The 72,089-nt window shown below is 41.8% G+C and overlaps 2 protein-coding genes and 1 long non-coding RNA gene across 3 annotated transcripts; all 3 read left to right on the top strand.

Moving 5' to 3' along the window:
• Nucleotides 1-8,684: 8,684 nt before the first annotated feature.
• On the top strand, nt 8,685-9,584 carry LOC147905197 (pentatricopeptide repeat-containing protein At4g18520, chloroplastic-like). The gene has a single exon (XM_087393461.1). It carries the CDS (start codon nt 8,685-8,687, stop codon nt 9,582-9,584), a length of 900 nt encoding a protein of 299 aa, XP_087249587.1.
• Nucleotides 9,585-14,686: 5,102 nt separating this feature from the next.
• LOC147905196 (uncharacterized) lies at nt 14,687-15,885 on the top strand. The gene is made up of 3 exons (XR_015543642.1): nt 14,687-14,824; nt 14,946-15,036; nt 15,539-15,885. It is a non-coding gene; the product is annotated as an uncharacterized LOC147905196 (long non-coding RNA).
• A 29,232-nt stretch (nt 15,886-45,117) lies between these two features.
• On the top strand, nt 45,118-46,966 carry LOC147905195 (uncharacterized). The gene has a single exon (XM_087391020.1). The coding sequence runs from the start codon at nt 45,194-45,196 to the stop codon at nt 46,745-46,747; it is 1,554 nt and encodes a 517-aa protein (XP_087247146.1). The 5' UTR covers nt 45,118-45,193; the 3' UTR covers nt 46,748-46,966.
• Nucleotides 46,967-72,089: the final 25,123 nt, after the last annotated feature.

Raw genomic sequence — 72,089 nt, 5'->3', positions numbered from 1 at the left:
AGTAAGGATTCCCTTGGAGCCAGAGGTTTGTGACAAATAATAGGAGTAATATGTTTACATGATAAGAGTTGGCCAAATGGAATAACCCCAAGCATCACCAACATAGAAAAACTTGTTGACAAAGAGGAAGCTTGGAGAGCCAAAGCTGTTTAATCTTTTATGCCACCACTTTGCAATACAATGCCTAGAACAAATCTGATTTCCCTAATCTGAAATCCAAGATGGAGGATCAAAACCTTGTATAAACCGGCCATTGTAACATCAACCAACCATAATGGATGAGTGGCAGAACCCTAATAGTGTAGAGCCCAATCCATAAGATGATAAGTAAGCTCTAGCTTTGGTACCAGTAAGAAACATTGAAGCATCTAGGAAAGATAGTGCCAAAGGGGTTCATAATGCATCGACTTAAATCCAACAAAGGATAGCTCGACTTAAATCCAACAAAAGAAGGCAAGAGTGAGAGGCAGCTTTTGGAGTACTCCATTGAAGACATGGTGGAGATGATAGTAGCTCAATATGGGACATCATTGCAAATCCCCCCCCCCTGAGAGCATAGACTCCAAAGGAGCATCCCGCTATCAAAGTGGAGTGCAATCGTGTAGAGGAGACCACCAAAGAGGCCGGAGTTGAGGACCCCAAAACTTCAAAGCGAGGGAGAAGAAGTTTAGGAAATGTTTGTAGGTTATGCTGCACCATGGGCATGGTTCAAGTTGTAAGGTCTTTTTTGCGTGTTGATCACCCATTTAATGTCAGCCAACTTTATTTGTGCATCTATGCAAACCATGGATGTTTTTACTGAAGCTATCCTTTTATATTAATATAAAATCTTGGGAAAAGTTTGTCAAGCTAACTTTTTTAGTTTCACGATATTGGCAAAAAATAGTACAATTTTACATATTTTCTTTTGAATTTCTAAAATATGTAAATCCTTGCAAAACTTTTAAAATATTGGCATAAAAGTTTCAAATCTTGGTGAATGTTTCAAAGGTTTATTTTGATTAGGGCATATTTTGTGATTGCATTCAGTTCTCCATGTTTTTATGTATACAATATCATGATTTTATGGTATGTCATTTCATTTTGTGTGTGCGTGTGTACATATGTATGTATGTACAAATAAAATACATACATACATACATTTGTGTGTATATGTATGTATGTACACACACACACACACACATTTTTGTGTGTGTGAAATCCATGTATACATAAAATACATACATACATGCATGCATTTGTGTGTGTACATACGTATGTATGTACATACATAACATTTGTGTGTGTAGGGGGGCGTACGTACACACACACACATTTTTTGTGTGAAATCCATGTATACATAAAATACATCCATCCATACATACATTTGTGTGTGGGAACGTACATACACACTTTTTTGTGTGAAATCCATGTATGCTTATATCATAAGAAGCAGTACTCAAAGAGGGGACATGCAATTACAATATCAAAATATTTCATTGTAAGACAAGTAAACAGAGTAATCTACTTAAGAGACACACACACAATCATAGAAAGATTGCCTGAGTGACATCCAAAAGTAGTGAAACTTGGAAAAAGTAGAATCTCCAAAGAATCTATGATTTATATCTTTCCAACAGAGTCCAAAGTCCCTAATGTCGAACCCAAGTGAAAGAGAGACCAAATTCATGCCTTCATGGGCAAATCTTAAAAAGCCAAAAGAGCTTGCCAAAGTAGTAGGAAATCGAGCTTGGAGATGTTGCTGTAGACAAAGAAAAAAGTCACAAGTCATAGAGCAATGCGAGAAAAGGTGGAGTAAGGATTCCCTTGGAGCCAAAGATTTGTGACAAAGTAGGAGCAATATGTCTACATGCTAGGAGTTGGCCAAATGGAATAACCCCAAGCATCACCAACATAGACAAACCTGTTGACAAAGAGGAAGCTTGGAGGGCCAAAGTTGTTTAATATTTTATGCCACCACTTTGCAATACAATGCTTAGAACAAATCTGATTCCCCTAATCTGAAATCCAAGATGGAGGCATCAAAACCTTGTATAAACTCGCCATTGTGATATCAACCAACCATAATGGATGAGTGGCAGGACCCTAGTAGTGTAGAGCCCAATCCATAAGATGATAAGTAAGCTCTAGCTTTGGTACCAGTAAGAAACATTGAAGCATCTAGAAAAGATAGTGCCAAAGGGGTTCATAATGCATCCCCAAACTATATTGCTTAAATGTCAATGGAAAGGATAATAATGTACCATCGGCATGAAGCACATCACCCACCAATGAATCCCTTTGGATTAAATAAAATAAGAGCACTGAGGCAGCATGGGATAAACTTGCCTCTAGCAAGTTCGCTTGGGGATAGTAGCGCCCTTCCATAAGGGTAGAGGGGAGTAGGTGGGAGGGGAAATTCAGTGAGAGAGGGGGGGTCTCCTCAAAGGCTTCATACCACTCTCGTATAGCCTTTTGGGTACGGCCCCCGACCGCTGGGAGCATCCTAATAGCTTCTCTCTTAATTTCTTCCTCGTCACACATCTTGACCAGTGCAAACTCTCATCATGCAAGGCATTTCCATCAAGAGAATTGTGACCATGCCATTTGAGATGAGAAAAGAGTTTCTTTGCAATTGAAAACATTTTAGAGACAAAAGGGAAGCCTTTAATTCTACCATCCCATTGAGTAGGATGCCAATGCCCAAAAGCATGAGTAGTCAACTGTGAAGTCAACTATGAATGTAAGTGATGCATCATAGCAGCCAAGGCTGGTTTTCCTTCAAGGCGATGGTTCCACATTTTACTTTCTTCTTTGAGCTCCCTTCATTTGGTTGTTGTGATCTCTTTGAGCTATGTCTGCTCCCTAATATGGGAGGATCGCCCCTTCTTCTTAAGGCTTGACCTTGGGCTTCTTCCCTTCATGTTCCTTTCTTTTAGGGGACTGGAAGATGGCTCATGATTACTTGGATGGCACCACCAGGCTTGCATTCATGCAGTTAATCTTCCAGCCACCATGGGGGCCCATGAGTGATTCATTAACGGGTTGAATTTTGATTAATTGAAGCTGGATCATTATTATTTGGATGATTAAGTAGAGTGCCACTGTTACTATTTAACAATGTCCCCGAACATGGAGAATGCTATTTGGCTACTTTGCTCCATGCTACCCACTTTCATCTCTCATACACTCATCCGCTCCCCTACTCTGCTATTTGGCTACTTTGCTCCATGCTCCCTACTTCCAGCTCTCATCCACTCATCCGCCCTGTTGCTCATCTTCTCCACTACTCATCCATCACTTGTTCATCATTGCCATGAATCCTACCAACCCCAAATTTACCCCCCCCACATATCAACATGATTACCATCTTTTTAGCTTTCTCCTACAAGCTAATCGTGTTGCACTCCATAGGAATTGAGATGCTTGCACTTGTGCACAGTCTTTGGATTCTCCTTTGACTCCCCAAAAATCTCCTCATTGTCACCTTGGATGGCATGTACACAAATGGCCTCTATTTAACTATGTTCTATGGATACCCCCTACAGACAGTGGATGAAGGGCTAGGGGTTTTAAGGAGATAGAGTTTTCTCATATTCTTGTTAGCCCTAGATTTTGATGCTTGCAATTGTGCACGGTCTTCAACCTCTCCATCAGCTCCCCAAAAATCTCCATGTCGACTCCATCGGCTCCCAAACATTTAGACGTAGCAAGCTAGGCTCTATGAGTACGATCATGTATTGTTGTCTATTAGCAAGCCTCAATGAGGAATGACCAAGTTGTACAATATTCTCTTTGGATGCAATATCTTTTTTTCACCTTTTGCTCAATGAGGCACTCAAGAATGGCTGAGTGGTTATCCTAGCCGGATGTAATCTCTTTTGTTTTAGCTTTAATATAATATGATTATGGCAAAGACTATCTTTGGATGTACTATCTTTTAATCAACTTTTGCTCAACGAGGCTCTCATCAATTGCTGAGTTGCTAACCTCTTCAGATGTAATCTCTTTTCTTTCAACTTTAATATAATACTATAATCACAAAAACTATCTTTGGATGTAATCTCATTTGTTCAACTTTTGCTTAGTGAGGCTCTCAGCAATGGCTGAGTTAATTGTTATCCTTGCTAGATGTAGTCTCTTTTGTTTCAACTTTAATATAAGTAATACTATTATTGTAAAAAATATCACCACTTGAAAATGGTTCTAAAGAAGCACAAATGGCATAAGTTTGCCCATTTTTACGATCTACTGTGAGCAGTCTGGTTATCACTGGTTGTAGTCATTGCACAAGCAATTGTTGCACAAGGAAATACATTTTCCTTGGTTTAGGATCAATTAAAAGTAGCACTAAAATAGCTCCAAAAACTAGCATGGTGGTTACAAAAAAATACGTTTTCCATGGCTTAGGGTTAATTGCAATTAGCACTAAATAACTCCAAGAACTAGCACGGTGGTTGCACAAGGAAATGCATTTTCCTTGGTTTTAGAATTAACTATTAACCACTTGCTTTAAAATATTGATTGCTTTAAACCCGCCCAATGGCATGCTAAGAACATAAATTACACTATTTAAAAATGCAATTGTTGATATGGCCCTTGAGGGGTACCCTTTAGGGACAAGGGCCATATCAACATGCCACTGGATGGACATATATGGCATGTCAATATGGTGCTTGCCCCTAAAAGGATCCCTCAAGGGCCATTCAACATGAAAGGGGACCCCTCAGCGGAAAATGATGTAAATTATATGAACAAAAAAGCTCTGTCATTGTGGGACTCCAACATGGGTCTCATATGACCCGATTCAGGTCTAGGTGGTTGCACAAGAAAATACAAATTTCTTGGTTTAGGAGTAACTAGAATTGGCACTAAAATAACTCCAAGTACTAGCGTGGTGGTCACTCCAAGCCAACCTCACCAGCTTGTTCGTGCGGTGGTCGCTCTAAGCCTACATTACCACCTTGTCAGCATGATGGTCATGAATCTAGATCTACATGGAAATTTGTGGGTCTAGATCTGCATGCTCGCAAGTCTAGACCAATACGAAAAAGTTGCATGTACATGATAGGTGGTGAGTTGCATCAAAAGTCTTGCGACAGATAAATGACTGGTGGTGCGCTGCTACAAGTAGATGACAGGAAACGAGCTACGGGTGGATGACAAGACATACTGTGAATAGTTTGATGCACAAAAGGTGTAGCACAGGGATTGCACAAAGGAGGGAAGAACTGGGTGATGTGTGTCTAGCTCTGCGGTGTTTAAAACAACAAGTTTCGACAGATTGTGTCTCATTATTATGCCATTGTGGCAATCATTATGCCAGGAAAAGTTTCAGCGAGTGTGAGTCCTCCCCAAATTGAAAATCTCACCCACCAGCACGTCTCCTCATGGCCCCAAAACTGTCCCTAAAATAGTCTTGTGATTGGCAACACTTGATTGTGCATTGACCCGCCTTTAGAAGAAGATTCCTCTGTACCCTTATGGTTTGCATAATCTTGGATAGAAGCACTAAGACATAGTTAGAAATGTATTCACGATTAATAACAACTTTGAAATTTGCAAAGTTGTTTTACATTGGTGTGCTCTCCCACAAGGAGCTTCTAGCCTAATTTGTTTGAGGCTGCAATTTCACAATTTTGGTAACATACACTATTGTGAGAGAGCTTCCTAGAGCATACAAAACTTCATCTTCCATTCCAACATATGGTGTCATAGGTGCTATCACCTCATATGAACTTGCTATCTCAATAACTCCCTATAGTAGCTTCACTATTGGTTTTCAAATTTCTCGTCTTTGCAGCCTCAGAGACAACTATATGTTCATTCATTAATTTTCTATTCTTTGTAGCCTCAGAGCTTGACTGTGTCCATTCATTATTGCCCCTAGAGTGATTTCCAAGTACACAGATGTAATAAGGTTATAGGGGCTCCACAACAACTCATAGAGATCGTGCAAACATAAGCATGATATAAGCACGAACACTTCAAACAATAGAAGGGAAGTAGCCCTATGATTCTATGAGTGGTGTAAACATAACTATTCTATGAGTGGGGTAAACAGAACTTGTTATGGCAGGTAGCGTGGGGGAATTTTGTGTTATCTAGGCTCTCCTTGAGCCATGTGTACAATTATCAACCTTGATCTTCGATTGATTGTAAGGGCTAGAGAGTTTCATAAAGAATTTCCTTCCAAAACTCTAAAATTGTACTAATTCATGCTTTTCAATGTATTCCAAACTCAAAAGCCTATGCAAGTTTTTGATCTATATCTAATCAAGAAGGTAGCGAGGCTTTTTGCAACCTTTTGATTAGCATACACTCTCCTTACCTTGAACAAAAGGTTGTTACAAGGCTTACGCAACAGAGACTTGGGACTTTAATTGTGTTTAGAGCTCTAATCTCTTGTCAAAAAGATCCCGTGTTTCTGGAATTCTAACAAACACCGTTTATATTGAACTTGGATTGTGACATATATGTAAACAACTCCAAAGAAATTTATCAGGTGATGCGCTTTTTCACGGACCCAAAGATCAACAAAGAGACGGCTTTGTCCAGTTTCCACAGTGCTTCAGAGGCATTAACGATGATGACGATGTGCAGGGAGCTCAGGTCAGTTTCGAACATAGAATGAATGGGCACTTAACTGCGTTTCTGAGATGTCAAGATATTGGTAATCTAAATCAGTTGGTTCGATTCTATAGCTTTTAGTTGAGTAACCCAAAGAGCCCCATGCATTCGATGTTCTTCCCAAACTCAGTATGGGTCCCTATATTTCGCCATTGTAGATATTGCTCAAGCAAAGGAAAGTAGCAGTTGCTCGGGAGGTCCAGTTTTTGGAAGTCATGATGCATCTCCGCAATGTGGGACTGTGTGCAATTATGATCTAAATGGCCCTTCCAAGAGCTGGCACGATGTATAGTAAACTAGACACTTTTGTGTGCACATTTTGGTGTGCATTCTTCTTCCATCAAGTTTCCACATTGTTAATTGAGGAGGAAAATTGAAGAAGCATGTAAACACAAGCTTCGAAAGAAGAAAAGCAAAAATTTGCTTAGCTACTGGATGGCAATCAAGATGCCTTGCAAATGAAAGTCAAGAGTAGGAAATCTCAAATGCAACGTAAGTGCACATGCGCACACATCAGGCGTTACTCGATCAATGCCCTTTGGGAATTCTGTCCCTCTTTTTAGATATATGATAAATTGTCTGCATTGCATCTTCATCCTCTTAGGTTTATGGTCTTGTGATAGCTCACTCAAAGGAGTTTGCGACTCTGTGGTGCTTATTGATTGATGAAGGCCGCGAGGGTTCCTTTATTTATTGATGACTGGAACTCGATGCCATCGCTTCAAGTGAGAGGAAGGCTGTCTAAGAACAAAGTAGACTTAAGAAGAGAGTAGAATAAGAAGCGGGTCCAACCAACCCGAACATGAAATCACAAGGTAAGCTATAAAAAAGACAAAGGTGCAAGCAAATCTTTACAGGCAAGAGCAGAGGGCATGGATTCTTCTATTAAATGAGAACGTTTTGCTACTAGGAGGAATTTATTCATTGTTTGTTGCGGAAAAGAAATTTGTCCGAGTCTTGGGGGCATTGCTGCTGAAAAGAAATATGTCCGAAATATACAACGACAATTTAAATTTCACCTCGCATGTCATTTGTGGTGATTTTACTGGTGTTAGACTATGATTATTACGACTATTGACATTTAGGTAATATACTAATCTTATCCATTCGTGAGACTTATTCTTTGCACTAATGTTCTCAACGTTTATATTCTCGGCACCGAGGGAAGGGCCCGTTCCCTTGGATTATAACTCTTTGGGAAAGGAAGCGCACCGTCTCCCTGTCCACACTATGTGTGGTTATAATAATTATATATTATATATTATCATACAAATATTTTCAATTGCTCATCCATTCAAAATTGCTGGTTTTCAATATGAATTTTTACAACATTCCTCTCTTTTGATGCATGTTCTTGATGTGAGGGAGCAAGGAAATGCAAGTTGGATGCAAGATCGAAAGAGACCGACACCTTTATTTGTATATGCAAGCTGGATGCAAGATTGAAAGAGACCGACACCTTTATTCGTATGATTATAGTCCATGTGACAATATTGTATAGAGTGCATTAATGAGGATCAATTATGAGCTCTTGTGAGCATCGCCTTATTCGTGTATTTGTTGGGCTTCAACTCCCAAATCGCACAAATAATATGGCCATTGCCAAGTCATAATACATCACCACCCATGACATTTGCAAGGAGGATCGGGTCTCTTACACAAATAATGCAAAAAGTAAAGTATCATTACACTTCTCAATAATCAAACTAATTCGTACAACCTTAGACCACCAATGGAGTAACATAACCATTACAAAAAGATTCCATATCTTACACTAACTTCTCAATAAAACTTCTAAGAGTGTGTATCTTATACTAATATAACTTCTCTTAGCTTGTATGCCATTTATTTTAATCTGCACAACTTGCTTAGTAAAGGTGTAGTTGTGCTTAGTAAAGGTGTAACTTTGTGGAAAGGATTTGCTTTGGGCATAGAGCTGCCTTCAAGAGACGTAGAAAGTTCTAGTCCTAACCCAGCTCAGCGCATGTATATAACAATATAAGAGCAGATGTCTCAATAAAAGCGTTTATGGTGTGGATCTTATGCAAAAGCGAGGGATACCCGTTTCCACCACTATGCTATGTTCTCTTCTGCAGGAATCCATCAATAAGAAAGATTTGGCAACGGGAAGAGAATTGCACTTATTAATCTTGGCTAATGAACTCAGTTCAAATGTCGTTCTGGGGAACCACTTGATTCGCATGTTTCCTTTGTGCGGGAGTTTGCTGGAAGCAAACTTGGTTTTCAGCAAACTACCCGACCCAGATGTTTTAAGATGGAGTGCACTTATTTCAGCACATACCAAGCTGGGGCAAGCGAAGCATGCTATCCATTGGTATCATCAAATGATACGCTCAAGGGTAAAACCAGATGGTTACGTTTTCGTTGCTGTCCTAAAAGCGTGCACCGACATTATGGCCCTGACTCTAGGCAAGCTCACCCATGGACACATCCTGACAGGTGGTGCAGAGTGTGACGGCTTTGTTGGCAACACCCTTATTGCTATGTACTCCAAATGCGGGAGCCTCGAGGATGCACACAGGGTTTTCGACAAAATATCAAATCGAAGTGCCGTGACGTGGACTACAATGATTGCAGCATATGCCGAGCATGGTCATGCTCAGAAGGCACTTCAATTTTTCTACCAAATGCATCAACAGGGTCTGGTGCCAGACACCATCTTCTTTGCGAGCACCCTGAAGGCTTGCACTAGCATAGCCTCCGCCCTGGATCATGGCAAGCTCATTCATGAAATTATTATTTATCGCAGCTTTGTATTGGATGCGACTGTTCGTAACACCTTAATTAATATGTATTTGAACAGCGGACGCGTTGAGGATGCACATAGAGCGTTTGACCAATTGCATCAGAGAAGTGTGGTCTCATGGAATGCAATTATTGCTGGATATGCCCAAAATGGGCATGATAGGAAAGCTCTGCACTTTTTTCATCAAATGAAAAACGAGGGCTTATAACCAAACAATGTGCCACACAATGCAATGATTGCTGGACTTGCTCATCATGGGCATGGTCACGAAGCCCTCTCGCTCTATTGGCAGATGCAGCTGGAGGGTATGGAATTAGACAGTGTCTTGCTTGTGAGCATATTGAAAGCATGTACTAGCGTAATAGCAGTGTGGGGTAGAAGAGATGCATCATGGCACAAAGAGAGAGAGCTCAAGTGAGGCAAAATCCATATATTAGAATTGAGGAATGTCCTCCATTATATAGAGAGAGAGGATGGTGTAGGCAGCTCCCCTATATCAATGGCAATCAGTCCCTACATCAGTGGGACTGGCCTAAATCAAAGGAACCTCCCATGTGGGGGCCTTTGTGCATAAGGTCACACACTTGCTTCTACAACACACACACATACACACGTGACTCCCCTAGATGCACACATGCACCTTAGAGCAAGCCCTTGACCATACTTATCCCAACATACCCCCCCTCAAGGGTTTGCCTCTTGCAATGTTAAGGATACATCTAGTCACATAGTTTCTCATGCCATGGTGGTTACACATGCCATCTCATTGTGGTCAAGGGTAAATCTATGGCTAGGATCTCATGCTAGCAAAGGTGCCCAAGGGTTAAGGTTTACAAAACTGCGATAGACCAAACACATATCACATGGCCTACATCATATTGACGAGAGGTGATTTACAAAGACAAAACACATGACATTCTTTTTTGAGTACTACTCCAGGCAGAGAACCTCAAAATTTAACCAAGTGATGATAAACAAAACAATTCAAAGACAAGTTGCTCAAAAGGCAAAGTCCTTGTCTTCTGTCACAAAGTTTGTATTTCATTTGTTGATGGAGTTCTCTCTTCAACTAGATTTATCATAGTCCTCTTTTTCTCATTGCAAAACTTTTTAGAGTGATTATTCTTGCCACAATAAGAGCAAGGATTGATTTTATAACAATCCTTCTAAAGATGATTGTTTTTCCCGCAGTGTTTGCAAGCCTTGTACTTGCTCTTTGAAAACTTCACTGCAAGTGCTTCTGTGTGCATTTTGCCCATTCTTGAAGTGTTCTTTCTTTCCTCTTCTTGTAAGGCACTGATGATGCCTTCTAATGTGGGTTGAGGAAGATTCTTCAAAGTAGTAACCACATAGTCAAAGTCCTGAAGCATGCTCTTTAAAAGCACTACCATAGCATCATCCTCAGTGACAAGAGAATTAATTGAGGCTAGTTGTGTCATAAGACTCCTCATAGTGTTGACATGAGCAGCAACATTATCTCCCTCCATTTAAGTTCAAATAACTTACTTTTTAGATTTAATTTGAAAGTATGAGAGCTAACACCAAATAATATGTCTAACTTATGCCATGCTTCAAAAGGGGATTGCAAATCTGAAATGTGGTGTACATAATCATCTCCCAAACCTAATGCAATTATTGCATAGGCTTTCTCTATCCTTTTTGCATCTGCAGGTGTAGAAGTAGAGTCAGTGGCCTTTCTGTTACCTTTGGTTGTAGTTGATTCACCTTCTTGAGAGGATTGAGTTCCTTCCTTGACTAAATCCCGTAGATTTTCTTTCATAAGCATAAACTTTATCTTATTTGCCAAGTATGGAAGCCTTGGCCATTGAGCTTGTCAATTTTATAAGTTGCCATGAGAGGGTCTTAACTTTTTCAAGCACTGTCTACTCTCTTACAAAATGACTAATCTTGTTGAAGAAAGAAATCTCCCTCACCATACAAATGTAGATTTCTAGAGATAAATTCAAAAAGCCTAATTGTTTAGCATACCAACTTGTGCTTGAAGGGCTCTGGCAATAGATGAGCATAGAGGCATAATTGCATGCTTTTTCGTCAGACCTTGCTTGGATCAGCGCGGGTGATATAGTCCATCTCTGGGGGAATGCTTTGAGCCAGAGGTGTGCCCCATAGGGTAGAGTCTTCAGCTAGGAGGGATTGGCAAAAGACGCAAGGGATGAGGAGAATAGAGCTAAGCCATTTCTGAAGAGGAAGGAAGAAGAAAGCTCAAAAGGAGGTGATGGAGAAGATGATGAGGTGGAACTACCAAAACGAGTTCTCCAAAGCCTACCAGCTCTGATACCAAATGTAGAAGAGTGTGGGGTAGAAGAGATGCATCATGGCACAAAGAGAGAGAGCGCAAGTGAGGCAAAATCCATGTATTAGAATGAAAATGACCTCCATTATATAGAGAGAGAGGATGGTGTAGGCAGCTCCCCTATATCAGTGGCAATCAACCCCTACATCAGTGGGACTGGCCTAAATCAAAGGAACCTCCCATGTGGGGGCCTTTGTGCATACATCATCACTTAGGTCACACACTAGACACCTCATAGCACTAGATGTGCTTCTACAACACACACACACACACACACACACACACACACACACATACACACACACACACATGTGACTCCCCTAGATGCACACATGCACCTTAGAGCAAGCCCTTGACCATACTTATCCCAACAGTTTCCAAGGGCGATTTGCTGGCTGATCAGATCTATGATTTTAATTTTAATCATTAGGATCATGGGCATCATCAACAAAGCATCATAAAAGTGGTCACAAGGCATAATACTAGAGTAGGCAGTGCTGAGATGGCAATGAAGTCAGAAAGTACTACCAATAAGAGACTCATTTGCTATAAATCTAAAAGAGTGAGATCTAAACATTAATGTAAGCAGCACACAAACACAAGCAAATGAATGGAATGAGAGGCGACAGACTAGAAAGAAAATTGTAGAAGAATCAAGCCTTGGAGATGAGTGGATTGAGACGTTGGGGTGATCTTGCAAGCAAAAGCATGGGAGATGATGAGGATGGAATCAATTAGCGGGGGTCTAAGCCATAAGGAGAGGTGCAAGCACCACAAGAATTGGCAACAAAATGATGCAACGCAATCTTCCAATGCTTACATACTTTCCTCTTGTCATAGGCTCCTACACTAGCACTGCACTATTCAGCTGTTCATTGGGTGGTTTCAATGAGCTCTTGATGGGTATGCTTTTGTCACGCCTTCTTTGATTGTCTTTGTTTTATTACATCGATTGAGATTTTGGAGAGTTGATGTGAAGATTGATTGTAGATTGAGGAATTTTGTGCGGGCTCTTTTTATCTCAATCCGCAAGCGGAGAGGGGCAACAAAGAGGGTTGCAATCATTTGACAGATGCAAAAACAATGGAGGGATTGCTAAAGCAATATTAGAAGAGAGTGTTGTCCGTATAGTTTGGGGACAAAGTGAGAGATGAGATAGATAAAAAGCTTTTCCACTATTGAAGCATGGTCTTTCAACCGATTATCCTAGAATGAAAAAATAACTACTTCAACCAAGCATGCAAATCTCTCATTTCGGCGTACATGGTACTAAAAGAACAAGACACGGATGAATAGTAATGCTAGGAACTCTTCCAATAATTGATGCATGATATATGGAAGATCTTTTTTGTCTTGTGATAAAAGCAAATACGTTTGATATAGAATATAGTAAAAAAGGATGAAGCCCCATGTAGAGGATGTTTAAGTCGGCATCAGACCTCGTGGATAGACCTCGTGGAAGAGATGATTCTAACAATGCGAGCAACGAGAAAGCTAAAGGAGAAAAAAAATGGGGGCAAAATCAAATCAATGACCAAATGGAACGGAGCGGAATAAAGCTTGATGCACCCTCCTTGCTCCCCTATTATGTTTCTCTCAAAGCATAGGCACACTGTGTTGGCAAATGATTCTTGCTCTCAGTCAATGCTGGCTTCATGTGGTTCAAGGCCTTCTGCAACTACTTCTCATGGACTGCTCAAGGGGACAAGATCCTGTGATTCAGGTTTACATCTCAAGTTTTCATGAAGAGGAGGTGGCTGACAAAGTTGGTATGAGTGGCTGATTGAGCACGTTGAGCAGCTTTTCAAGCTAGAACTTTCATGAAAAAATTCATGCTATGATCTTTTAAAGGTAGAGCTTTCATGAAGAAGTTCTTGTCATTTGACATGCCAATCCATCGCAAAGGGATCACTTACTTGGTGGCTTGCCACGGGCTTTCCACTAGTTGAGAATAATGGACTAATGCCATGCCTCATTTCCAAGATGAATATTCACAACACTCAACAATGGAATTGGTCCATGTATGTATTTCACAAATCTTATATTATTTATATACACAATAACACTTCTTATCTTTCTTTCCAGCATTTGCATACTTACAAAAATAGGTTGTGAATGTTAGGCATTGAAGGAATTGTGATCTAACAAAGGGTGGTATCTTCCTCCAAATAAGACCAGGAGGTTTGATTTATTTGTGTGATTTATATTTTATTCTTTGTTAATTCTGCCAAAGGATTATGATATATCAGGTTACTTTTGTCTAATTTGGATCATAGCATCGTGAAAAGAGAGAGAAGCACAAAAAAGGCAAATTCGTTAGATTTTTTATTCAGATTGGCTTCAATACAGAGACGAGGAGCATTGGTAACAAGAGGTACTATGATTTTCATATCATTGCATTGGGAGATGAAACTTGTAATTCAAGAGTTTTGTTAAAAGATAACAAGTTACATGGTTATTTAGGTACCAAAATGTTTGTATACAATCATTAGCATGCCTGGAAAGAACAATTGATTGCAATGAGGCAGTTGCAAATGACATTGTGTGCGAGGAGATGACAACAGTACATATGAACCTATTCTTCTTGTAAGATTTGCACGTTCTTTGAGCTTATGGAAATACATGATCCACTTTTTTGTCTTTTTGTGTTATACTAACGTGTCATACTTACTTGAATCCAAGTTTTTGGAGTACAGGCTTCCTCTGAATGTCTTCAAGGAATACTTTTTTGAGAATCCTCTATGGTATTCAGCCGCAGCAGCAGAAAGGAGAACTAGAAATGGAGAGTATTTGTTCTTGGATGAAAAACTAGCTAGACACTTGCAACCGTAAGATCTATCTATGTACAGGATGCCATTTTCCCCCTCTATAATAAGTAAGTGTACATGTTTGAGTGATGTTATGCAACATATCTACATTTTTAGAATCTAAGGTTTTGTGAAAAATGAAATAGATTGTTCATCTTTCCAAACTTTAATTGCTTCAAATTGTAGTACACATTGGAGTTTGTTCATCTTACATAATCCCAAGATTGGGAAGGGCCAAATAGGGAGCTTGCCAAGATTCCCTTCAATTTTGTACCTTGACTCATTGAGTAAGGGCATTCCCAAAGCCTCCTTAGAGGTCTTTCACAGGTTTCCTGCGTCTCTTCTAATTTTTTCCATTTCATAGTTATAAATTGTTTGCAATTACAAAACCTCCACCATTTCCTTGTGGGTGCCCTAGTGTTTTACAAGTGCCTATGTGGTAGTGTAGGGTTTTGAAGATATATGCATGCCATGCTACAAATGTAGACCTTGTCAAGTGCATGAGCAACATACTTACCGGTAGCCCTATATTCATAAAGGTATGTTCCTTAACGACACTTTTCTTTTTGGGCATTTAGGTTTGGTTGTTTTGGATCTATGGGTTAGTAGTGAATGACAGATATCATGCACGTGATTGTGTAAAGGTCCCTCAATAGCCAAATGCAACTGATTGTGGACCTTACGTGATGAAATTTATTGAAGAGCTTGTCTATCGAGAAGAAGATGCAAAGCTCTATGCAGTGAAAGACAAGAAATGATGTAAACGATTTGTAAGCACCAAAAGAAGACTCATGTTGAAGATAAAATCGACCCATTTTTCTTAAATATGGAATGAAGCTAATGTTATATCATAAATATCTTGCAATTTTATGTCTGTAGACTTCAAGTTGGTACAATCAAGATCACGTCACAAATCTTAGGGTTTGGTTGAGAACATGGGCTACTCATCGAATAGCTAAATTATGGTTATGCATTTTCAAACTCTTTTTGTGCTTTCTTTCAATGCATAGACATAACATGTTTTTTCTTTATTTTCGATAGACGTTCAATGGGAAGGAGAGATTAGCAGGGTTGTAGGTGATGAAGATATCACTAAAGAGGCTAGCCAAGTGTAAACTTGTTTATTCAGCTTAGCGACTCTGGACACTTTGTGGCAATGGTGCTCAGGGATGTTGGAGTGTGATCCTTATTGGGGGCCTCTTGTAAGTTCATGGTGTCACGTCACTGGCTGGTTGAACTACTCCAACATGGAAGATAGACGTTCATTGGTCCATGCATATAAATGAGTGGTGCTAAAATTTGGTGTGTTCTTGTGACTATATCTCATGGCAACACATGGTGAGATGATCGCTCATATCAATCTTGAGCAAGGTGGTGGCAATTCTAGACATATTGATAGTGGTGTCTCTCCCTTTCTAGGCCATGGGTGCGTTTGAGTTTTGTATGCAGCAACAAGCCTTGTGTGGATGAGCTGCCAGTCCATCTCATCACTCATGTCTTCTTTGGTTGTAATATAAAGATGTCTACATTGGAGTTGGCCTTTTACTTGACATGTATTCTTCTGAGTTGGATATTTAATATGCATCTATATTGATATAGCACAGTGAGAAATAGAAAATAGATTTGTTTCTCAAATATTTAATATGTTTATTGTTTATCATTGTGCTATGTCTCAAATATTGTACAAATCTATGTGATGAAGTTTTGAAAACTAAGAATTAGTACCACAACGACAAATCTTTGAGTAGCTGTGAAGTGTCGTAAGAATTGTGTAAAATCTAGGAGTTGTGAATTGTCATAAGAATTGGTACCACAACAAAAAATCTTTGAGGAGTTGTAAGAACTATGGGATATTTCAAGGAAAGCCCTAAAACCCTATTTTATGTAGGCCATAGTTCAGCATGCACAACCCTACATGAATAAAAACCTGGTCAAACTCAGGTGATTTCTTGACTCAGGCTCTCTAAATGGCCATGGAACCACAATCAATTCATGTTGATGCCAATGTTCATTGACACCCATACATGGGTCTCTAAATAGTTATGGGACCGCGCTCGATAAATGTGAGAGATCCGAAATCTAGCTAAGGTATCTTGACAAAGGGTTTAGGGAAGTTGTTGCACCCAAAACATCCAAAAAGTTCATGGTGAAGTCATCAAGGGAAAACACAGACCTTTTGAAAAAGCTATGGGGTAGCACTTCATACATGCCAGAGTTCTACAATTATGGTTGCACACCTAAATTAAACTCTGGCTAAGGTACCTTTATCAAGGCTTTTGGGCCATTCTTGGATGCCAAATATCCTAGCTATCATCCTACGGGTATTTTAGGGAAACCAAGAGGCTGTCTAAACATCCCTAGAGCAATATTTTATGTAGGCTAGAGTTCAGCGTGCACAACCCTACATGATAGCGCTCAACATGCGTAGCCCTACTCAGGTGATTTCTTGACTCAAGCTCTCTAAATGGCCATGGAATTGATGCTGATGCCAATGTTCATTGACACACATACATGGGTCTCTAAATAGTTATGCGACCGCAATGATCGATTCATGCCAGAGATCCGACTTAGATTGAAATCTGGCTGAGGTATCTTGAGCAAGGGTTTTGAGACGTTGTTGCACTCAAAACATCTTGACATTCATCAGTGACATCATAGAGGGAAAACATAGACCTTTCCAAAAAGCTATGGAGTAGCAATTCATTCTTGCTAGAGTTCTACAATTGTGGTTGCATCTAATTTAATCTCTGGCCAAGGTAGCTTTTGTTGGGGTAAAGGGCAGTGTGCCCACCCACTTGTACAGTGCCCATGTATACTCATATATATATGATAGAGGAATAAGCTGGAGTAGCTTTTGCTCCATTACTTTTGGTGTCTCCTTATCCCTTTGTGTGTGCTCTCCTCTCCCACAACTGGTATCAAAGCTAAGGAGAGCTTGGTGAGTGTGGCCAACAAGGTTAGAGAGGATCAGCCCGGTGGGAGCTTCATCGATTGAATCGAAATTGCAGTGAAGGCGAAGAAGCGGACGATCTAATAGAGAGCTCTTGCAAGAAGCTGAAGCAAGCTTGGGCTTGGTAGCTCATAAGAAGAAGGGTGGTTGGCAGCTTCTATGGGCAGTGTGAAGACTCTTGCAGATTGGTGGCCATGCTGACACAAGGCTTGGACTTGCTCTTTGTCGAGGCATTCTATTGCTTGAGGGTAGCGATCTATGCTGGCAATTCTTGCTCTATTCCTTCGACTCCGTAGCGCCACCATTGGTGGTAGCGCTAGCGAGGAAGCTAACTCCACCAGTGAGCATGGACGGAGTTGTGGTGGTCCGTTTGGAAGCACAACATTGAAGCTGTGGCACCGTTTTGTCAAGGAGCGCTGGAGTCATTAACACTACTGCTATTGAGCCCAGTCATTGGAGGCCTGCAAGCATCGGTGCTATTGGAGCTAAGGTGCTAGCTGGGGAGTCGTTGGTGGGTAGCCTTCGATGGAGAGCTATCTATGGGTGAAGCCATTGTAATGAGCATCGTTTGATCCGTGAGGTTGTAGATGGAGCCGTGGACACTAGAGGTGCCCTTGAGAGGATGGCACGAAACATGCTATTTCAAAAGGAAGAGATGTGAGCAAAGGAACAAGAGCATCCTAGCACTAGCATCAACTCCATCCCGTGAGCAAAGGAAGAGTAGCCCAGTGATAGCAACAACATACATTTTGGAGAAGATGAGCTGTTGGGGAGCTTGTGGATTGCATGTTTGATGCAGTTGTATGCTTGGGAGATAGCCGGTGTTGCATTTGAGGTCTTGGAGCTGAGCATTGGCTGATTTTGGTCTCTTTGCGGGACATTTTGCAGAAGTACGCCTTGTGGACATTAGCTGTGGATAGGTTGATTTGAGGCTGTTGCTTGGGCACTTTGCGGGACTAGTCATATGCCATTTTGCAGTCTTGCACAAGGAGCTTTTGATCTGTACATCACTTTGGCAGTGGCATTGACACATGCTTTGACAGTGGTACATGCCTGGTTGAGATGCATTGACAGTTCGTTGGATGCATGGTTATTTGCCTATGTTGGATACATATGGTGGTACGGTGATGTATTGAGATCCTATCAGATTAGCATTGTTTGGAGCACATTTCGGGGCTGTTTTGCCAGTGCTTTTGGGCTATAAGGGCAACAAACATTCAAGGAAGCTGCTGTTGCTGTTTTTATGACAAAACAATCATTTTCAGGACTGGATATCTCTTTCCTGGTGCGGAATTGCACTTTGTGCCAAATTGGAAAGTTGTAGTTCACAGAACATACTACAACTTTGCTTTTGGAAGTAAGTTGATCCGGTATAAGCTGCAGGAGTTACAGCCTCTGCAAGACCACAAAAAGTTGCAGTCTACTGTCTATTTGTAACCAATGTGCAAGAAGCTATTTTTCAGGTGAGAATCTCTGAGAATCCACAAGGATTTGGCTCTTGAGGTCAGCTGACAAGTTGTAGATCTTTCTACCAGCTACAACTTTGCTGTTTACAGCTTTGGCATCCGGTCTTTCAGTGAAAAGATATTGCTATTCAAATACAGGGACAGCGTGTTATTTTGCCCAAAGTGGCTGTGAGGTATTGTTGTAGGAATTTCTCTTTGCACAACAGTGAATTGGGAACTCACATTAGATTATAGAAAGTGATTGGGATCTCACTTCAGTCCATGGGCATTATTGGCATTTTGGCAAGTCACTTTGGCACATTTGGCAAGTGGTGAATGCAAGGATTGCACACTTGAGGTGATGCAGTAAATGCCATTTCGATGCATTATGGATTTGCATTGGTGGATGCCGCACTGATGTTTATGGATAGTTGAGCTGGGCTCCTATTGCCATTGGTTGAGCAGGCATTGCTCATTTGGTTCAGTGCATTTCTTACTTGGATTGCCAGGCATTGGCAGGTTACTGGGCTGCATATATTCCTGTTTATGTCTCTTTATGGCTGAGTGCTTTTGAGCATTGGATCAGCCAGTTTATTTGGAGACCTGATTGGTCTAGACAACACTATATTTTTGGTCATTTGGGTTGCTTATTGTACTATACTGCTCTTTGGTTGTGAGCTATTGTGCCACAAATATGGCATCTACAGCTGGTAGTGCCCTCTTTGATATTGAGAGGTTGGATGGATCAAACTTTCAGTATTGGAAAGAGCAGATTTATGATGTGTTAGTGCAGTGTGTTAGTGCAGAAGAGGTAGCATAAGCCCATTCAATGCAAAGGTGTTAAGCCTAATAGCATTAAAAAGAGTGATTGGGATGACATGGATGAGCAAGCATGCTCTATCATTCAGTCATCACTCTCGAAGTCAGTCTACTTGCAGGTACAGGATGGTGTACAGGGTGTAGATTGCCATGCATATGAGTTCTATACTCGTATATGCTAGATGTATGACCATGATAGTGTTATGTTATAGCATGATGGGTTGAAATGCCCTGATGTGCTGAAATACAGCCTTGATATGCACTCGAAAGGTTGATCAATTGGTAGAAACAGGTCATGTTCAAGGGGGAATTCCAAGAGCAAGTCTAGCTCTCGGACTTGTGTTAGATGTTTCTATTGTGGAAAGTATGGCCACATGAAAAAGTACTGCTGGAAATGGCTAAGAAAATGCAAGAAGAAGAGCAAGGTTAAGAATGACAGGAAGAAGGAGAAGAAGCATGTTGAGCTTCAAGGCGTGGAAGCTAGGGTTTCCACTGACAATAGCAGTGATGAAGGCATTCTTTTGTCTATGTCTAACATCTCCTTCTTGGCCACTAATGTACCCATTCTCGGTGATTGGATGTTAGATCCATGTGCTTCATGTCATATGACCCCTCATAGGTCATGGTTCAGTGCATATCAGAATGCATTGTGGAGAGTGGTTTGATGGGCATTGATCATTCTATGGATGTCTATGGTTATGGGGATATCCACCTTGTTATGCCTAGTGGCTCTATTCTTGTTCTACACAGGGTTAGACATATACCAGGACTTGCTACGAGCAAGATCAGTATTGGACAGTTGGTTGAGGCAGGTTATCATGTCTCTTTGGGTGATCATGCATGAAAGATTGCCAGAGGCAATCTGGTTATGGCTAGGGGATCACGGGTTGGATTCTCTTATGCATTGCATGTATCAAGTGTCCAGGATAAGATGCTTATGATTAGTAAGCAGCCATCAGTTAGTTTATGGTATGCTAGACTTGGACATATGTCTACTGCAGGTATGGAAGCCCTTACAACATTGAGATACATTCCTGTTATGGATGTCTCTCAAATTTTATGTCATGATTATGATGATGATTAGCAGTCAGGATCCTCCTTTGTGAGGAAGACAGTCAGTGAGAGGTATGTTGAGCCATTGCAGTTGGTTCATAGTGCAGTTTGTGGGCCTATGCCTACCATTTCACTGGGTGGCGCCTCTTACTTTGTGACATTTATTGATGCTGCTACAAAATACATATGGGTATATCCGATTTGGCAGAAGCATGATGTATATGATACATTTTAGCGCTTCTTGGGTAATGCTGAAAATCAGTCAGGAAAAAAGCTATTGAGCTTGATGACTGATGGTGATGCAGAGTTTACCTCTTTTAGATTTCAGCATCTATGTGATACACTTGGTATCAGGAGGGTGTTGACCACTCCTCATCTTTTTGCTCACGATGCCTTGGCAGAAGGCATAAATCGGATTCTATTGGACAGGATTAGTAGCATGCTACGATATGCAGGTCTTAACGAATGCTATTAGGCTGAGGCATGTAAGACATCTGCATACTTGCTTAATAGGTCACCCAGGAGATCTCTGAATGGTAGAGTGCCATTTGACTTCTTGACAGGCAGGGCACCATGTTATGAGCATTTACGTGTGTTTGGCTGCGAGGCTTATGCTCATGGTTCCCGATCGAGGAGGTGTATCTTCCTTGGATATAGTGAGTCTAGTAGGGACTACAGGTTATGGGATTCTTCAACTAGAGAGTTGATACGCAGCCATAATGTCAATTTCAGAGAGGATGCTATGTTTAGACAGCCGAGGATTGTGGATAGCAGGAGAGTGGTGTTCAGGAGGGTGTAAGTGCACTGATACCTCAGAATTCTTTGCAGGGGCAGCCCATATCCCTTGGAGTGGGAGGTTTTTCCCATGGTGAGCACGTTACAAAGTTGGGAGAGCCACAATTACTTCTTGATTTTGGTGAGAGACGGTCAGATGTCTCTAGTATTCCACAGGTTTATACTCCTATGGAGATTGTTGATGCATCTTCTATGGACAGTTACAATTTACTCCCAGGATGCAGAGTGCCTCTTGCAGATGAGGATGAGGCTATCAATGGTGAGGAGGATACCTTGGCTAATGATGCTCGGTATGATCCATTGGCTGGTTATGCCAGGACAGATGTGGTTTCTGCAGTTATTGACTCGGGTCATATTGCGCATGGGCAGGAATCATTGATATGTTTGCTTCGTAAGTGCCTCCATGGCTAGAAGCAATCCCCTCGAGCTTGGATTCATAGGTTTGATACCGTTATGAGAGCTCAGGATGATGTGATGCGCAGTGAGACAGGTTATGGTCTCAGTGGCCAGGAGGTTGCTATCCTTTTGAGGTTACTTGCCATATGGTTCCTTATAAATAGGGATGCTTGCAGTGGGAGCTGCATGGTCTTGATGATGTTTGTCAGATACTTGGTTGTTTCAGTATGGAGAGGGGGAAGTTACTGAGTACTCCATTGCCTGTATTGGCTCCATACTTGAAACACTGCAGGTTTGACGATCACAGATCAGTTGAGCAGCAAGTTATGGTTGATATGGTAGCCATAGTACTTCATGCATCCATGACTGTGTTGAGACTTGGTTCTCACATGTTTGCCATTGGGGCTACACTTCCGATTCTTGCTTCCGTTGCAGTGGGAGTTGGTAGCATGATTATGGCAGATTTTGGCAATAGGGAAGCGGTTGTGGACATCAGGTCCTTATGCTTCCAGGAGCAGCATGCAGGTGATGCAGGTTGGGTAGACCAGCAGAGGTCTATTGTAGGTCATGTGCTTATGGTCACAGGTGGTATAGAGACATTTTCTCTGCACAGTGACAGTTCAGGTGCTATGGACTTAGCACAAAAGCACGTGGTGGTAAGAGTTCACTCTCCCATTGAGATCTGGCATGAGATCTTGGTTGACAGGCATCTACAGCTTGTCATTTTCTATCCTGCAAACTTGATGTCTACTAGCAGCTTATCCTCTATGCACTTTGCACATTGTAAAGTGCTGATGGGCATAGGATGACGGTCTGGTCATCTTGTTTTTCAACCTATGGCTGATTGTATTATATGTGTACTATACTCCCTTAAAGGCACACTACCTTTAAGTGGGAGGTTGTTGGGGTAAAGGGTAGTGTGCCCACCCACTTGTACAGTGCCCATATACACTCATATATATATGATAGAGGAATAAGCTGGAGTAGCTTTTGCTCCACCACTTTTGGTGTCTCCTTATCCCTTTTTGTGTGCTCTCCTCTCCCACAGCTTTATCAAGGCTTCCGGGCCCTTCTTGCATGCCAAATATCCCAGCTATCATTCTAGGGGTATTTCAAGGAAGCCAGGAGGCGTTCCAAATAGCCCTAGAGCCATGTTTTATGTAGGCCATAGTTCTAGGCCATAGTTCAGCATGCACATCCCTACATGAAATAAAATCTAGCCAAACTCAAGTGATTTCTTGACTCAGGATCTCTAAATGGCCATGGAACCACAATCAATTGATGTTGATGCCAATGTTCATTGACACCCATACATGGGTCTATAAATAGTTATGGGACTGCACTCTATTCATGTCAGATACCTGACTTAGATTGAAATTTGATTAAGGTATCTTGAGCAAGGGTTTTGGGACATTGTTCCATGCAAAAATTTGAACATTCATCCGTGAAGTCATCAAAGGCAAACATAGACCATTCTAAAAAGCTATGGGGTAGCACTTCATTCATGCCAATGTCTAAAAAGTCCTAGAGACCTTTTTTTAAGGCCAAAGTTCAGTGTGCACAACCCTACATGCGAGAGTTTAGCATGCGTAGCCCTACTCAAGTGACTTCTAGACTCAGGCTCTCTAAATAGCCATGGAACCACAATCAATTGATGTTGATGCCAATGTTCATTAACACCCATACATGGGTCTCTAAATAGTTTTAGGACCGCACTTGATTCATGCGAGAGATCCAACTTAGATTGAAATTTGGCTGAGGTATCTTGAGCAAGGGTTTTGGGACATTGTTGCACCCAAAACATCATGACATTCATTGGTGACACCATAGAGGGCAAAAACGGACCTTTCTAAAAAGCTATGGGGTAGCATTTCATTCATGCCAGAGCTCTACTATGGTAGTTGCACCTGAATTAATCTCTGGCCAAGGTACCTTTATCAATGCTTTTGGTCCCTTCTTGCATGCCAAATATCCCAAGGAAACTAGGAGGCTTTCCAAGTAGCCTTAGAGCCCTGTTTTATGTAGGCCAGAGTTCAACATGCAGAGCCCTACATGAAATAAAATATGGCCAAACTCAGGTGATTTCTTGACTCAGGCTCTCTAAATGGCCATGGAACCACAATCAATTGATGTTGATGCCAATGTTCATTGACACCCGTACATAGGTTCTAAATAGTTATGTGACCGTGCTCTATTCATGTCAGAGCTCTGACTTAGATTGAAATCTGACATAGGTATCTTGAGCAAGGGTTTTGGGATGTTGTTGCACCCAAAACATCCTGACATTCATCCGTGAAGTTATCAAGGGCAAACATAGACCTTTCTAAAAACCTATGGGGTAGCAGTTCATTCATGCCAGAGTCTAATTAGCCCTAGAGCCCTATTTTATGTAGGCCAGAGTTCAGCAAGCATAGCCCCACATGAATTAAAATCTTGCCAAACTCAGGTGACTTCTTGACTCAGGCTCTCTAAATGGCCATGGAACCACAATCAATTGATGATGATGCCAATGTTAATTGACACCCATACATGGGTCTCTAAATAGTTATGGGACCTCACCCGATTCATGCCAAGGATCCAACTTAGATTGAAATATGGCTGAGGTATCTTGAGCAAGGGTTTTGGGACGTTTTTGTACACAAAACATCCTAAGATTCATCAATGCAATAGAGAGGGAAAACACATACCTTTCCAAAAAGCTATGGGGTAGCACTTCATTCATGCCAAAGTTCTACAATTGTGGTTGCACTTGAATTAATCTCTGGCCAAGGTACCTTTATCAAGGCTTTTGGGGCCTTCTTACATGCCAAATATCCCAACTATCATCCTAGGGGTACTTCAAAGAAACCAAGAGGCTTTCCAAATAGCCCTAGAGCCCTGTTTTATGTAGGCTAGAGTTTAGCATGCAGAGCCCTACATGAATTAAAACATGACCAAACTCAGGTGATTTCTTGACTCAAGCTCTCTAAATGGCCATGGAACCACGATCAATTGATGTTGATGCCAATGTTCATTGACACCCATACATGGGTCTCTAAATAGTTATGGGATTGCTCTCTATTCATGTTAGAGATCCACTTAAATTGAAATCTAGCATAGGTATCTTGACCAAGGGTTTTCAGACATTGTTGCACCCAAAACATGATGACATTCATCCGTGAAGTTATCAAGGGCAAACACAGACCTTTCTAAAAAGATATGGGGTAGCAGTTCATTCATGCCAGAGTCTAATTAGCCCTAGAGCCCTATTTTATGTAGGCCAGAGTTCAGCATGCATAGCCCTACATGAATTAAAACTCAGGTAATTTCTTGACTCAATCTCTCTAAATGGCCATTGAACACAATCAATTGATGTTGATGCCAATGTTCATTAACACCCTTAGATGGGTCTCTAAATATTTATGGGACTGCACTTGATTGATGTCATAGATCCGACTTAGATTGAAATCTTGCTAGTCTAGAATAGTGCAAGCTTATTTATTTTTGTTTGATCAAATATTAAATCAAGACAAACTTTTCTATTTTCAACTATCTAATAGAGATATATACAAAATGCGAGAGGTTTACAAAAGCACGCGAAGTATTTAACAAATTTGTTGTGAATGGGAAGTAGTCTCTTATTAAGAAGGGATGTAGTAGTGTGAAAGTTGCATGGAAAGCAAGTCTTTGATGAAACATCGAATGGGATGTGGTCTCTTAGAATGCAACAAGACGGAATTAATCCCAATGAGGTCATGTTTATCATTGTTTTAAAGGCATATTTAAGCTTGGTAGCCATTACTATGTGAAACTAAGTATCATATGGATCGTTAAGCATGTGCACAACCAACGAATTTAGGACAAGCATTTACATTAAACCGTATAGAAAATGAATCACAAATGGGACAAATTTTGCAAACCATGCAACAACATTTAAAGATTGCACTTATTCACTGGACAACCAGATGCTCGATACTTAAGTAAAATTGGAACAACAACTTAATTATAATATCATGAAAGAGAATAACTAATAATACATATTTTTTAGAGATTGTATATTTGAGGGAAAGGCTTTTCCTTGGTCCATTAAGAACATATTTTTTGAATTACTATCTATAATAGTAGCCCATACATTGAATCAGTGTCTCATATATGATCACAATCATGCAAATTTTATTTGCTTCCTTATTTCTTTAACATGGACAAGCTGATTGTTAGGGGTCAATATAATGCACAACTAAGTCCTAAATCCATATTGCCGAGAGATGGGATGTTAAACCATGATCTCAAGTGCATCTCCATGTTCAATGTAATACCTGGTAGAACAACATATCTCCATTGACAATAACAATTGAAACACATATATTAGATTTGGAAAAATATATATAAACTTATAGCAAGAAACCTACCTAAAATAATTTGAATTGCAGTGATAAAGTTATAGACATTTGATACCTTCATTTTTCCATGTAACCATGCCATAAAATGTGGAACATGGGATCCCCAATGCATGCTCAATAAAGAAGCCATGGTATGAGAACACATGTACTGGCTTCTATCATTTGATCTATTATAGCTCCACATTCAATGGTGGATTTGCATGCACTGGCGGAACAATAGTTATCCACGACAGAACATTGGTTGTGGCACAAGCAAAAAATCCTTGCTATATAAATATTATGGACTGAGCTCTATTTGGCCTTTGACAAATACCACTTAGATGGAATTTGAAGGATCCCATCTTCATGTAAAAAGGCTTTGTAGATGTGGTGCAAGGTGAAAGAAGTATGATGCAGACCCAAAAACCTTGCTTCACATACTGTAGCCTGAGTTCGGTTGGGCATGACCATGAACATGGAACTCTATCCTTTGAAAAATACCACTTAATCAAGAAGACAAACAAGCATGCTTGCCCTTCTTAGAAGAGCATTCATGATTTGTTTAGTCAAGTTTGCATCTCATCCACTATTTTCAAGAACTATAAACATATGAATTAAGTATTATCTCTATAAAAGGGAGAATTTAGGTAGTAAAAGGCATTTTTGTAGAAAAACAAAATGCCATAAAATGTCATACATCCAATTTTTCATTACTTTAGTGCATGAAAATAGCCATATGCCTGATTACGGTCATAACAAGGCTTGTACAATGGTGACATTACATGGCGATAGGACATACAGGAGTACTTCACACCCACGCTATAAGATTTAGTGGGGTCATGATTTGGATCTACACACTTAACCATGCCTGGGATTCTCTTACCAAAGTGCATCTCCTTTTACCCCTTTCCTTCACTTGCAACCCCTTCCTAGCCCTAGAGGATGAGCTTCCACTCACTAAATGAACATCATCTAGATGGCTTTCCACCTCTAGTTGAAACATAGTCTCATCTATTTGTCATAGAGCTCTCTCATAGTCTTCAATTGATTTGAAACCAAAGCTCTTCACTAACAAAGGGACCATTTCCTTATAGGCTAATGCTCTGTCCATTGGATAATATGATAGGTTATTATCCCACATTTTGCCAATCTGGAATAGACTCTCATGAGTTATAACCATTCTTGTGATCCCGATGCTCCTCTCATTTGTGATCACTGAATATGGCCACGAGGGAGGCACAATCATAAGAGAACTAGTAGTTGCCCGAAATGAGAAATTGGGTGTAGGCATTGGGTCTTTTCCATGGACCATGCAATCAGCCCATGCATCCGAGCTACCCTCGTGATGTGGATACCAAAAGTGCCATGTTTTTTAGCCTTCAACCAAAATCATCCATGACATAGAGCACATGGCATCTATGTGTGGAGCGGTGAAAAAACCTTTATTGGTGACCATCAATGAGTACGAAGATGACTTATTCTTGTTCTTTATTTTTGAAAAAGTCTTAAGGACAATCATTGCTAGAAAATTTATTGTGTAACGTGAACTTTCTGGAAATTTTTGCATCCCTGACTCTACCTGAATGAAACTATAGACTATGCACCTTTTGCAAGGCTTTGGGCCCATTTCTCCATGCAAACCATCCTATCATGCACTTTGGGAGTCTTCCAAAACAACCATAGGGCTCGCTAAATGGTGGAGGTACTTGTAGCAAGGCTTTTGGAGTGCTTGTTGCATGCAAAACATTTTGGCATTCATCTTGGGAGTCTTCCAGGCCAAACACAGGGCACTCTAAATATCTACTAAGCATGATTTATTCATTCATTGCAAACATAGGGACTTCTAAATGGCCACGGAACTGTGCACTTGATTCAAGCTAGAGTTCCACATACATGACTATACATCAATAAAAGTCTAGACTAGGTACTTTTAGCAAGGCTTTGGTCTGCTTAGCTGCCTACAAAAATCCTATAATTCACAAGGAAGATCTCCAAGGAAAACATAGACCTCTACAGAGTTCCTTTCACCTCTATAATTCTCCTGCTTTAACTTCACAACATGAATATCTATTTTCTGAAGTTTTTCATGTCCTATTTTGCATGGGAATCCGAATTTGTATTTTCTAAATGTTTATGTCACAAGGAAGGTATTTATGCTAGATCGCATTCATATCTGCATTTTCTTTGGACATTGTGTGGGAGTTATTTTCAGTTTTTTATTTGTAATGCTTGATAAGAGGGTGGTGCTTCTCTTTCAATGATTTCGGATTGTGTGTTAGGGGTATGAAATTTAATGCCATCTCCATGCTTTTGTTTTGTAAGAAATGGATATGAATCTATTTTCGGCTTTGACTTCCATGGTTGCCCTGGTGAAACGACCTATCCATCAACCCTTGTTGATCAAGGGATGTGTAGATGTTTTCTTAGAAAAATCCTTGTTGGCTCCTCAAAAATTCAAATCTGTGATTTGTGCATATTTTGGTTATGTTTTAATTTTTGCACGAGACAATGATGGTGAGGAGGTAGAGTTGAAATTAGGAAGTGTATTAGATGGTGTGCCTGGGAAATGTTTCAATGTCGTAGAGGCTTACATCCCAAATAGGTCACCTCTATATCGCATGTTGCACGATGCTCTATCCTTTCATGATGATGCTTGAAATAAGATAGCCAAATCTTTAGGTGTTACAAATTAATTTTATCTTCAAGTTGTGGCTTTTTAGGCTAAGTATGAGCATGGAGGGAGAGAACTTAGAGAACATTCTCCCATAAGATCCTCTGCAACCAGAGCAACCTCTAGTCCAAGAGGGCCCACAATGCTGATTTGACAGACCAGCTAAATCACACCGAGGCTTAGGCTATCTTACAAGTGCAAAGAGAGATGATGGGCAAAGAGAAACTAGGTATTTTTGCTGCTGGTCTAGTGGATGATGATACCATGCAAGGCGACCCGGTCTCTCTTTTACAAGTACAGAGACTATGCCCATCAGAGTTCGTAAGAAACACCTTGTTTCTTCATTTAGGAAGTGCTAGTAATATCACAGCCCAAGTTATCAGACTTGCGGCATAAAACCCTAGCCCACATCCTTCTCCAACGATTCCTAATAACCAGCAAATACCCATGTATTTCATCCAATAGGTGTATGTCTACGACGTCTTGCATCGACATGTGGATTCGAATGGCAAGCATCACTTGTCAGGAATAGGAAAGGGACGTCCTATAGAGCGAAAGTGAGCAAGGACAAAGAATAGAGAGCCCGTGTCTCAGAGACCTCGTGTGCTAACTCCCCAGGCACACAGTGATCTTGTTGACTGGTATACATAATACATATATGTAAATTGTTTCTTGTAATTATATTGAAGAAAGAAAATAACAAATCAAAATAATAACAATTTCCCTAGAGCATCTGCCATTTTGTAAGGTGACACCAATGTATTTTAATTACAACATATTTTTAATGTATATTGCAATTCCCTTTTGTAGCTACATCCCAGCAAATAATTATAGTAGCTCCATTTTGGCTGTTGATGCTTTAAGACCTTGTAACACTTCCCCATCATCAGTTCGAATGTCAAACTCTCTTTCATCCCTTTTGTCACCTATGTTACCCATGTCATCTATGATGCCATTATATTGATGTTCCAACAAGTATATATTCACTCTTCTTCCTATCAAAAGAGATATTGTACTCTTGTCAACAAGGCTGCGAGGCAAAGGTAGCATTGCACCACATGTGTTGCAAGACAAATCCTCTCTTGCATCGATAACAAGGGTCTTCACACAACAAAAATTACACATGTACTTTGACCTACTGTTAAGTCTGACACGGTTCCTCCCTTTGATGTGTTTTCGAGATTTGAAGGGTGTGATGGATGGAGAAACAAAATTTTTCTCCCGAGGTGGATTTGTTGTTAAAGTACTACCACCATCCATGCAACGTGTATGTTTGTTATCATGGCCAAGCCTAGTTGCCATCACATGAGCCTGAACTTGTCGTATGGACCCTCTACCTAGCAAATCTACTTCGATTGGGAAAAACAAATGAGATGTCACTTCAATCGCATGAAGGAGTCCACTGTGCATAGATAAGCTAATTTAGAACAATCTCCTCAATTGTTGAAAGGTTGTCTCTCAGTCTCCCAATCATATGCAAGATCTCTTGTCCCATGTTTGTGATGCTTGTGGTCAATTCTTCATAACAAGCATCATGAATGTGGCTACTGCTATTGGATCATCCTCATTTTGAACCAATGAATAAATGCTGTCAATGATCGATAACAAAGGATGTAGATGTGGAAAATGTTCTTCAACGACCATCCTCACACCTCGTAAATGCTTGCAAGATGTGTTTGCATCAAGACAATCACAGTATATGGTTTGAAAGCACATGTGACACCAATTATCTTGATGTTTCTCACTTCTCACTTTGAAGAGTAGGCTGATGTTGCTCACAAGAATAATAGACATGGATTCAGATTTGTATCTTTCCGCAAGATGAAATGCTCCTTGCAAATGTGTTGTATGTGTGTGAGCGTTTTCATAATGAGCAAATATGTTTGAATCTACTGCTCATTCAAGAATAAGTAGACTTAGAGAGTTGGGATTTCAAAATTCTTAACACATAGGAGCACAAGACAAGATCATACTTACCAATCTCTTGCTTTTTCTTGAAAAATTCAAAAAGTGTGCCACCCATACGTTTTCTATCTTTGCATCTCCTACCAAGGCTATGAGCAAGTCACGAATGTTGTGATTTACTTGCCCATCCAACAATGTGTATTAATGTGTTGCCACAATCTCTCCTCAAGATTAGTTGTCTCCACCCCACCATGTGGGAATAGCCTACCATAATGGCTCCACACCGTCTCCATTGGCAATGTGGCCCACACCAACCATTTGTAACATAAGGACCCACACCTTCATATCCGGAGAATTCTTCTAGTAGTGCTTCATACCGAGTGTTGAATTCCTCAAGTGTAGGTAAATACATCATCCCACACATTGCTGCATATATTTGATCCTTAACACCCTCAAGCACCCTAGGCAATAAATGCTCTACCCATGCCTTCTTCACATGAAACTAGCACAACAAAACATGATAGTGTAGTCAAGTAGTATGAACTATGTCCCAACAAGCTGAATCATCCATGATAACTTTATTTATTGCATTGAACTCCACCTAGGACTTATCTATAATTATGGCTCGTGGCCTGATATGCCCAATCCTAGAGAACAATGTGGTGAATATTACCTCCAATGCAATGTTCTCATGGCCTTGCCCAAGATCTTGCTGCAAAGCATGAACCATATTGGAATGCCATTACCCTTTTGATTGGCACCACGGCTGCATATAATGGAAGCCCATACTTATTTGTCTTGAATGTGCTATCCATAGCCCAAGCATTGTCAGTTGAAAACCTCCGTGCTATCTCAAGCATGAACTCATCATGTAATATCAAAATAAACGGTCTTTCTCTTGGCTCTTTAGAAGAAGGATTGTATGGTTGGTGGAAAATGACCTAACACAACATTACAAGATTGGTCAAATCTCACATTTCACAACATATGTTATCTAGGATGACTAGAAGCAGGGTAGTTTGTACTACCTTCCCCTATTGATAAAGTTTTTTTTCTTCTAGGGTCATGGCCTTCCAGTCTGACATGTTCATAGTTGTCGTCCAACAAAAGAAAAAGATTGAGACAACTCTAGTGGCACCCCAAAAAAATCATCATAGAAGTTCTTAAACGAAACATATCTACCCCCAGTTTGTAGATTGTATGAGAGCCTGTTGATCTCTCTACATATCATGAAGAATTTGAAGATTGTTGCCTCAAGAATAGACACATGATATCTTAGCAAAGCCTCCTTTGAAAGAGACATTCTGCTAACATGCCGTGCACTACCAACATTGTATAATTCTGCAGTGCAACATGCAATAACCATGGGATAAACTAGAAGATGATATAACTGACTTCCAAGCAATGTCCCTTGTGACAGTTGGCCACTTTCATCTCACACTTGTACCCTCCCAGAGAGTACATGCGAACAAGAAAGGGACATCCACACTTTCCACTTGACTTGCGACATGTATTGCAACAAATGGAATCTAACCTTTTTCCTTTTCGGACAAAGCCCCCACGATGACATCTGTAGTAAGTAAAATTTGGTGCAAATCTTACAGTAACTAGATGAACCTTGTACATAATTGAGATTTCCTCCAATCTCTTAGGTAGATATTTGGCTTCAGCAGATGTCGTTTCACGAAAAATTTGGTGCTAACGATTTGTCATCCTGCCCTGGTAACCACATGCACGTGTGTGTGTGTGCCCATGTGTGTGTGCTGTGCATGTGCATGTGCATGTGTGTGTGCATGTGTGTGTGCATGTGCGTGTGCGTGTGCATGTGCGTGTAATGTAATCCCATACAAATGATGATGGCATGCCATGGCAGCGAGCATCAACACACCATAGTGCACTCATGGAAGTCGTAGTGCTTTCGATACCAAGGTGAGAACCATCAATTGAGATGTGAAAAGATTACATTATGGAGGGCCACTCCTCAAGAAATGGTATGCAAATTATAGGCCGATCAACTAAGTAAATCCGTTGATTTCCATCGATGCCAACTCCCATGCACAAGTTTTCGCTTACGCAACTCCATCATCGACGATCAATGTTCATTCCAATTGAGCGAGCCTTAAGTTCTTCAACTAAAGGGATACATTGAGAAGCTAGTGTCTCCAATAGCAAGCCATATAATGCCAAGTCAAAACTCAATCCATGTTTTGATTGATACATTGATGTATTTATGGAAGGGCTATCCATAACATCAGTGATCAATTCATCCATTGTCTCTTCCATCTCATTGTTAGAATCGGAGCTTGAGCTTGAAGAGTACTCTTTATTCTTGCAATGCTGCCAACATGAAAAAGGAGCATTAGTAGATGATAACCTAGATGCTAATCATGCAAGAGCTACTAGCTGACCTCTAGCTATATAAAAAGTCCACACATGACACAAAAAGGACAACACATGCTTAAGCACAACAACGTATAGCACAAAATCCTCTGGTTCTTTTCTTTGTATATGATTTTGTGGTAGTTTAGGCTTCCCATATCTCTTGAGAATTGAACCACCTCCTCTTTAATCAAAATTTAGAGAGGATGTAGGGCTCTCTAAATAGCCATAGAGTGGTGCTTGATATGGGCCAGAGTCTTAGATGTGTGGATCCTCCTGAATGAAACTTTGGCCATGGTGCCTTTAGCAATCTGTTCAAGCCTATATTCCATGCAAAAGATTATTGCATTCATCCAAAGATCCTTTCGACACAAACACAACATTCTCAAAGTGGCCTATGAAGTTGAACTTGGTTTGCATGCCAAAGTTTCACATTCAGGTTATTATTGAATTAAGCTATAGATGTCTTATCTATAGTGAGGCTTTTGGGCCTGCATTGCATTCCATGTTCATACATAGAGTCGTTCGATGCAAACATAGGGCTTTATAAATGGCCATCGACTTTTTCCTAATAAAGGCCAGAGTTATACATCCATGGCTCTTAATATAAATTCAACCGTGCCTGCTGCAATATCTATAGCGAGGCTTATGGGTACGCATGACACCTGACCGCACTTACAGTTCATCTAGGGGATATTTGAATGCACACACAAAGTTTTTCATCTGTGGCACTTACTATAAATTCAACTCACACTATGATATCTATAGCGAGGCTTTTGACAACAAGAGATCTCCTTGTTCACATAGATAGTCTTGTAACAAAGAAGAGGGATTCTCTATAGGGCAACCTGGTTGTGCTTCATCCTTTTGCTTGAACAGCAAGTTGTTGCTCACAAGATCAGATTTGTATCTTCTTATAAGAAAAAGATGCTCTTTGACATGAGGGTCAACAAAAGAAACGAATAGAAACAAAAGGCCCCAACCATATTAGGGTGCATGATACTTCAAATGTGAGAAAAAACATGGCAAATCTTGACCACAATTTTGTTCATGTAGGATTGCAAATGCTTGTATCGAAGAGGGCTCTGTGGCATCTCTATTGGGCCAAATCCATCTCTGCTGGACCCGTGTTGCACCTGAAACCCATCTTGGTGTTCATCTGGATAGTCTCCCAATACAAACATGAGGTTCTCTAAATAGCCACAAAGCCATGCTTGATATAGGCAAGAAATCTACATCTTCAACTATCCATAAGTTAAACTCTAGCCATGATCCCTTTATCAAGCCATTTGGGCCTGCATTCCACATAAATGATCATCGCATTCACGACATATCTTTGCATTCACTTATAGAGTTACTTGATGCAAGCACAGGGTTCTCAAAATGATCACCTAGACTTTCTTAATAGAGGCTATAGTTTTGCATCTATGGCTCTTGCTATCGATTCAATTCTGGCCATGATATTTGTAGCAAGGATTTTGGATGTGTGTTGCACCCAAACCACCTCATGGTTCCTGTAAAGTGGCTTTAAAGGAAAACATGGGACTTTTATAATAACCATTGAGTTGTACTTGATACAAGCCAGAGTTTCGCATCCATGGCTCTTACTGAATTAAACTCTGGCCATGTTATTTGTAGCGAGGCTTTTGGACCTGCATTGCACCTGACCCTCCTCATCTTTCACATAGAGGCTTTCAAAACACATGAGATCCTCTAAACAACTACCAAGGCTTGCTCGATATAGGCTAAAGTCTCTTGCATTCGTGGCTCTCATTGAATTAAACCTTAATTGCAGTATCCTATAGAGTGAGGCTCTTGGGCTTGCACTGCACCTAGGTACGAGGTTCTATAAATGTCCACCAAGAAAAAGGCATACAAAAAGATGATCATAGGTTGAGACAAAAAAGAAAATTAGTAGTGTACATTATCCCAAAGTGGGTATTGATAATTTTGCTTCAAAATTTTAGAGGACACAGGTCACAAATGTGACCTCCATATTCCATGTAGTGATAGCTAAATTGGACAAGGTAGTCATGGGCAATTGTGATGTACTTGACATAGAAATAGGCACAACTAGTTGGAGGTGCCATTTGAAATCCATGTCAAGGTGATGTAGACTTCGTTCATCTACATGGAAGTCTTCGCTCTTGCCAGTTGCCTTGGCCATGGACACCAGCCCTCTTTTTGTAGCCATCACAAGGAATCTTCCTAGTTTCTAAATTTGCAAAAAAATTATTTGTTTGAAGTCTTATAGCAATCACAATGTTCATCTAGCAAGTCCTTCAATGCAAACACGAATCCTCTAAATGGCCACCAAGCCAATTTAAGAAATCTGCATCCCTGGGGTATCCCTAAGAGCTGATTTCTTGAGGTGGCATCAAACTAAGGGACTTACATAGTAGAACACACGAGTACTATACCAAAGGATCGTGATGACGAAAGTAGTTGCATGAGCAAAGGAAAGAGATATACGATGTGAAAAAGCCTTGGAGAAAAAAATGTGTGCATGGAGACTTTAAAGTACAAGGTAATCACATATTAATATTCAAGAAAAAGATATGTACTTGAATGTTGCTCACTTCTGGCTACAGTGGCATGTTGTTCTCAAGATGTTACTTGGCCTTTTGTATCAGCAAAAACTCTGTCATAGAACAATGCTTGGTCAAAAAATGGTTGTGGAAGATCCTCTTTGGTAGGTCCACTGTCCTCCAACTCTTGCACACCTATATTGCCATGAGCAAATTTAAGCGAGGTATTGGTTCCTCACAGTGAATGAAAAATCCTTCATGGTTTTACAGTAGCAAACTTTAAGCACAGACAAAGTGCAAGAAATCAATTAATTTGTACCATGTCCCATAATCGACTGTTCCTCACGGAAACTCAAAAACTTGGCCACTTGAACTTGATGAGAAATTTCTTAAGAAGCTAAGATCAAAACCAAACCTCACATGACCTCCAAAAAAACTACAAATGTCAAAACTTGATGAGTTCAATACATTTCTCTCCCAATCCCAAAATGGATACTTTGCTCTTACATGAAATATTGAACATAGTGGACACTGTCAAAAACTCCAAGCTTCCTTATATTGATTCAAAGGCCTAGACACAAGATTTGGTCGAGGACAATTGACCCTACAAGAAGAACAAGGCACAAAGACCAAAGAGCTCTTGCTTTAGGAAGCCTCTGAATTCTTCTCCTTAGACTCAATAATCTCCTTGTTTTTGGCACCTATATTAGTTGGTGGAAGGAGTCCAATCTAGAAGCTCTTCCCAACACTCCAATGGCCTTCTCATTTTTCTGATCCCATGCACCTTGATTGTGTTAGATATCAATGCTCCACTCTTGTGTAACTATGCGGGAACCATCTAACTCTACTTGTAAGCCCCCCATATGAGGAGAAGGCATTTGAGTAGCTCGGTTATCCAGTAGGTCCTATTTTGGACACCAGATGGGGGCCATGTGTGGCTTGATGGCTGGATGGCTTCAGATAGAGTTGGCACACCGCCAACTAGGCTACATGCAAGTGCGGGAAGGCATCCCTTAACTGACCACACTGAGGGTAGATGGAACATTTCCCGGGGTAGCCCACTCTCAGGTTGCGGGGCTCGTTTGGAGCCTCAGATGATCTCGGATGGCTTTGGACCGAACGGAGTCCATAGGTTAGTTGCTCTGTTTTGTGCACTGGTTCTATCATATGGTCGGTGGCCTATTTCGGGACCGACCCCTAGTCGATCATTTTGGGCGGACTGGGTCGGTCATCCAATTGAGCCTAACCGACTACAACTGGTGGCTATATAAGAGCAAGCCTGTGAAGCCCATTTTATCACTGGCTACAACAACCCTGATTCCTTAGCATCCAGCCTCCGTCTTCTACTGTTTCCAGCATGCCATTGAAGCTTCTTTCACAGGAGCGCACGGTTGGGAGGCAGCGCCATCTATTGTATCAGTTCTACAGTAATCAAATTTTTTGATTCTCCATACTATCTTGTTTTTTGTCTTGCATACGAGATCCTGTTATCTATTGAGCACAAACGTTGTATTATTTTCTTACATGGTATCAGAGCTTGGACTCTAGCAAGAAGATTTGGTAGTGTGTTTCTGTTTGTGAGCAGATTGTGAGAGATGGCCCAGCCCACAAGACTGCGAATCCCACTGTTTGGCAAAAGCGAAAAGTTGGACGGCTCTAACTATCCACTCTGGAAGTTCAAGATGAAGACCATCCTAAGCACATACGAGCTTTGGGAAACTACTACTGGGGTGGACGTGAGGCCGGTTGCGAGACCAGATCCAGCCAATGTAGGGCAACAGATAGTACCAATTGTGGATGAGATTCTCGCGTGGACAAGAAGAAATGCAGATGTGCTGTGTTCTATTGTCTGCAGTGTTAGTGATTTCGTCATGGTGTTAATTCAACATGTCACCACAGCGGAGGAGGCATGGACGGTCTTGAAAAATCAGTATGAGACCACGAATCAGACGTAGATTCAGAATCTGGAGACTCAACTCGCAAACGAGAAGTTGTCTGAGTTTGAAGTGGCAGAGAAGTTCATCACCAAGGTGAAGAATCTGCGTGATCAGATGACTGCGATTAGCATCACCATCACCAGCAAGAATCTAGCACGAATGTGCATACGGATTCTCCCACCAAAGTACGATGGTCTTGTTACGGCGCTAAATATGCAAAACAGAAATTCACCCCTCAACTTTGAGGATTTCAGCGCGATGCTTTTGGAGGAGGAGATGCGTCAAAAGACGAGGACTGGAGAAGATCGGATCAAAGAAAGGTAAGGGTAAGGACTCTCGTAACCCATCTTCTTCTGATGATAAAAAGAGAAAGAAGAAGATCAAGTGATTCTATTGCAACAAGGCAGGGCACAAGCAGAATGAGTGCCAAAAGAAGATTGCAGATGAGAAGAATGGAGTAAAGAAAGAGTCCAGCAACAGCACGTAGGCAGCATCAATAGAGCTGTTCGTAGCAATTGAGGAGATTTGCACGGAGGCAGTTCATGTACCTGCAGATGAACCTTGGATCACCTTGGATCATTGACAGTGGTGCATCGCGCCACATGACCAATCGGAAGGATTCGTATACCTCTCTACAACCGGTAGGGAATGACATCCTGATAGCAGTCGGCAATGATGCAAAATGTCTAGCAAAAGGAAAAGGTACAATTGCTCTCAAGTCAGATGGAGTTGTAAAACAGTTGTCCGATGTTCTTTATGTGCTAGATATCAAGAGGAACTTCTTGTCCGTTTCCACGATCACGGATCGGGACCTCAAAGTTCAATTCGATAAGAATGGTGCACAGATTCTGGATCTTCAAGGGAAGGTTATTGGTAAAGGTACACGGCGCAACAACATTTACGAACTCTCAGCTTTCAGTGCTCGAGCGGATGTGAAGAACACTAAGCTGCGGCATGAGAGGTTTGGTCATCCAAACCTTAGTTCTTTGAAGGAGATGCATAAAAGTGGAATGATTGCAGACCTTAGTTCTTTGGTCATCCAAACCTTAGTTCTTTGAAGGAGATGATCTGGAATGATTGCAAACCTTAGTTCTTTGGTCATCCAAACCTCCAGCCATTGAGGAGGAACCATCTGAACACCGCCGGTCCAAGAGATTAGAGGAGCAAAGAAGGGCGCAGGAACACTTGGTCAACTATGCTTTGATGATAGAAGTGATCCGTGCTGATGAACCCAAGTGTCTTGAAGAGGCATAGGGCAATGATAGGTGGATGGAGGCTATGCAGTCGGAGTATGGCTCCATAATGAAGAACAACACTTGGGACCTTGTGGATCGACCACCAAAACACAAGGTAATCGGAACCAAGTGGGTGTAGAAGACCAAGTACAAGTCCGACGGCACATTGGATAAGTACAAGGCTCAGCTCGTGGCAAAAGGATTTGCACAGGTACATGGTTTTGATTATCAAGATACTTTTGCTCCCACAGCTCGACTAACCACAATTCGCAGTATTTTGGCTTTAGCTGCCCAGGGAAGTTGGCTCTTGTTTCAAATGGATGTAAAATCCACTTTTCTGAATGGGGATCTCAAGGAGGAGGTGTATGTGGAACAACCACCAGGTTTTGTGATCCCCGGTTCAGAAGGTAAAGTCTGCAAACTGAAGAAGGCACTTTACGGGCTGAAACAGGCCCCACGAGCGTGGTACTAGCAAATTGATGCCTACTTTCTACAAAATGGGTTCAGGAGGAGCCCATCTGATGCAAATTTGTATATCTTCAGAGAAGGAGGTAGGTGTATGATTGTGGTCCTTTATGTGAACGACCTTGTCATAACAGGGAACCATGAAGAGAAGATCTTGCAGACGAAGCATTTGCTAAGAAGAGAGTTTGAAATGACAGACCTCGAACTGATGCATTTCTGTTTGGGGATTGAAGTTTGGCAGGAGCCGAAATAGATCTTCATTTCACAGCTGAAGTATGCTGGAGAGATACTGAAGGCATTTGGCATGGCTGAGTGCAAGACAGTTGGTACCCCTATGGAGGTTGACGCGAAGCTCTCAAACGAGGATTCATCACCACTGGTGGACGAAGCGAAGTACAAAAGGCTTGTGGGCAGCTTGATTTACCTGTGCAACACACGGCCGGACATCAGTTTTGCGACTGGTGTACTAAGCAGGTTTTCCAATAAGCCGCGGGAGAACCATTGGAGGGCAAGGATGCGAGTGCTGAAATACATCAAAGGCACACTTGATTATGGCATCACCTATACCAAGGGCAACATCTTGACCGAATTCTGTGACTCGGATTGGGCAGGAGACGTGGACAGCAGGAGATCAGTGACAGGGTACTGTTTCTCACTTAGATCTAGAGTTGTGTCATGGGTCAGCAAGAAGCAACCCATAGTTGCTCCTTCTTCTACCAAGGCCGAGTACAAATCTGCATACTTTGCTTCTTGTGAGGCAGTGTGGTTCAGGAGGATTTTGGGGGACATGGGTGCAGTGCAGAACAAGCCTACGCAGTTATCATGTGACAATCAGAGTTGCATGGCGATTGCAAAGAACCCGGTGTTCCACGCTCGCACAAAACACATTGAGATTCAATATCACTTTGTACGCGAGCTCATCATGGATGGAGAGATCGACTTGGTGTACTGTCCGACTACAGAGAATGCTGCGGACATCTTCATGAAGGCTCTTGGAAGAGACTTGCTGGAGAGGCATCTTCATCAACTTGGCATTGGGCCGAAAAGTTAAGTTCACTTGTGGGTGGACATTGAGGGGGGGTGTTAGATATCAATGCTCCACTCTCGTGTAACTACGTGGGAACCAGCTAACTCTACTTGTAAGCCCCCCATATGAGGAGAAGGCATTTGAGTAGCTCGGTTATCTGGTAGGTCCTGGTTTGGACACCAGATGGGGGCCATGTGTGGCTTGATGGTTGGACGGCTTCAGATAGAGTTGTCACACCGCCAACTAGGCTACATGCAAGTGCGGGAAGGCATCCCTTGATTGACGGCACTGAGGGTAGACGGAGCATTTCTCGGGGCAGCCCACTCTTGGGTTGTGGGGCCTGTTTGGAGCCTTAGATGATCTCGGATGGCTATGGGCCGTCAGTTGCTCTGTTTTGCACACCGGTTCTATCGTATGGTCGGTGGCCTACTTCGGGACTGACCCCCAGTCGACCATTTTGGACGGATTGGGTCGGTCACCCAATTGAGCCTAACCGACTACGACTGGTGGCTATATAAGAGCAAGCCCATGAAACCCATTTTATCACTGGCTATAGCAACCCTGATTCCTTAGCATCTAGCCTCCATCTTCTACTGTTTCCAGCACACCATCGAAGCTTCTTTCACAAGAGCGCATGGTTGGGAGGCAGTGCCATCTATTGTATCAGTTCTACAATAATAAAAATTTTTGATTCTCCATACTATCTTGTTTTCTCTCTTGCGTACGAGATCTTGTTATCTATTGAGCATAGACGTTATATTATTTTCTTCCAGATTGCTCTTTGGCTTCTTGTGAACACCATAAATGACCCCCCAAATACCTTTTGACATAAAGTAGAGCTGAGTGGGCGACTAACATGATGCACAATTTTGACCGTTGACCTTCACAATCATATATTTCTCCACTAATTTCTATGCGTTTGACCACATCTCCATTTCTCAAGACAACCTCACACGACCAAGCTCACAAAACTTTACTAACTGTTCCTCATAGAACCTCAAAAACCTAGCCGCTTGACCTTGACGAAAAATATCTTTAGAAGGTCACTAAGCACAAAACCAAACCTCACACAACCTCCAAAAAAAGTCAAAATGTTAAAACTTGAAGAGTACAACATGTTTCTCTCCCAATGCCGAAAAATATAATTTGCTCTTACATGAAATATCGAAAGAGAAGTAGATATAGAGGACATTGTCAAAAAATCCAATCTTCCTTGTATTGATTCAAAGACCCAGACATAGGACTTGGTCGAGGACAATCGGCCCTACAGAAATAAAGATGCACCCACAATAACAACCATTAATTTATACCATGTCCTTTGCTACCGAGAAGAAGAGCAATCACCTCTATAGTGACCTTCACACCAAAAACTGTTAGAACTAGAAACATAGGAGCAATTGGACAAGTAGAATTGCTTGCAACCATGGTTAAAAAGTTGCAAATAACTATGTCATATAGTTTTGCCTGTGGCAATATATTAAGATGTGTTTTATGCCAAAGCAAGGAGAGAGAGCTGACCTAGTACTCAAAAGATTGATTGTAGATCTGTGTTTCAATCAATTGTTCCCGACGGGCAGATCGAGAAGTAAAGTGAGAACTGGGTCCAAATCTTCATCAACACGCTTGGGAAAGGATGCAGTTAGTGGAGCTAATAGATCATGAACAAGGGCTAGTCATTAGATGCACAAGAAATCTGCCTTTGGGAATGATGCAAGTACTTCAGCCTTGGTAATCACAATGCAACGTAGCTCCCCAGCAATCACAAGCATTCAAGGAATGAATCAAGGCACTAGGACATTCAAGGAACAAATCAAGCATTGGATCGGTGAGAGGTTCTATTATGTAGGCTTATTATTTGATTGGTGCTCGTTCGATCATTAGCTTCATCATTGGCATCATTATGCACCTCTTTAGATCATTGCAAAGTGCACTTCACAATTTGATATCTTGCATTCACTCAAAGGGGCAAAAGAGCGTTGAATAAGAGAAAATCGAAAAGTTTTAGAAAGCTAGAAAAGAAGAGGGAAAGAAGATGCCACCACCTTCAACATTGCGTAGGCGTCCCCTCGATATAGAATCACAAGCCCATCATAGGCGTCCCCCAAAGGTTCATGTCGAGTAGAGGGAGTTTCTTGGAAGCAATTGGAGATGTGACAGGGTGAGGTCAGTGACCGTGAGGGTTGCCAAAACCGGAGAAGATATGAGGGCCAAATTTGAGATGCTTTGTATGTACATACAGTTCTCATGCTAAATCCGTAGTTTGTACCTCCTAAATCTGCCGGCCAGCATTCCATGACCAAGGAACTCTGTCCAGATGGCCATGGCAATATGCAATCATCTGATTTGCAACGCCAAACCTGAACCATCGATCAGCTGAAGCCTCATGTCACCACATGGTCCGAAGGGGGGGATCGCGAATGTTGATGCGGGCTATTGATGTCACTCGTGAGGTAGCTGATGGCGCTGAGAGCTATTGTACTATTGCAGGCCTTTGCTTGGCGCTCGCTCATGACTACGTATTGGTCGACAGGCCTACTATGTGCAGTGACTTGCTACGCTTGTTGCTTGTCGATGCCGGCTGCTTGAGTCATATGTTAGTTGTGGCTATAGGTCGATGAGACTATAGTGATCCTGGGTGTGAAGGTTGCCATTTGCAGAGCTTGGAGTCTATAGGTCGATGTGCAAGGGTGCTCTTGTGGTTGTTGCTAGCCGTTGCGTGGTCATGGAAGACCGTTTACATTGGTTGTCGAGCTTAGCTAGACGTTGTGTCAATGGAGAGCGTTGCTGCACTACGTGGGACTTGAGGCATTGTGGAAGATGGGTGGTTAGTTGTGTGAGGCCGTGGGACTCCGTTGGATGTAGCTGCTGCTAATGGGAGGCTGGGTTGATGAAGCGCTGTCAGCCTGTTGGCTATTGATGGAGTTTGTGTGGAGCTTTCTGCTTCGTCAGCCCATATGGTTGTTGTAGAAGACTCCTTGTGTGCCTCTTACTAGTAGTTGTAGAGGCGCTTGCTAATGCTTGCTTGCCTTAGGTTGTAGTTGTAGGCAGAGGTCTTGACTAGAACTCGTGACTAGAACCCGATCCAGAGAGGCAAAATCCTCTCTGAAAGCTTACTAAATAAGACTCCTTGGAAACTGGATTCTTCTAGAAGGAGAAAGAACACCCTCATTGTCTCTCCAAATCTCTCAAAAAGAATACCTCTCGGAAAAGCACCTATCTCTCTAACCTTACAAGGATTCCTTTGCAAAGAACTCTCCAAAACTTAAGACAACGATGAACTACTCAAGTTGAGATAGAAGAAGCTCCAAATGACTTTATCAGAAGCTTTTTGGGCTGCAATGGAGAGTGAATCGAGCTCTACAAGGAGAGCTAGTGAAATGAAGAAGATGCCTCACAAACGAGGGCTTATTGCCATGACGGAGGGCTTGTGTGCCTTGACGGAACAAGTGCTCGCGCTCTCTCTAAAGGAAAAACTCTCTCAATACCTCACCCCCCCCCCTCGATAGTATGTGCCTTACTTAATTTCTTCAGATGTGTGAGGGGAGGCTCGAATGTTTGATTAACCTAGGCTTTTGAATTCAATTGATGGGGCGTGGTGTCGCAGGAGGCTTCTTCCAGAAGCCTTCGAATCTAGAAGTTTCTGAGTTTTTGCTGCCCTAGGTATAAAAGGACGAGGGGGTGAGGTAGAGTGCATGCAAGGGGCTGTGAAGGCCTCTCCAGGGCAAGGAGGAAGAGAGGGGGAGGAAGGGGGAGAGAGGAGTGCAAAGGGAGGAAGGAGGCAGCGGAGGAGGGAAGGAGGGAGGAAGGAGGAAGGAGGGAGTTAGAGCAGGGAAGGAGGGAGCGGAGGAGGGAAGGAGGGAGGAGGGAGCAAGAGGAAGTGAGAGGAGGGAAGGAGGAACCAGACGAGCGGAGGAGGGAAGGAGGCAAGGAGGAAGGAGGAAGCGGAGTAGGAAGATTAATAGTGCGATTAGATTAGGTTATTTAGCAAATGCGGGGAGGAGAGGTATATTAATTAATTGGTAGGGAGCAGAGATGCGATGACATCATGGATCTCTCGCTCGGAGATGGAGGGTTCCTCGCACAAGAAGGGCCTGGTGCCTTGACAAGAAGCAAGGGCTTGGGAGCACTTGGTGCTCTGAGACCATGATAACTAGAGAGAGAGAGAGAGAGAGAGAGAGAGAGAGAGAGAGAGAGAGAACTACTTCTCTCTTGGTCACGTATCCTCCATTGATTCACAGCAAGTGTAGACAAAACGACTTCTTGGGCAAGGACCAATTGGATGGCACTTGCCACATGGTGAAATCTAGTGGAAGGGACACTTTTAATGAAAAGTCTTAGTACTTGCAAGGAAGTTAGTACATAGCCCCTCTCTTCCTCTCTAGATCGCTCTCCTCTGACACATCATGCTAGCGAGCTAGACGCTTTGCTCGAATCCTCGCACCTAGTCTTCCCCATCACGCCCAACGTGCTTCCAATCCATACATGAATAATGTTAAAGCATGCGTGACATTCCTGTGTCTCACACGTGGCAATTGGCAGAAACCTCTATACACAACGCTTAATTTTTCAACGTTAATCGTCCAAAACAAACATTAGCTTAATTGACAGCTAATAATTCCTTGCTCTCGAGTCGTGAGCTTTGAGTGTTTCCCAAAAAACAAACAGGAAAACGATCCATGTACTGTACTATATAAGCAATCTGAAGCTGTTGTGAGCTAGCATAGCAGACCGCTATGGCGTCCTCTTATTTTGCTTGTTGCTTCTTCCTCTTCCTCGTCTCCACCGCCCTCTCCTCCCCTCCCCTCTCAGACGTTACGCCCGCTTCTCCTCTTACCGTTCGGCGTTCCTCTAGCTCCTTCATCGAGACCTCCCCTGGCGTCAAGCATGGTGACTTGGTCTCTTGCATCCGCTTGCGCATCCCAGGTCTCTCCCGCCTGCAACATATTCGCAAATTCGCAGACTCCTTTCGTGTCAAGGTTGAAGCGCTTGCGCGTAGCTCGACGCCAAGCTCTCAAAAAGTTGATGTTTGCTTCCATGGGAATGAATCGTTGGAATTGGGGCAGTGTTCTAAGGAGAGCTGGAAGACGCTTGAAAAGGGATCTTGGAATGGGATGATGTCCCCTTTCGAGACCAGGTTTCTTGATCTGAGAATTAGGGATTCCATCACAGATGCGCCTCTTACTGTGTCTGTTGATGAGGAGTTTTGGCCATTTCGTCTGGTTTTCTTAGGTTTTGGTCTGATATTGTTGCTAGTAGCGCCTATTGTAAGCTACTGGGTTCCTTTCTACTACAGCAGTGCCATGATGCTGGGCGTTCTTTTGATTGTTCTAGTCCTTCTGTTTCAGGGTATGAAGTTGCTTCCCACTGGGCGGAAAAGTACACTTTATATCGTCATGTATGGCTCAGTAGTAGGGTTGGGTACAGTGATTCTGCATTATTTCACTGGGATGGTTTCATCGATCCTCAAAGAATTTGGTCTCAGCAATGAAGCATACAATCCCGTTGCAATATTCTTGCTCGTGGGTGTTGTACTTTTGGGTGCATGGCTGGGATATTGGGGAGTGCGCAAGATGGTGCTCTCAGAAGATGGCACAGTCGACATTGGGACAGCTGAGTTTGTCAAATGGGCGATCCGTATAGTCGGGTGCGTCATGATCCTTCAAAGCTCCCATGATCCTATATTTGCCCTTTCGGCGCTTCTAGTGGCAGTGTTTATAACTTGGGCAATCAGAAAGTTGCAGCTAAAGAGTTTGATGGACTTTTCGGATGCTATCTTGTCATCTTGGCCAGAGAATGTCAATCTTGAAAAGCATATTGGTTTTCGACTGGGGAGGGCTCGGACAGCTTCTTTTAATTTTTCGAAGGCAGAGTTCCTCTCCAAAGATGATACTGTGCTTTTTAAATCTCACACTGTTCCAGTTCATCGAACTTCACCACTAACACGTACTCTGCCAGTTTCACCTAGAAAATCACATGGTACTCCTTCAACTAAAACAGTCTTGAGCAATACGGGTCCAGAACAGGAATTCTATTCAAGCTTCCACAAGACACCCACGAAGAAGCAGATGAGCCGAGCTGAGTGGGCTGATTTCACTCAACAATACACAACAATGGCCATGCAAGATTTGACTGCTTCTCCAAAGTTTGCAGATTGGTTTGCAAAAAATACCGATAGAATTATTATCCTGCCTTCTGAACATAGAGCAGACAGATCAGAAGAAGAGATTCAAATAACTGCATATATGGCACAAGGTGATGAAGGTCAAAATCTCATCCACTTACGATAAATTGGTAATTTACATTTTGTACAAGCTCGGAAAGCCATGCTCCTATTGTTTTTGGTCATGTGCCCAGTTCAGTTCTTGTAAATATTTCACTTGTAAAAGTACACTTACCAGACCATAGGAGGACTCATCAAAATAGGTTCAAACTGCATGTATCGTGCAAGTCTATGAAGGAGCTACCATCAAGTCACATAACCTCTTGGTTCTTTGGAGTTTATACAATTTGGGAGCACTCGTGTGCTTATTTCAATTTTAATTTAGCGTGCTTTGTTTCTATTGAATGCGCTCTGTTACATATGCAGGAGCAGAGCAGTTAGTTTTGAGTGTCATGGCAGAAATCCCTCCTGTGTTAGGGGTCGTGCCTAAAGTGACCCATAGAGTCCTGCCAAAAGTTACCCACAAAGTGAACAAGGTTGATGAACTGCAAAGACAACCTCAGATGCCGAATACTATGTCTTGGTAGGGATGAAATGGCCTTGTTTTGTGAGCATGTCAACCTCCCTCGTAAGACGTAGATGTTGTCCCATCCTGTCTGTTGAAGGCAAACCAGTGATGTAGTCCATACGCTGTGTCCATTTAATAGGTAATGGCTGCAGCAACCCAGTTGGAAGTTTGCTATCCACCTTTATTTGTTGGCATGGCAAGCACTCATAACATATTGCACATCATCTCTTTGGAGACCCTACTCTACTTCATCATTTCATAGGTCTCTGTGATGCCTATATGTCCTGCGAATGAATGCGTTTCCACATTATAGAATTTAAATTCAGGATGATCTTGACGTGAGGTTCCTGCAAGTCTGAAAATATGGTCGCTGGCCTCAAGTCCCAGCCCACATTCTTGACAAGGCATCTAAAACCACATTTTCTTTTCCTTTCTACTAATCAATGCCAAAAGACTTGAACTGAAGCCATTTTGCTTGGTTGACAAGCTGGGCTGTAAAGATGTCTTGTGATCAACCTTGACTTTGATGTTGCTGCCATAGGGGTAGTGATGCCACTTTTTGAAAGCATGTAGGATTACCAAACATCTCCTGGTCATAAATGCAAATGAGCTCTTTGTCATTGAATTTTCTGCTTCAAAAGATTTGCCGTCGATGTGAATTTTTAGTCTTCAAAACTAGCCTACGCTTCATTTGACTGGAAGAATGCCTCATTCTTCAGAAGATCTATGAGAGGGGATCAAAGGCGGATCCCAGGGTCCACTCGAATCCTCTTGCCCACAATGTGACCGGCTTACCCAAGAGCTAATACAATCTCAAGTGGCTGCAATATATTGTTCATCGGTGCGTAAATAGTGGCTAGTGCAATAGAGTCCAAAGGCATTAGTTTGAAAGCTTCTTTTTGTGTGGAAGGCTGTTTTGTGCTCAATATCCTAATCTCAATTTGATCTTCATGCAGAACCGAGCACTTTTGAGTTTGTCCAACAAGTCATCAATCTTGAGGATTGAAAATATGTTTCTTATATTAGCCTTGTTGAGATCCTTGTAATCAATGCATATGCAATATGGACCATCTTTATCTTTCACAAGAAGTATGGGCAAGGCAAAAGGAGAAGTACCAGAGAATGAAGCTTTTCTCAAGCAGCTCCTTTAATCTCTTGGCTACAATAATACCAAAGCTTGGATGGGATGGATTAATGTAGGAAGAAGCAGGAGGTTGTCGATTAGATAAGGAGTGTCACTTCAAGATGTATTACACTAGGACTTACATAGTCACGACATAGTCCTATTATCTCTTTTTTAGCCCTCAAAATGAACCAAACCAGATAGAGAAACCACCAAAATATATATTTCCGTCCACAACTATGGACACAATACAAAAGAGACAGATCCAGAGTCCTACCAATGATGTAGTCCTCTGATCTTACCACAAGGTCCTTCTCCTATCTGCTGGCTATCTCTAGACTCGAGCCCGCGTGCTCCACCTCCAACATAAGTAGACTTTCCGTCCAAAGATCTCAGCACCTTGCTGCCCTAGTAGACAGCCTAGGCTCAGCCCCAAGTGAGCTCAGTCTGCAGCAACTCTGGCCCTGCTTTGCCTCCTGGATGTAGGCCCAAAGATCAGGCTTCTGCTGCTCCTGCTGCTCCTCTGTCTGCTGACTTGCTGGATGCTGAAATGAGGCAAGAGCCTCTGCATTTATAGGCCCCAAGGCATGGCAAAATTGCCGACCAGTCTGTCCAACTGGACAGACCAGGTTGGCTGGCCCAACCGACCTGGTTGGCTCAGCCCAACCAGCCCTTTAAGGGTTCCAAAACCGGGACCTCTTGCCCGACACTTCTAGGGCCTTTGGCCCTCCATTCAAGAGGATTGTGCCCTTGCGAGAAGAAGGGTGACTCAGGTTCAGTCAGGTGCGTTCAGAATTCTGGTCTACTGAAATTAAGTTTGGTTGACTTTGCTGTGTGGTATAAACAGCAAAGATGTCGACCTCTACAGCAAGTTCAGCCCCTGCTTTCCCTTCCTCCTTCCCCAGTTTTCTATCTTTCACTATCCCTAACTTTGGAGAGTCTGGGAAACCGGACGGGACTAATTACCCGATTTGGAAAGTGAAGATCCGGAGTCATTTAGTGGCTGGGAAGTTGTGGAAGCTGACCACGGGAGTCGAGTTGAAGCCGGAGGACATGGTGGACAGGAAAGGGGAGATAGTCATGGCAGTAGACAGAGAGGAGCTTGAAGCTTGGGAAGACAGAGATGCCCATGCCCTGGCAATAATCATAGGGACTACGGCAGACTCCGTTCTTCCGCATATCTAGCTGGCCGAGACGTCAGTAGAGGCGTGGGCTACCCTAAAGGATCTATACGAGACGGACAACACCTCCCGGATTCTGCTTCTTCAACATCAACTCTACAATCTTGATATGGAAGAAGGAGATACGATACATAGCCATTTGACGAAGGTCAAGGTGGTGAGGGATCAGCTGGCAGCAGTTGGTCAGAAGACAGACGCATGCCATTTGGCCTTGATGGTACTGAGGAGATTACCTCGGAGTTTCAAGAGCTTTGTTACGACTGTGACAGCAGGACAGAGGACCAAACCTCTGACATTCGAGGAGTTGGGTTCATTACTGCTACAGGAGGAAGCTCAGGAGAAGCTCTACAATGAGGATAAAGATGACAAGGTGATGCTAGCGAAGGATTCCGTTGGCAAAGGAAAGGGCAAGCCTAACGGTGGCAAGTCCAAGAAAGACGACTTTGACGACAAGGGGACTTCGAAGAGGAAGCATAAGAAGAAGTGCTTCTAGTGTGATACGCCAGGACATTTTGCAAAGGACTGCAGAAAGAAAAAGCCGGATCAGAAAAACAAAAAGGAGTCTGCTGACTCAGATTCAGAGGGAGAGGCCAACGCAAATGTGGTAATCAAAGAGTTGTTCCTGGTGACATCACCCATTATTACCGAGGTCAGATATGTTGATCCAGAAATCACAGTGAGGATGTTTGACATAGAGATGTGGGTCGATGAGGAGTCAGATGTCTTTGTGAAGGTGAAGGACAGCATGGAGCGCTTGGTACCTTCCAGGTGTGTGGCTGTCGACACTAACACGAGGGTGGATTCCATGGAGGGCCTTGGGGTCTCATGGTCAGATGGATGCTGGAGTTCAGAAGGGGACAGTACAGGATTACACAAGCGCTTGGTGGGTGCCTCAATGGGAGTTTGCTTTAGAGCGAACATTCAGGCAGTACAACAGTCTGGTATGTATTTGATATTTTGCATTTGAGCCTTTATAGCATGCTGTGGAGAGACTCTGCTCTTCATTTGTCTCAGGTGATACAAGATTGGAAGGAATTGGCCTTCTTTGAAGGCAGAAGGGGAAGTATTATTGCTTCTTAAAATCTCGGATGCAGATTGCTAGAAGGTGATGGACAAAGAGTACTGAAGCCAGAAGAGTACCTGCTTGAGAACTCAGCGAGAGTTCATGGTCCAGGTTATCTGGAAATATTCATTGGTTGCAGACCTTGCCAAAGGAAGGATGGGTTGAAACAGACCCCCAGAGCAGGGTGCCTGGAAGACTCCAGGTTGTTCACTCATTATGAGGGGGACGACTGGAAGATCGTGACGGATGGATTGCTCGAGTTCAGAGGCGGGAACGTGACTAAAGGAGGTGGTACCAAAGATGGACTTGGGTACCAGGATGGTGTGCGGAAGCGGAACCGGACCTGGTGGAGCAGGAGCCACTGGATGAAAAGCTAGGAAAAGATTTCGACACCGAAAGGTTCTAGGGGACTACGACCAGGGAGTTACTGGAGCATCGTCATCGACGTGTTGGCATTGGGCCGAGATGTGGTGAGAGGGGGTGTTGGAAAGGTCACCTCCCCATCTGTAAGCCCCCAAATGAGGAGTGCGTGGGGGAGGGAGACCTAGGGCAGGATGTGCCCAAGAGAGAAGAAAGAGAGGGGGCTGCCACATGGGCAGCACCTCACAGGATTGCGACCTGCAAATGGCGTCAGCATGGCAAGCCATATGGCGAGGGTAGTGCAACAGACCCTGATGATGGCGCGGTACAGGCGGGTCAGGACACAGGATGTACGGGGCAGTACGGCGCAGGACATGTGGCTGGGAAGAGCTTGGCAGAGGGCAGTACCAGCAGGCCTGGTGGAGCAGCAAATTGGGGCTGTCAGTGGGCAGTAGGCATGCCTTATATAGGCTGGGCCCCTGCCTTGAATGGAGGGCCAAAGGCCCTAGAAGTGTCGGACAAGAGGCCCGGCCCGAGTTTTGGAGCCCTTAAAGGGCTGGTTGGGCTGAGCCAACCAGGTCGGTTGGGCCAGCCCACCTGGTCTGTCCAGTCGGCCAGATTGGGACAGACTGGTCGGTATTTTTGCCATGCCTTGGGGCCTATAAATGCAGAGGCTCTTGCCTCATTTCAGCATCCAGCAAGTCAGCAGACAGAGGAGCAGCAGGAGCAGCAGAAGCCTGATCTTTGGGCCTACATCCAGGAGGCAAAGCAGGGCCAGAGTTGCTGCAGACTGAGCTCATTTGGGGCTGAGCCTAGGCTGTCTACTAGGGCAGCAAGGTGCTGAGATCTTTGGATGGAAAGTCTACTTATGTTCGAGGTGGAGCACGTGGGCTCCAGTCTAGAGAGAGCCAGCAGATAGGAGAAGGACCTTGTGGTAAGATCAGAGGACTACATCATTGGTGGGACTCTGGATCTGTCTCTTTTGTATTGTGTCCATAGTTGAGGATGGAAATATATATTTTGGTGGTTTCTCTATCTGGTTTGGTTCATTGTCTATTGATGAGTCTGCACACCTATTGAATGCACATAAGTAAAGAAGTTTGTGATTCCACACCCACACTGCACACTGTGTGAGCTCTTGGGCATTACTATAAGTCTTCCGTTGCGTGTACCCTCTATTGGGTATTTTCTAACAAAAGTGGTGTTGATCAGCCTAGCAAAAGATCCGGGTGATCTTGTACAATGCTTTTTGGTTGCCATGATCATGCATCTTGCGGTAATCCCTTTCGCTTGATGAGGTATACAATGTATATCTTGTTACAAAATACTCTCTCTCACACCCACAATGCACTCGGGAATGCAGAGGATGTGTTCTTCCTCATCCATACCTGACGTCTAGCTTACATGTGGTTTCAGCAATGATCCATAATATTGATGATACCCCTATTGATTTTTTGGAGATGTAGATGCGCAAACTTCCTTTCTTTTAAAACCCGAAATCTTTTATGTTCATCCACATACTTCCTCTGCTTGGCGTGGGCATCTTGCATGTTCTTTTAGCCAATTGCAGAAGAGCCTCTATCCTTTCAAAGTCATCTCTTGCTTGCTGATTCTGCACAATCATGCTAAAATTATGGAAGGCATTCTTTGCATTCATACATTGCTTCAAATAGGTTCATCCCAATAGATAAATGCTTGGTATTTTTGTAGCAAAATTTAGTAAGCCATTGATCCCAAGACCTTTGAGTGTCATAGCAGAAATGCTCTTTAAGTGTCATGGAAGAAATGCCACTTCCTTCTATTCCACCTTAGAGAGATGATATGGAACCTTATTGATATCTACTCTTCAAGAAGACCCTGAGGCACTTATTGATAGCAATGACTACAAAGACAAGCTTCTTGATAGGAAATTGGTCCTCTTGAAAGAGGTGGTCATAGAGGTATTCCACTGTTAAGCTTCCCCCCCCCACAGTGGCGCAATGCGACAAGCTTTTTGATCCAGTAACTACTCATCCTCCTAAGGTTGCTTGATCAATCGGACCTTGACAAAGTGGTTACACCCATTCTTTAACTCCCTTTCACATAATATGTCTGGCTAAAGAAGAGTACTGGAAATGCTTGCAAGGGCCTTTGTACCTAAGAGCTTACTTGACGACTTAGACAAGTCCATGAACTAGGCATTTGTCACATTAGTGATTCACTTGCAAAGTGGTATATCACATTAGTAATTCGTATCTAAGAGCTTACTTGACGACTTAGACAAGTCCATGAACTAGGCATTTGTCACATTAGTGATTCACTTGCAAAGTGGTATATCACATTAGCAATGATCCATAATATTGATGATACCCCTATTGATTTTTTGGAGATGTAGATGCGCAAACTTCCTTTCTTTTAAAACCCGAAATCTTTTATGTTCATCCACATACTTCCTCTGCTTGGCGTGGGCATCTTGCATGTTCTTTTAGCCAATTGCAGAAGAGCCTCTATCCTTTCAAAGTCATCTCTTGCTTGCTGATTCTGCACAATTTTGCTAAAATTATGGAAGGCATTCTTTGCATTCATACATTGCTTCAAATAGGTTCATCCCAATAGATAAATGCTTGGTATTTTTGTAGCAAAATTTAGTAAGCCATTGATCCCAAGACCTTTGAGTGTCATAGCAGAAATGCTCTTTAAGTGTCATGGAAGAAATGCCACTTCCTTCTATTCCACCTTAGAGAGATGATATGGAACCTTATTGATATCTACTCTTCAAGAAGACCCTGAGGCACTTATTGATAGCAATGACTACAAAGACAAGCTTCTTGATAGGAAATTGGTCCTCTTGAAAGAGGTGGTCATAGAGGTATTCCACTGTTAAGCTTCCCCCCCCCACAGTGGCGCAATGCGACAAGCTTTTTGATCCAGTAACTACTCATCCTCCTAAGGTTGCTTGATCAATCGGACCTTGACAAAGTGGTTACACCCATTCTTTAACTCCCTTTCACATAATATGTCTGGCTAAAGAAGAGTACTGGAAATGCTTGCAAGGGCCTTCGTACCTAAGAGCTTACTTGACGACTTAGACAAGTCCATGAACTAGGCATTTGTCACATTAGTGATTCACTTGCAAAGTGGTATATCACATTAGTAATTCATATCCTTTGGATTCAAGCAAAAGCACATCTTTTGCACAACGTGTGCCTGTGTTGACTATTTTTGGCATTGGTTCGCGCACACGGCCCATCTTGGTTGGCATTATCATATACTAGTTGTTACATCATGACTTGTATTAGACATTTTCTTGAAAGAATAGTTTATTTTGGGAGGTATTATAGATCGAGCATGGTGAGCATAAGCCCCACATTGGTAGCTCAGAGCATAAGCCTGACAACAATAGCTCACATTGCTTAGCATTTATCACATGCTTAATTTTATAGATGTTCATCGATCATAACTCGTTTCTATAGACAACCTTCCATAGTGAAGCATCTCACTGCTCTCATGGCTACACATTCTTGATGGAATATAGGTAAGCCTCGATCACAAAGCATTAGATAGTGTTCTCATGGGTAGACACTCTCAATGAAATATGGTTGAGACTCTAGCACAAAGCACTAGATAATCTCTGAGATGGAGGTATTCACATTCATATGATGGTGATGTAGTCATGACTCTAAATGAGTATCATGAGTAGAAAGAGTAATAACTTCGCCATTTTGTTTCCAAAGGATATGTATCGTTATACAATTTCAAATTGAATCTCATTGGTCTTGAGAAAAAGGAAATAGATTAATCACATACTTGCATGAATTAGACTCCAATTTCTAATCATGCAGATTTTCAAGTAAGCCCTTAGCGTGAGACCCTTCCATCTTCATCAGCATAGTTTCGTTGTTATATTGATGTACAACCATCAAATGATTGCATGTGTTAGCCTCCACATTTAGATAATGCAAATTTGTAGATATGACCTTAGCATGGTGCTCTTACATCTTCACAAAATTTTGGAGATTTATGCCATATTGCATTGGTTATGTATTCAATTTCCATCACCACTTCAGAGTAGCAAATCAATCCTCATGATATTTCAATGCCACCTTAGTTATGCCACAGTGCACCAACATCAACTCAATTATGCCAAAATGTATGCCACGTTGCATCATTCTTGGATTTAGTTATTGCCATCACTCTTGATTAGTAAATCATTCCTTAATATGAAGATATTTCAACGTCAATTCAGTCTTGCCATAGTGAAATGATTTTTCTTTCCATAGAGAAGATCTTGGAATACTAGTGTTTGAGCATGCATTCATGACTATTTGCATAGTCCACACTTGGTGCAATTTGGTGGTGTAATCCAAGATCATATTAACATCAATTCAGTCTTGCCATAGTGCAAATGATTTTTCTTTCCATAGAGAAGATCTTGGAATAGTAGTGTTCGAGCATGCATTCATGACTATTTGCATAGTCCACATTTGGTGCAATTTGGTGGTGTAATCCAAGATCATTAATTTGTCTAGATAGCTTTCCTTCATTTCATTTCAACATTCAACAAGTCACATGCTTCTGAAACTTATCTTGCATTATCTTTTTCTATCATAGATATTAGGCCTTCTTACAATGAGATGCTTTATGAGATTATGATAGATTCATCTAAGATATGATGCCTATAGATGTTTAGAAACTCCTATTGTAGATCAACTTTAGCTCATGTTACTTGACATTTAGGACATTAAGGTCATTCAGATAATTATTCTCGCTCAATGTAATTTACCACAATATTCAGACATTAAGGCCATTTATGTTGGAAAGTGAGAGTGAAGGAGGACATCATGGAAGAGAGTGTGGGAACCAAATGGCAAAATGTTCCATTGAGTTGGGAGGAAGTCCTCTTTTTTATAGAATGGGAGAGAGGGTGGCTAAATCATAGGAACTCCACAATCATAGGCACCACCCCATGTGGGGGTCTTTGCATTACATCATCACTTGTGTCATGGTCTATGGCACTAAGTGTGCCTCTCCTACACACACACACACACACACACACAACCATATGACTACTAGCGGATGTACACATGCACCTTAGCAAGCCCTTGATCACACAAATCCCAACATACCCCCCCTCAAGGGTTTGCCTCTTGCTATGTCAAGGATACATCTAGTCACATAGTTTCTCATGCCATCTCATGGTGGTCAAGGATAAATCTATGGCTAGGATCTCATGCTAGCAAAGGTGCCCAAGGGTCAAGGTTTACAAAAATGGGATAGACCAAACACATATCACATGGCCTACATCATATGGTGACCAGAGGTGATTTACAAAAGACAAAACACATAACATTCTTTTTGGAGTACCATTCCAAGCATAGAACCTCAAAAATTGACCAAGTGATGATAAATAAAGTTCAAAAGACGAAGTGCTCAAAAAGTATAGTCTTATCTTATATCACAAAGTTTGATTCTTCATTTGTTGATGGAGTTCTCTCTTCAACCACATTTGCCATGTTCTTCTTCTTCTCATTGTAAAACTTCTCTGAATGATTGTTCTTGACACAATAAGTGCAAGGATGAATCTTGTAGCAATATTTTTCAAGATGATTGGTCTTTCCACAACGCTTACATGCCTTGTACTTGCTTTTTGATGAAAACTTTACTGCAAGTGCTTGTGTGTGCACTTCACCCTTGAAGTGTTCTTTCTCCCTTCCTCCTGTAAAGCACCGATGATGCCCTCCAGTGTGGGTTGGGGAAGATTCTTCAAGGTAGTCACAACATAATCATAGTCTTGAGGCATACTCTTCAAGGGCACAACCATAACATCATCTTCAGTAATTGGAGAGTTGATTGGGGCCAATTGTGTTGTAAGACTCCTCAAAGTATTAACATGAGCTGCAACATTGTCTCCATCCATCTTAAGTTCAAAGAACCTAATTTTCAAATTCAACTTAGAAGTATGAGAGCTAGCACCAAATAACACATCTAACTTATGCCAGGCCTCAAAAGGGGATTCCAAATCTGAAATATGATGCACATAATCATCTCCCAAACCTAATGCAATTATTGCATAAGATTTCTGTATCCTTTTAGCATCTGCAAGTGTAGTTGAAGAATAGTCACTTGCCTTCCCTTTACCTTGGTTGTGGTGGATTCACCTTCTTTAGATGATTGATTCCCTGACTTGACCCAGTCCCACAAATTCTCTTTCACAAGCACAAATTTGATTTTCATTTGCCAAGTGTGAAAACCTTGGCCATTGAACTTGTCTATCTTAAAGGTTGCCATGAGAGGGTCTTACCTTTATCAGGCAGTGTCTACTCTCTTACAAAATGACTAATTTTGCTTAACAAAGAAATCTCTCTCACCATATAAATGTAGATTGCTAGAGAGAAACTCAAAAAAGCCGAGTTGTTTATCATAAGTATAACCAATTGGCTTTTCCCATAGCCTCTTAATTGGAGTCTTCTTGACCTGAAGCTTTGACTTCTTCTTGGGCTTGTCTTTCTTCACATGAGCTTCATTTGAAGAACAACAAGATGAAGGCATATTCACTTCACAAATATATCATAAATGCATCATGAGCTTTCCAAAAACTGTCAAATTCAGGACAGTGTTCCAAAGGTGAAGTTGAAAAATGCTTTAGATCACTTCAAATGAGCAAGCATCCAAAAGACCAAAGATTACTGACATAATAATGAAACTTTCTAGCACTTCACCATGTTCAATGGTTTGTAGTAGAAGCAAAGATCACTGTTACGACCAAATTGAATAGTTTGAAGTTGGAGGCCTCAATTGAAGACTTCAAGAGGAAAAAACAAAGGGCTTTCTAGTGGAATGGAAGCCCCTACTGTGGAGAGTTTCCAACATGAAGCAGAGGTGCAATTGCGCGCGTCATTGTCTGTGGGAAGCTTGTCAATTCTGACTGGTTTTTTGCTAAATGCTCTACATTCAATGGACCAAATGGGCTAAGGTTTGGACACAACACTCCTCTAGTAGTTGTCCAGCTTGTGCTCAAAGGGATTAAGCTGATTTGCTCTGCACAAGTTGTATTGAATGAGAAGTTATTGAATAGAGGGGGTGTTAGCATGGGCTATAGAGGGCATCTCTCTCTAATTGCTTAGTGTCAAAGGTGCGCCCCAAGTAGAGGAAACTTCAGCTCAGAGGGCTTTAGGAATGGTCAAATAATGGTGAGAACAGAGCTAAGAAAAATCTGGAGAGAAAGAGGGCAGAAATGAAGAAGAAGGTGGAGGGTGGAGAAGAAGATGATGAGGTGGCATATTGAAGCTACAATGGGCTAGGGACTCAAGGAGGCTCTGATACCAAATGTTGGAAAGTGAGAGTGAAGGAGGACATCATGGAAGAGAGTGTGGGAACCAAATGGCAAAATGTTCCATTGAGTTGAGAGGAAGTCCTCTCTTTTATAGAATGGAAGAGAGGGTGGCCTAAATTAATGGCACCTCTCCTACATCAAAGAAGGTCACTCCTAAATCATAGGAACTCCACAATCATAGGCACCACCCCATGTGGGGGTCTTTGCATTACATCATCACCTATGTCATGGTCTATGGCACTAAGTGTGCCTCTCCTACACACACACACACACACAACCATATGACTACTAGTGGATGCACACATGCACCTAGCAAGCCCTTGATCACACATATCCTAACAATTTAGGCAATTATGTCCACCCAATGGAATTTGCCACAACATTCAGGACATTAAGGCAATTGAGGCAATTATGTCCTCCCAATGGAATTTAACACAACATTGTACTATGATGCCCTTTTAGGTTTATGCGACATTTCTACAAAGCATAGTCTCTTATCTACAAGTACCACACTTGCTCCTTGACGCTATGTAGCCTTTAGGATCCCTCTGTTGAGATGATTATGTAGTTTTCTATTGTCCATTATTGTGTGACAAATTTATTCATCTTATGTGTATTTTAAATTATGCTACCACTTGTATTTGGCTCTACATCTTTGCAGATTTGGATCAGCCATCTGTAGCACATAGTCATTCATGTACTCATCGACTGATCAAGCAGCCTTTGATGCGAGAGGATTCTTTCATTTTGGCATAGTTCCATCTTTCCTTCAAGTTGTTTCTTGGGTTTTATTCTAAAAGGTGAGCTCAAGATCACTGAGCTAGCTGAGGGATTTCAACCACCTATGTCCAAAATATGACAACTTTTGCATGCAACATTTGGATTGTACCAACAACTCAAAGCAAAAGTGGCCAAAGTATGTGGATGATGAAAATCACAAAACAAGAGGATAGAGTGGCTCAAAGCCAAGGAAATATCTTGAATTCTCACACAAGATGTCACCACCATCACACAAGAGCAAGGTTCACTCTAAGCACAACTCAAGACACTTTAAGCAAAATGAACTAACAAACCTAGAATGTTCCTGACCTAAAAAATTGGTTGAGTAGGTCCCTAATGTGGATGATGAAAATCACAAAACAAGAGGATAGAGCAGCTCAAAGCCAAGGAAATTGTTTGAATTCCAACACAACATGTCACCACCATCACACAAGAGCAAGATTCACTCTAAGCACAACTCAAGACAATTTAAGAAGAATGAGCTAATGAACCTTAGAAAATTTCTTGAGTAGATCCCTAATGGTTCCTAATGAGCACCCTCATAAAATCATTCACTACTATAACATGTTGGAAAGGTCACCTCCCCATCTGTAAGCCCCCATATGAGGAGAGCATTGGTCAGGGAGACCTAGGGCAGTACTACCCCACAGAAAAAGAGAGAAAGGCCCCCATATGAGGAGAGCATTGGTCAGGGAGACCTAGGGCAGTACTACCCCATAGAAAAAGAGAGAAAGGGGCTGTCACATAGACATCATCATGGCTGTCATGTGGGCAGCTGTTAATAGTGTCTCCAAAAAGATGAAAAAAATCCACACATCCACACCTAGCAATGGTAGTGCCAAGGTCGGACTTACGTCTGACTAACATCGAAAAGATGCAAAGATAACTCAAAACATAGAAAGAACTGAGATCACTGTATATACAATAGAAATGTTACTAGTAGTTTACATTCTAGTAGATCACAACAACCCTCATACAGGTGGTGAAGATTAGCTTATAACATCATCTGACTTCAATCGGGTAACAATCAAAAACAAAAAATAGTTCAAAACATGATGTGGTGGATAAGGCCACTACTACTAACTATTAGGGACACTTATAACTGTCCCTATAGTTACAAAATTATCAACTACTCCCTTATGTAGCTTCCCTTTACTAGGGGTGTACTAACCCTCCTTGGGTGAAGCCCACATGGGTGGAGAGGTCACCCTCAACACCTAGCACTCCCGATGATAAAACTTTTGTCAAAAAGTGGAAGACTGGAACCCTTATTCCATCAGGTGGACCTTGATAGTATGTGTTGAGTTTAGATCGATGACTGCTAACTTGGCAACAATGGGATCTGCTTCCTTTGTGTCTTCCTTGCAGCTGTCATGTAGCTTTGGTCCCTCTTCCATTTTGGTCTCTACGTCTTCAAAATCTGTAGTAGGGGCTAAGGCCTGGTTGGGGAGAGCAGTGAATTCAATATCCTAATATTTGTAATCTTTGAAAGGAGCATGTTCAGCAGACAATTGTGTAGACTGGCCTTTGCCTGTTTCATCTGGTTTCCTAGGCTCTGTTGGCAGCTCAAAAATTTTTGTCACCATCCAATGGCATCTGATTCTATTTAGCATTTTGAGCTACAGCTTTAAGGGCTTCCAATTCCTATGCCATAATCTCATAGGCATAAGCAGTAGAGGCAAATGCCTCATACGGTCACTGTGCAATAACAAACAAGCGGTTCTTAATATTTGACCATAGGTCCTGAGATGCTTGGACTAGCTGCGTCTTCATTTCTATGAGATTAGAGGAAGTTAAGAAAATACCATCAACCTCCTCTGCCATTTCCCTGAGTTTCTGGTCAACTCCTTCTAAAGCATTAATCCGTTCTTTGAGTAACAGCTTTTCAATGTTTAAATTGGAATGGATTGCACCCATTCAATCCAACTGTAGGAAAAACTATGCCTTCATTTCCTCCAACCAACTTGTGACAGTAGGTAAGCATTCTTTCTGGACTCGCACCTGGGCAATGAGCTTGGAGGTGTTTTTCTCCTGCATGGCTCCATACTGTGCATATTCTCTCTTGAGCTCCTTGAGCTCTAACTATGTAGAATGTAGCTTCTTTTGCATGTCAGCCTACTTCAGCATGTATTCATGACTAGCCCTCTTGTCTTCAGTTAATTCTTGTACTTGTTGTCTCAGCTGCACAGCTAAATTGTCCTCTGTTCATCAACATAGTTCTATAAAACTTTCAGTGCATGTTCTGGCTCTCTCTATCCTATACTCCTTTTGTAGTCGGAATCTTTTGCTTCTGTGTTGGTCATGTCGGCAAGTCAGCCATGCCGTGAATAGGGGAGAATTGTTCGAAATAGCTCCTGGGAGGTGTTGTCAGTAAAATGCTAGCAATGTTGTCCTCTGGTTTGCTCCAGCTCTCGGGCTTTGGAATCATAGACTTAAACCAAATATTTAGCTTGATCTTCTTTGAAAATTTCTGCTTGGACGGTGAGGCTAGAAACTCTTCCCCTGCAAGGGGTGTATCCCACAGTCGCTCCACCAGAGATTTGCCATAGACCACCATAGATGCTTCCTCTGATGAGTATTGGGCATACTGTAGTGTTGAACTATCTCCGGGCTTCCATTTGACTGGCAAATTCAAATAGGGTTGCAAACAATGAAAGGCCCAATCTTTGAATGCGCATTTGAATGTGCATTGGAGGTGCTTAAGTCTTTCTTGGCGATTTCACTCATCAGTTGAGAGTGTAGGAGATGAGCCCATGAAATCTTGGTCCCCTTCTCAACTGCACTGAGGGTGGCATAGGAGTCTTTGCTCGTAGTGTTGGTCTTGACAAGTAGCTGCATCCGCTCAAGATACCACACAAATTGCTAGCGTCTCCTCAAATCTTGGACATTGTTGGTGAAGAAGTAGTTTTTTTGTGTCTCTGAGGGGCCGAACTCCTTCTACATGTCAGAGTTGACATCTTTTTTGTAAACCACCTCCTCATTTATAATTGGGAGCTGAAAAACCTATGCAATAATCTCCGAGGAAAGCATGACATTGCCAGTGAGCATACCTCCACTCCATTGGAAACTTTTTTACTGTGTGAGAGACTGTGGGGAAGCTTTCCAAGATGCCCAGGGTAGACTTGCATATGGCAATAAGCCAATCTTTTTCAGCCATTTTTGATGCTTTGACAAGTCTAATGACACCTTAAAATTGGTGAAGCTTGCTGTGAGCATTGGTTTTTTCTGTGGTGGGAGAGGTGGCTTATCATCGGCGGATTTAGTCTCCTTCGAATCGGGTATGTCAATGATCTTCTCCGTGGCTGGGAGTTGGCATGGACTTTTTTGAGCAGGCGTTACTAATCGCTTAGGGGCCATGCACGTGTCCAAGAGCGCTGCTGTGCTCAAGAGGTGAAGGTTGGGCTCCGGGCTCTTCCCATGTGCTAGGAATTGTGAGGTGATGGCCGCGTTTAGGTGCCATATGTCGAGGGGGCTCGTGGGAAAAGCTTATGTCGATCTTGTGTTTCAAGGGACGGTTTGTCAGTGGTGCATGCAACAAACTGCCAATGATTTTCAGCATGTGTGAGGGACTGCTTATCAGCTTGCATTTAGAACCATGGGATGTTTTTGTGATGATGGAGTTTGTCGGGGAGAGGTCAGTGAGAATGGCTAATGTGGAGGTGTGAGCCTTATCTCAGTGAAGAGACTTGTCAATGAAGTTTCGATTCATATCATGTACATTTGTTGACTATCCCATCGATACAGAGAATGGGGTATGCATGAGACAGATTCCCTTGTTGGTGGAGCAGGGTCAGAGGGCTATCGAAAGTTCTTCAGTATGTCAGAACGGCAGAGCCAGATGGTGAAAAAGTAGTCAAGGTGGAGACGGAGTATCCCATACGGCGTGAAGCGGAGCAAGAGTAGGTGTTGGAGTGAGCTCGGATGGGGGCAGTGATGTTGCATGTGAGTCGGAGTGAGCTCGGATGGGGGCAGTGATGTTGCATGTGTTGTGCGGATGGGAGTTAGAGTCAGAGCCAGAGTCAGAGTTGGATGTTTTCTTGTCGAATGGTTGTCAGATTATTTTTGGGGCCAAGCTCGCCATTGTGCGTGCTGCTTTGAAGTTTGGCATACCTGCATCACTGCTTGAATTGGGCTAGTCTAGATTAGAGTGCTATAGATGAAGCAACACATTTCATGTGTGCTTATCGGGAGGCTGTTAAAGATAAATTTGTCAGTTTGAATAGCTAAAACCTATACAGGATTGTGATTGAGGTCTTTGCAGAGTTGCAGAGAGATTGTGTTGATTTTTTCTTGAGTGGGGTCAAGGCCAATATAAGTTTTGAGCCTAAAATCATTCACTGGTTTGTCAAATACGTTCCCATGTAGGTCAGCTAATTTGAAAGTACCTTGCTCAAAAACCTCAAGTACCTTGAAGGGACCATCATATCTGAGCTTGAACTTTCCAGGCATTTTCCCCAACTTTGTGTTAAACATTAACACTAAATCACCTTTTTTGAACAATTTGAACTTTATGTTTCTATTTATCCATGTTGCCCTCCTTTTCTAAATTATATCAGTAGTATGTGAACTTGTGAGCCTATCCTCATCCAATTGTAACTTCCAAAAGTTGCTCTAGTCTTGCATTGATTGAATCTTCTGGAGATAATTTATTATCTATTGCCACTCAGGCTACTTGCCAGAAATTCCATAGGTACTATTGCTTCACAACCATATACCAACCTGAAAGGTGTTAACCCAATTGTAACCTTGTGTGCTGTTCTAAGTGCCCATAGCACTGAATCCAAGTGCTGATCCCAATCCTCACGGTGATCATCAACTGTTCTCCTGTAGACCTTTGTCATCAATTTATTGGAGCTTTCAGTGCCCATTGGCTTGTGGATAATGGGCTGTAGACTTTTTATGCAACATCATGTGCATCTTAGTCATCTTCCTGATAGTTTTGGTGAGGAAATGTCTTCCTCTGTCTGACACTATTTCAATAGGAACACCAAATTTGGTGACAATATTGTGATAAAGGAAATGTGCTATAGTTCTAGCTTTGCATGTTTTGAGTGCTACAGCTTCAACCCATTTTGTACAATAGTCAGTGGCACCCAAAATATATTGATTACTTGAAATTTTGTTGGAGACTTGATGGGTCCAATGAAATCTAGTCCCCATTTCTAAAAAGGTTCCAAGGGGAGGATTGGCTGATAGGGCATCCTATCACTAACAAGTGGTCTATCATCTCTATGACATGGCAAACATGCTTTAGCCCAATTATGAGTATCTTTTAGAACTGTATGCCACCATAAACCATCTTGCAAAATCTTTTTACCTGTAATGTCTCCAGAAAAGTGCCCTCCTATTGGTCCTCCATGGGCTTCAGCTAGGACAACTTTCTGCTCATGATCTTGGACACATCTTTTGATTACCTGCTCAATTCCTCTTCTATACAAAACACCAGCAATGACTAGGAAAGGTCTGCTCTATAAAACAAGTTTCTTTCTCTAATCCCTAGATAATGTTTCAGGGATTAAACCATCAGTGAGAAAGAATAGCATTTTATCATACCAATTAGGTGGCTCTTCAATTCTTACCATAAAAATGCCTGCATCAGGAAGTTCATCTGGTATGCCAGTTGAAGCTTCTCTTGATAGCAACCTGCTCAAGTAATTAGCAATGGCATGTTGATTTCCAGGCGTATGCACAATGCTATAGTCAAATTCCTGTAACAAAAGCATCCATCTGGACAATCTTCTTGTTAATTGTAGGTTGTTCACTAAATAAATAAGAGCTTGATGATCCACATGAAAATGTACTTTGTTGCTCAACAAATAATATCTGAATTTGTGCAATGCATAGATCATTCCAAGTGCTTCTCTTTTTGTGGCTGCATAGTTTCTCTCATGCTTAGTTAAGATTCTGCTGGCATAGTAAACTGGTCTGAACCACTTTGGTGTTCTGTGCTACATAAGTACTGCACCTACTGCTACATTAGAAACATCAACAAAAACCTCAAAAGGAAGAGTCCAGTCAGGTGGTTGTAGTATAGGAGCTATCATCAACATTTTCTTTAGCATATTGCTATGCATCACCCCAAATATAGGCCTCTGTTCCCCATGTCAGTTTTGTGAGAGGATAGCATATGTCAGCAAGATATCTAAGAAATCTGCAGTGCCATTTAATTTGGCCTATAAATCTTTGAAGCTACTTGATGTTTTTGGGTGGTTTAGCATGTTGAATGGCTAAAACTTTGTTTGGATCTGTTTCCATTCCATCTTGGGAGATGATGTGCCCTAGTAGAATTCCTCTACTTACAATAGAGCAAACACACATTTGGCTGGGTTTAAGCTTAGACCAGCCATTCTACACTTGGCAAATCATAAGCTCAAGTGTTGAAGATGCTCCACTTTTTTTCCAAATACTAAAAAATCATCAAGGAAAACTTTCATGAAAGATGTAAGATATTCAGCAAATACCTCCTAAATATATATTTGAAATGTTGGAGGAGCATTTTTAAGACCAAATGTCATAACATTTGAAGCAAACACTCCCCATTTGGTGATAGATGTTGTCTTGTCTTTATCTTCAAGTGCCATTCTTATCTGCTTGTACCCATTGAAACCATCAAGAAAACTATAGATTTCATGTCCTACTACAGATCAAGTAAAGAATCACAAAATGGTAGAGGGAAAGGATTAGTAATGGTGGTAGCATTGAGCTTTTTGTAGTCTACACATATTCTAAAGTTTCCATTCTTTTTGGGCACAATCACAATAGGTGAAAGCCATATAACATTGTTGAGAGGATAAATAAAACCAACTCTCAATAGCTTATCAATTTCCTCTTTAACTTGTTTTGCATAGTTGGGATACTTTATATCTTCCCTATATCGTTGTCACGACATCTTGCTTTAGGTTGATTTTGTGCTGACAAAATTTGGGGTCTACTCCTTTCATATCAGTATAATGCCAACTTGGGGTTGTGGGGGTCTCCAAGGTTCATCTCGTCCAAGTCATATTGTCGAACTCTAGCACTCTTTTGCACATGTTCTTCAAAGTGAGCTTTAGCTTCTAGGATGGCTTGTGTATATCCTCATGTAGTGGGTCATGTGGATGGGCCTTCTTGTCACTTTAGATGCTGGTGCTGATAGGATGTAGTTCCGACTGTTTTTCGATTGTGTTCAATTCTACCATGGTCGGATGGATCTGTGTGTTGATTTGAGCATGTATACTGATCAATAATTTTGATTACATCAATTTCAAATATTGGAAGAAGCATAGGATTTCTCCTAAGGAAAATTTTCTCCTCATCCTCCTCAAATTATGCTATCATATTAATGCCCTCTGCTTGTAGTGTGGCTGAGCTTGTTTTGGGAAGCTTCTCCTTGAAGAGACATTGATTTTGAACTTCTTTTTTCCTTTCCTGATTGTAATTATTTTTGAACCCCAGTCTAGTTTCACTTTGGCAGCTCTCAACCATGGCTTGCCCATAACATGGAATATGCACAATCTTTTTCCTCCATCCTAAGTACCACAAATGTAACTATGAAGGAGAGTCCCATCATAGAAATTTCCTATCCTCGTAGTATTCCAACAGGTTGTATTGTCCTTTGGTTAGCCATTTTGACCTGAAATTGAGTTGGTGCAAGTTCATTACGACAAAAAATTTAAAGAGATCCTCAGAGAGGATGTTCACTCCTGCCCTCCATCAACTAGTACCTTAGGGATCCTTTGCCTTTTACAATACATCTATGAGTGGGACTTGATAATCCACATCTTCACTACTCGATGTGTAGATGTCAGAGGTTTCTTCTTTATCATCATTCCATGGCTAATTTGTGGGTAGAGGATTGTTTGTAAAATGCAAATTCTGAAATAATTGATGATTAAATGCTGGAACAAGATTCAGAAGTTGATCCAACTTTATTTGGACTTTGGACTCCAAAAGCTCTTCAAAGAAGAGTGTAGGATCTTCCTTTTCATGCTTGTCCTTTTCCTATATCTGACTTCTGTTTTTAAGCATGGTGTCTAGAATTGGAACTGTCTGTCCCTCTATGATTTCTGTCACCTTGACTTTGTCACCACTGTATTGCTGCTCTACTGAGTCCGAGCTGGGGGTCCACCAAAAAATCTTGTTTGTCTTTTCGAACATATCTCTACTTGGAAGAAGCTTGTACTCTTGTTTGTGTGTCTGGGGTCTTGTAAAATTGTTGTATATTGCCATGCTGAAGTTGACTAGTTGTGGCTTGATGTTGGACATTTTTCGTCAGAAGATTGTCAGACTTTGTTTGGAGTTGTCTGAGGTCGAGCTTAACCTTACCCTTGTTTTGTAGTTGTGATCTTTGTGCCTCTGATGCTACATTATTCTCAAGTATTTGCTATAGAACTTGATTTCTGACCTATGCCTGATTGGGCCAGTTCATTGGATTTGCTATCATTCTTGATGCATCTCCAAGGCCGACATGGGCTTTATACCTTTAAATTGAGTCATTGCCAGTGCTTGTATATTACTCTGACTTCTTTGAGTTTTTCTATTGTAATCCCCATTGATAGGATCCAAGTACACCATATGAATGCCTGGTGGTGGCTGCTGTTTTTGCTGATTCTAATTACCTCATGTGAGGACACAACGAAAGTTGAGAGGGTGAGAGGCAGCTTGAGAGACACAAGTTTTGGTGGGTGTAGAACACCCTAATCTTCTATTTCATCCATATATATGTGTTTGAGTATTGTACAAACCGGGGTTAAGGTACGATGGCCTTTAACCCCCACAACCTCCCACTTAAAGGCCAATGTGCCTTTAAGGGAGAACAACCAATGAGCATACTATCCAATGCCCATCAATACATGACAATGCTCAAACCGCCGACTAGGTAGACTCTTTGTCAGCATATCTGCAAAGTTATCATCTCTATGAACCTTGACAAGCTCTATGCGCTTGTCCTCAAGTACCTCCTTGATAAAATAGTACCTGACCTCAATGTGTTTGGTCTTTGCATGAAAGACTAGATTCCATGCTAGCTAAATAGCACTCATGGAATCACTATGCAATGTCGGTACACCTATATGAATCCCCAAATCTCACACTAGCTGATCAAGCCATATAGCCTCCTTGCAACCCTTTGTGGCTGCAACATACTCAGCCTCTGTGGTAGACAAAGCAATGCACTTCTATGCACAAGACATCCACGACACTACACCACCTGCAAAGGTGAACACATAACCAGAAGTGGATAAGCTGCTATCCACATGCCTTGCATAGTCGGAATCTGTGTACCCAAATACATGCATCTCTCCTCTGCCAAAGTAGATACACACCTCCTTGGTACCCTTCATGTACTTCATGATGCACTTAACTGCCTCCCAATGCCTCTTTCATGGATTAGCCATATATCGGCTAGCAACTCCCACTGCAAATGCAATGTTCAGTCTAGTAGCCATCATAGCATACATAAGACTCCCAACTGCTGACGCATAAGGGACCATGGCCCTCTCCTCATCTGATTTGGGACTATCTGCCTGACTCAGTTTCACATATGGAGGCAATGGAGTACTTACTGCCTTCCCCCTGTCCATATCATCCACATAAAGTGCCAGGAGTATCAGGCTATTATCTTGAGCCCTTTTAGTGTAGAGGCAATGATCAATCTCACTTCTTCAGAAACCCTGGGACCGAATGAATGCTTCAAACTTGTGATACCATTCTCTAGGCGCTTGCTTAAGGCCATAGATACTCTTTTTCAGCTTGCAAACCAAATGCTCTTTGCCCTTTTCTTCGAAGCCTTACGACTGTATCACGTAAATTTCCTCATGCAAATCCCCATGCAAGAAAACTGTCTTGACATCCATCTACATAAGCTCCATATCCTCTATTGCCACAAGTCCAAGTACACATCTAGTGTGGTCATCTTCACAACCAGAGAGTATATCTCATCAAAGTCCACACCCTTCTCTTGCTTGAACCCTTTAGCAACCAAACGGGCCTTGTACTTAGGCACATCATCACTTGTGACCTTCATCTTGTAGACCCATTTACATGGCAATGCTTTCTTTGAAACCAAGTCCCAAGTCTTATTATTTATGAGTGAACTCATCTTTGATTGCGTAGCATAGTCCCACTTGCATTGATCCTCATGCATCATAGCCTCTTTGTAGCAAGAAGGCTCCACAATCAGTAAGCATCACATAGTCTACCCTTGGAACAAATCTCTTAGGCGGTCTAGACACTCTAGATGTTCTTCTCAAGGGTATTTCAGCTTGCTGTCCTGCCTGCATATTAGCCACATTTGGCTCATCATTGCCACTAATAGATGACCATCATCTGCCCTTGATTGTGTACCTATGGGAGTACTTGGTAGCACCATTTCTTGCACATTCAGTGCATGGACAGCTTGCTGTCTATTAATGTATGAGGGTGGATTCACATCTTGGAAAGTGATTCTCCTCATTTCCACATCCCTCATGGGTGTCTTATGCATCTTCTTCTCATTGAAGACCATATCATGGCTTCGTATGATTTTCTTTGCTTCTGGATCCCATAGACAATAGCCCATCTCTCCACTTTCACCATAACCCAGAAAGATGCATTTCCTAGACTTAGGAACTAGCTTCTTCCAAAGCTCTTTTGGCACATGTGCATATGCCTCACACCCAGATATACATAAATGAGAGTAAGAGGGATTCTTGCCACTCCATGCCTCTTCAGGAATACCATACATCCTAACTCCTGCTAGGTGATCTATTGATAAGATGCACTGCAATCTTCATTGCCTCAACCCAAAAACCACCAGAAAGACTTGCATTGAAAAGCATACATTGCAACCTTTCTTGAATGGTGTGGTTCATCTGTTCTATAACTAGATTCTACTCTGGAGTATGAGAGGATGTGAGCTCCCTCTTAATGCCATGTGTATCACAAAAATGCTGAAGGTCATGAGAGATATACTCTCCACCATTATCAATCCATAGGCATTTCAGCATTCTACTTGACTGATTTTCAACCAAAGCCAACCATTTTTAAAATACCTAGAACACATCGCTCTTCCGAGCTATAGCATAAGCCCACACTTTCCTAGTTGCATCATCAATGAATGTCACATAGTATTCAGCCCTGCCTAATGACCGTGTAGGCATGGGACCACATATGTCTAAATGCACCAAATCAAGCCTTTCAAGCTCTTTCTTTCCCCTTCTTTTATGGGTTGATTTAGTCTGCTTCCCATAGAGACAGTGCTCACAAAATTCAAAATTAGAAAAAATCAAATGCGATACATAACCCAAACGGCATAAAAGTTTCATTCCATTTTGGCTCATGTGCCCCAAGCTGCAATGCCACAAAGAAGTACTTAGTTGCTCGGTTATTGCAACAACATGATCAGACACCCCTGATACATGTAAGGGATACAAAGTCCCACACTTGGCACCCCTGGCCAAAACCATAGAGCCTTTTCAATTTTCCAACTCTGAAAGCCAAAAGTTATCTGTAAACTAGCATCATCTAGCTGACTCGCTGAAATAAGACTCTTGGTCAACTTAGGCACATGTCTCACATTTTTCAAAACAAATGCAGACCCATTTGCAAAAGAAAACTTTATGTCACATGCATAGTTATTTCCAAGATGCACACAACCTGTCTTTTCATTGTCATAAGTGGAGAACCATTCCCTATGGGGAGTAACATGGAATGAAGCACCAGAATCCAAAATCCAATCTTGGGAATATGCATCATCTGAAGTCATGAGCAAGTTTGCAGGTAGACTAGACATAAAGAGAATGTCATTGTCACTATCATCAATGATTGCATTAATCTCCTCGATCTTCATTTTTTCTTTGTCCTCCCTTGGACTCTCTTCCTTCTTATTTGCACCCCAATTTGCATTCTTTTTCTTATCCTTTTGCTCTCTTTTTAGCTTGTAGCAATCCTTTTTGATATGGCCCTTCTTGCCACAGTGGTAACACTCAATGTTTCATGCCCTGGATTGCTACGAGACTTCCCTCTTTCTTGGGACTTCCCCTTGAACTGTGATCTTCCCCTTTGCACATTTAAGGCTGCATCCTACTTGTTGCCATCCATAGACTTCCGTCTAATCTCCTCGGCCAACAAGCTACCCACAACATCATCAAACTTTAGTACTCCATCAGGTGTAGAGTTACTAATGATAGCTATACAGAAGGTATCCCATGAGGATGGCAATGAACATAAGAGAAATATTGCCTTAGTCTCCGCATTATAATTCATCTTCTGAGCTTGAAGCTGGCTAAAAATCATATTGAATTCATTTAGGTGAGAAGCAATGGAGACCCCTTCCTTCATCTGCAGCTCAAACAACCTCTTCATGAGGTAAAATTTATTAGAGGCAGTTTCCTTCTCATAAGGGGCACACAATTTCTTCCATAAATCTTCCGTAGTCTACTCATTTACTACTATGAAATAAACTGACTTTGCAAGATAAAGTCTAATAGTAGACTTTGCTAAGGCGTCCAACTCATTCCAATCATTCTCAGACATATCTGCAGGCTTAGCTTCAATCTTTGCCAAGGGTTTAATCTGCTTCTTTTGAATAAGCACATCCCTTATCTATTGTTTCCATAAAGAAAAGTTTGTCCCATCAAACTTTTTAATGCTAAAAAACTCCTTTTTAGACATGGAAGAGGATACCATGATGCAAATGAAACAAAATCTCAAATGCTAGTACCTGCAAAAGAGAAATCACACCAAATACCAGGTGCACCCAATATGTCTGCTTTAATGAAGAATAGTGTCACCAAAACTCAAGGCTCAAAGCATCAAAATGCATTTGACTCATGTGCATATACTATGCATCCATATGAGCAAATCTGGCCCAAAAGAAAATCTCAACCCACAATGACAAAACAATGGCAAATATAATGCCAATAAGAGCCAAATGCCTCAAGCATAAACACCATCCATGGGCATAAGCATCAATAATATCTCATCCAAAAGATCATAGCACAACCTATGCATCCATTGCAATATGTCAAAGCTATCCCTCGGCATAAAATAGCATCTGTGTGCGAAACGTCCATCAATAAAGCATCCCATAAGGTAATCTGGGCCTATCAGTGCATCCAACAAGG

The sequence above is a fragment of the Dipteris shenzhenensis genome, chromosome 2 (genome assembly GCF_047967505.1).
Source record: "Dipteris shenzhenensis isolate YYH24624 ecotype China chromosome 2, Dip_SZ_1.0, whole genome shotgun sequence".
Classification (NCBI taxonomy): Eukaryota; Viridiplantae; Streptophyta; class Polypodiopsida; order Gleicheniales; family Dipteridaceae; genus Dipteris; species Dipteris shenzhenensis.
The sequence above is the reverse complement of the archived record's forward strand: the minus strand, read 5'-3'. Positions and strand labels throughout refer to the sequence as shown.

What these genes read in the sequence shown, in the direction of transcription:
- LOC147905197 (XM_087393461.1), top strand. Translation starts at nt 8,685, where the DNA reads ATGCTATGTTCTCTTCTGCAGGAATCCATCAATAAGAAAGATTTGGCA.
- LOC147905195 (XM_087391020.1), top strand. Translation starts at nt 45,194, where the DNA reads ATGGCGTCCTCTTATTTTGCTTGTTGCTTCTTCCTCTTCCTCGTCTCC.